The sequence below is a fragment of the Chelonoidis abingdonii genome, chromosome 2 (assembly GCF_003597395.2).
Source record: "Chelonoidis abingdonii isolate Lonesome George chromosome 2, CheloAbing_2.0, whole genome shotgun sequence".
Taxonomy (NCBI): domain Eukaryota; kingdom Metazoa; phylum Chordata; order Testudines; family Testudinidae; genus Chelonoidis; species Chelonoidis abingdonii.
The window spans coordinates 263,503,455-263,575,094 of NC_133770.1; the positions used below are offsets into that span (position 1 = coordinate 263,503,455).

Below are 71,640 nucleotides of genomic sequence, written 5' to 3' on the forward strand. Positions count from 1 at the left end.
ATGTCTACCTGCAAGCCAAATTCTGTTGCCCAGCAGCCCTGTGTGTGTGTGATCTCTCACACCAATCTGGCAGGCCCTCAATATAAGAGGCAAATTGTGACCTTGTAAAGAAAGCACACGTGCTGTGTACTGTTAACAGCTTGGTTCACCATGAAAGAGTCTACCTATTGTTCCCTAAAATGTGTCTTTTTAAATACTACTCTTTTTTTCCCTGCTGCAGCTGCAAATGTTTCAAATGCTCCCCGTATCATCTCCATCCCAGAGGCCAGCAAAGATTAGAAGGCAAAAAAAGCACACTCACGATGAAATGCTCTCTGAGCTCATGCAGTCCTTCCACACTGAAAGAGCAGTGGACAGGTGGCGGGATCAAGATGATAGGTGGCATCAGCGTGATGAAAGGAGGCAGGAAGCAACGCTCAGGCTACTGGAGGATCAAACTGATATTCTCTGGTGTATGCTGAGGTGCAGGACAGGCAGCAGGATCACAGATTGCCACTGCAGCCCCTGTGTAACCAACAGCCCTCCTCCCCAAGTTCCTCCTCCTCACCCAGACGCCCAAGAACACTGCGGGGGGGCCTCTGGGCACCCAACCACTCAACCCCAGAGGACTGCCCAAGTAACTGAAAGCTGACATTCAATAAATAAGTTTTGAAGTGCAGTGTGTCCTTGTCCTTCCCTCCTCCCCCATCCCTCCCAGGCTACCTTTGTGTGACGAATTAATAAAGAATGCATGAATTTGAAACAGCAATGACTTTATTGCCTCTGCAAGCGATGATCAAAGGAGAGAGGGGAGGGTGTCTGGCTTACAGGGAAGCAGAGTGAACCAAGGGCATGGGTTTTCATCAAGCAGAAAAACAGAACTTTCACACTGTAGCCTGGCAAGTCATGAAACTGGTTTTCAAAGCTTCTCTGCTGTGCTCTTGTAACTGCCCTGGTGTCTGACTGCATGTAATCAGCCGCCAGGCAATTTGCCTCAACCTCCCACCCCACCATAAACATCTCCCCCTTACTCTCACAGATACTATGGAGCACAGAGCAAGCAGTAATAATGATGGGAATATTGGTTTTGCTGAGGTCTAACCAAGTCAGTGAACTGCACAGCGCGCTTTTAATTGTCCAAAGGCACATTCTACCACCATTCTGCACTTGCTCAGCCTATAGTTGAACAGATCCTGACTACTGTCCAGGGTGCCTGTGTATGGCTTCGTGAGCCATGGCATCAAGGGGTAGGCTGGGTCCCCTAGGATAACTATAAGCATTTCAACATCCCCAGTGGTTATTTTCTGGTCTGGGAAGTAAGTCCCTTTCTCCAGCTGTTCAAACAGACCAGAGTTCCTGAAGATGCGAGCGTCACGCACCTTTCCCAGCCATCCCATGCTGATGTTGGTGAAATGTTCCTTGGGATCCACCAGTGCTTGCAGCATCATTGAAAAGTATCCCTTTCAGTTTCTGTACTGGCTGCCTTGGTGGTCCGGTGCCAAGATAGGGATATGCATTCTGTCTATAGCCCCACCACAGTTAGGGAATCCCACTGTAGCAAAGCCATCCACTATGACCTGCACATTTCCCAGAATCACTACCCTTGATAGCAGCAGCTCAGTGATTGCATTGGCTACTTGGATCAAAGCAGCCCCCATAGTAGATTTGCCTACTCCAAATTGATTCCCGACTGACCTGTAGCTGTCTGGCGTTGCAAGCTTCAAGAGGGCTATCGCCACTCGCTTCTCAACTGTGAGGGCTGCTCTCATCTTGGTATTCTTGAGCTTCAGGGCAAGTCACAAAGTTCCATGAAAATGCCCTTACACGTGCGAAAGTTTCACAGCCACTGTGAATCATCCCAGACCTGCAACACTATGCAGTCTCACCAGTCTGTACTTGTTTCCTGAGCCCAGAATCAGCATTCCATGGAATGAGCCTGCCCCATTGCCACCAGGATGGCCAAATTGCCAGGGCCCGTGCTTTGAGAGAAGTCTGTGTCCATGTCCTCATCAGTCTCGTCACTGCGCTGGTGCTGCATACACTACAGGATAATGTGCGTGGTGTTTACAGTGCTCATAACTGCCGTGGCTATCTGAGCGGGCTCCATGCTTTCCATAGTATAGCGTCTGCACGGAAAAAAGGCGCAAAACAATTCTCAGCCATTGCTGTCACTGAGGGGAGATTGGCGATATGGCTTACAGGGTTGGCTTACTGTACTGTTCCTGCAGTCTCCGCCACCCATTGGAATTCTAGGTTGCGCTCCCAATGCCTGATGGGGCAAAAACATTGTTGTGGGTGGTTCTGGATACATATCATCAGCACCCCCGCCATGAAAGCAATGGCAAAAAATTGTTTCTTGCCTTTTTCCTGGGTTACCCATGCAGACGACATACCACGGCAAGCATGGAGCCTGCTCAGCTGTCACCGTGTGTCTCCTGAGTGCTGCTGGCAGACGCAGTACTGCAGTGCTGCACAGCAGCATCCCCTTGCCTTGCCCTGCGGACGGCAGATTGTACAATATGATTGCTAGCCATCATCATCCCCCTGTGAGTGCTCCTGGCCGACCTCGGTTATGTTGGTCGGGGGTGCCTGGGCAGACATGGGTGCTCCTAGCTGGCCTCGGTGAGGTTGGTCAGGGGCGCATGGACAAAAATGGGAATGACTCCAGGTCGTTCTTTTCTTTCAGTTTCATCTCATGGAGATTCAGTCCTGCCTGGAATATCATGCCAGCTGGAGGCTTCTGCCTTTGGCTGCTCTCCCAGTTGGCAGCACCACACGGATGCACCTACCCCTTGCTCCCATGACTCATGAAGCATGGACAGTAGTAAGGAGCAGTTCAGCTATAGGCTGAGCAAGTGCAGAATGGTGATTCACTCTACTTCTCTGTAAGCTAACCGTCCTCCCCTTCCCTCCCCCCTTTGATCTCTGCTTGCAGAGGCAATAAAATCATTGTTTCAAATTCATGCATTCTTTATTAATTCATCACACAAATGGGATAACGGCCAAGGTAGCCTGGAAGGGGTGGGGGAGGAGGGAAGCACAGGAGTGGAGTAGTTGAAGGCCCCCCCCTCCCAGAATAGCATGCAGCTCATCATAGAAGTGGGACACCTGGGGCTCTGACCCAGAACAGTCGTTTGCCTCTCTGGTTATTTGGTAGGCTTGCCTGATATTCCAGGCAGGACCGAATCTCCATGAGACAAAACTTAAAGGGAATGACCTGGAGTCACTCCCATTTAATGTCCAGGCACCCCTGACCGACCTCACCGAGGCCAGCCAGGAGCACCCATGTCTGCCCAGGTGCCCCCGACCGACCTCACCGAGGCCAGCCAGGAGCACCCATGTCTACCCAGGCGCTCCCAACTGACGTCACCAAGGCCGGCCAGAAGGAACCAGGAGACAGCAGTAGACAGTAAAATACGGCTGCTAACCATCTTCGCTAACTTGCAAAGGCACGGAGCTGCTGCTGTGAAGCCCTGCAGTACCACGTCTGCCAGCAGCACCCAGGAGATATACCTTGACAGTAAGCTGAGCGGGCTCCATGCTTGCCATGATATGTCGTTTGCACAGGTAACCCATGAAAGAAGATGAGAAATGATTTTTTGCCATTGCTTTCATGGATGGAGTGGGGGGCTGACGTACCCAGAACCACCTGCGACAATGTTTTTGCCCCATCGGGCATTGGGAGCTCAACCCAGAATTCCAATGGGTGGCAGAGACTGCGGGAATTGTGGGGTAGCTACCCACAGCACACCGCTCTGAAAGTCGATGCTAGCCTCTGTACTGTGGATGCACTCTGCCGACTTAATGGTCTTAAGTAGGGACACACACAATTGACTGTATCAAATTGAATTCTAAAAAAATCAACTTATATTAAATCCACCTAATTTCGTAGTGTAGCTATACCCTGAGAAACAGAAAATGGCCAATAAAGGAAACAAGACGACGACAGTGCAAGGTGAGAGGATATGGGTGGGGAGAAAGGGATAGCAGAATGGGAAGGAAAGAGGCAGAGAGAAAAGCAGCAGAAGGGCAATGGGAGGAGGATATATTGTGCAGCATAACTGCAATCTGGGCCAATGATATGTCAAAGCCTTTAAGTGGAAGAAGTCTCATTTACAAAAAGGGGTTGCTGGAACTTTATGGGCAATACTACCTATGTACTTAGACAAGATTCTCCAGTTCCTTTTGGCAGTGGGAGCTGGAATTAAACATACTAGCGCTAAACTAGTTAACAGTAGTGAAGTGCCTTGCTGCTAATGCTATACCAATAAAAACTAGCAGGATCTTATTAAAGGGGACAAGACATTTGTCACATTTATTGTAAATACCATAATAAAATAAAAGATAACAGCAAACAATGTTGTTTGGTTACTTATTCCTATTTTTATATATATATATATATATATCCATTCACACAATCATTCATACAAGTTCTGGGTGGATATTATAGTTACCAGCCTAAAGTTGCTTGTGACAGAATACTGGCCAGGTACTCTGTACACAAGAGTGGAGCCGAGTCCGGGTCAGGTGCACCTGATGCTCCTGGAGGCTGGCAGCAGAACCATAGACTCAAAGTCCTCAGTCTTCAGAGTCCAGCTTTATAGGGATTTTTCCCTATGTTAGTTCATGGGAGTTGCTTCATTCTGCTGCTGTTAAATCAATCAGCAGGTGGCTGGCTCCATGTTGGCAGCAGAATGTTACCCAAAGTCTCTCATCTCACCCTTCTTTTTTACAGGCTTTTAGTTTGGATTCAAAGTCTATAGGTCTTGCTGTGTCACGCTGCCTTTGGGTTTGGATTGATCACCCGTCAATTGCAGGTGTGACTTTCAGCCTTGAACCTGGCTTTGATCTTCCTTCTGTTGTTCTTTTGTCCTTTTCTTTTTAGGGTGGATGCTTTTTACTTTGTTTAGGGCTGTTGTCTAGGTCTTCAGCCGTTGGTAGTTGAACTTTATCTCATCAGGACAGGCTGGGGCTGGAGGTTGATTCCATCATCCATACATGCCTCATTCACACATCTAAACTAACTAATAAGATTACAGCAGGGTTTGCAAAAATGAAGGTTGGAGGAAGCTTTTACAAAGTGGAGTGTTTTAAAATGGGGTTTGAATTACAATATGGCAAACAGTGAACAGAAGTTACAATGTAGGCAAGTGTAGCGAATGGTGAACAGAAGTTACATTAATAAAGTGAACAATCAAAAACAATTTCATTTATCAGTTCTACACTACCCAGTCCCAAAAGGTTAAACTTCAATGAGTCTCTTACAAAAATAGTGACAATTGAGTTTTGCTGTAAGGTTAGGCTCGGGGGTGGGGGGGAAGGAAGAGGGGGCAGTTCCTCCTTTTCTCTCAAGGGTCTCATTGTGGGTATCTGCAATACAGCCAGAAACCATGACTCCAGCTCAAAACATGTTTAAATAGTAAAACTGACATTCAGAGAACTTAATCAAGTGGAATTTGACACTAAACTATGAATAGTATTTCAATGTGATAACTATTTACATTTCATATTGCCTCTCTCTGCCCCCCCCCCCCACACCAAGGATCCCAAAGCACTTGGCAAACTTGGGACCTGATTTTGCAACTTCTTGTATGCAAACAGCTGCAGTTGCACTGAAGTCATCCAGACCTCACCAGTCTGCCTATGAGCAAGAAGTTGCAGGACTAGGGCCCTGGTGCTAGAAGGGGTGGACGAACAACTCTCAGAGGTCTGTTCCAGTGTGGAGTTCTGTGATTTTACATAGCTGGTGCCTGGATTCTACAGCATACTTCCCAACATTTAAAGTAGCTAAAGCAAGACGTGTGGGTCCTGCCTCTGTGCAGGGGTTGGGGGGGAAGTCGGGGAGAAAGTTGCAGAATGATCCTGCCCTGCACTTTCCTTGTGGAGGCAGCTCCTATGGCTCCAGTCCTACGGGGCTGGCTGAGTGTGGCTGCCTGCTCTAGGTGTTGCAACCTGAGGTCACAGCGCTGCTCAGGATTGGCCTGTCCACCTCTGGCCAGAGTGGAAAGCCAAGCCCAGCCAGCCCCACATGACAGTTTTTTGTGGATCAAAGCAGTACAGTCATGTGAAACTGTTGGGAGATCTGCTACACTGATAGACGCCTTTTAAACAAATGCTTTTAAATGTACAGGAATCACTTTGCCCATCACTGAAATGTAGCTCCTTCTGGGACAAAATGCTGCAAATTTTAGAGAGCTGTGTAGGGTTACAGGACATGAAACAGATTAGAAGGGGAAGAATGGAGCAGGGAAACAGTGGAGAAAGAGGAAAACCAAGATGAAAACAAAACGAGACAGGATGAATGAATGAAAGTCCCTCCCATCAAAAACATCATTTCCTCCCAGGAAGCATTGTGTAGATTGTTAGGCTGTTTCAGGGGGACACAAGTCCACTTAGGCAGGAAAAATGTGAAAAGAAAAGGTGATCATAGACATAAAAGGGGCAGTAAAAGGGGAGAGGCCTTCCCTGGTATTAAAACGCTTCCAATGTGACTAGTTTTCAAGCATTTTTTGGAAGGGCTGCAAGGGACTCCTCTCCTCAGACCAGGCATTCAGAATGTAGCATATTCGACTCTGCCCTTGGAATCTCTGCATCTCCCTCCCTTTTGCCTGTGAATCCCAGAGAGCAATAGGGTCTGTGCCAGACTACAGCTCTCCATCACTGTTTAACAGAGGACTTCAGTATAGGGCCTCAGTGGCTGCCAGCTCCCACTCTCTCCAGGAAAGGCTACTTTCACCCACTATGGGCCTGCAATAACTGGGTTTCCCTGACAAGCTTGGCCACCCCAGTCTAAGAAGTTTCTCAAGGAACTGAATTCCCAGTTACTATATATATATATATTTTTTAAAAGAACAGTTCTATAGAAAAGGCCTATGAAACATTTTCGTAAAAGCAGACCCATTTGTCACAGTTCTAGGGAAAGGTTTTGTAAAATGGAATTCCTTGAGGGCTGACACCACAGATAGCTGCTTTTGTGTGTTGCATCTCAACCGGAATGTCACAAAGCCTTCCTTTTCCAGCTGTTTAGACTCTTGCTGCTTCTCCCTTGGGAACGTAATCTGTGAAGTTGCCAGTTTCCTTCTAGTTTTAAATTAGCTATATAGGCACTTAATATAATTGAGTCAAACTTACTTCATGTCTCATTAATTGTCAGGACACTAGACCATGAAGCTACTGTGACCATTCTGCGCAGTGCAGACCTTCATAGTCAACCATAGTGTTGTCACCTCCAGTCTAGACTACTATAGTGCTTTCTACTTTGGGAAAACTCTGAAGACCAACAGGCTTCAACTGGTGAAAAACATAATGGTCTGTCTAATGAGTAGGGTAGATTGCTCTGTGCACATACCACTACCGGGCACAATTCAAAGTATTGATAATAATGTAAAATGTTGGTGAAAGTCTTGCTTACCTGACATAAGACCTCTTACTTTAGATCCCATCATAGCACACCAGCTGGGAAGGATGCTTCTGTTTTCAGCTGTAAGCACTGAAATTTGCAGGACTGGAGACAGGATTTCCAGCAGATTCTTCTGACTTTTGGGACTATGACCCTTTGATAGCCTGCTAGAAGGAGTGTTTGGGAACCTTCACGTACAGTGCAAGGCATACAGTATCTGGTTTAGTTTAGATTCCTGGGTTGTTTTTCATGATGTAGCAATATGCAATTTGTGCTCCTAAAATACTTCAATAGCACTTAGCTGCTATGGTGATTGACACTCAGCCCATTCACTGCATGGGTCATGACTGGTGGAGCACCTTACTTAAGTTTTACTCATCATAATCAGCAGTTGCACCTGAGACGTCTTACTGCTTTTCATCTGAGCAGAGGAATAGGGAGAAAGGGTAGGGCAGATGAAAGGTATTTCCTCCATTTCACCTAGTAGAAGGCTAATTTGAAGGTTTTGAGCACTTTCTTAAACAGTACTGCTCTACACCGTTTCTAAATATTCACTGTTCAAAATATTTTACACTTCCAGCAACTTCCATACAAGAATCTCAAAGTATTTTGCAAAATTAATCTCACATTGAGTATGGTAGGTGAAGACACCTTTTCAGATAAAACAGCTTAAGTGACCAGATTTTCAAAGGGTATAGGGCACCCCCATCTCTCACTGATATCAGTTAAAGCTGAGCGTGCTGAACACTTCTGAAAAATCAGGCCAACTAAGGTCACACAGGAAAAAAAAAAAAAAAAATCTACAAGAGAGCACAGGTCTCCTGATTTCTAACTCTTTGCCATACTAGAACACCATCTTCCCTACTATTCAGAAGCTGGTCATGTTACCTGAAGGAAATTTGTCACAAGGGACTAAGAATTATTGCAAACAGGGAGATGCACCCAACCAAGAGGTGTCAGCTCTCCAGAAGTAATTTTCTCTCACAGTAGCCACATCTTCCCACTTGGGAGGATCTGAAATCCAAGGCAAGAGGGTCTATGGGGAGATGCCACTGGATAGCATAAAGATGGGCTTCTGATAAGCAGGTACTGAGAGCTGATGCAGAAAGGAACTTAACCCGATTCTTTTCCTAGAAGAGAGAGATGCTTTAATGTGCCTATTGCCATTGTAGGAATCTTTCTCCAGCCCCAGTCAGTCCCAAACTGTTGCTGATGAATGGCCAGTCCAGCCTGTACTATCTTCATTGCAATGTTTCAACTTAATTTAAACTTGTTCCATGATTAATTTTATAATTACTTGATTTAAATAGAGCTGTCCCATCTGTAATTTAAGCGTCCTATTAGCTGTACAGCCTTCACCATAACATGTAGTTAACACATCTCTCTTTGTAGACAATCCTCCCCTTCCACTGTCTTCTCCATGCCCAAGTGTTTAGGGACTTTTCTTCACCATGTCTCTCTGCATACACAACAGAACATTCAGCTGATGGGATTCTGGATTCCTGGATGCTGTAGCTACATGGGTTCTGCTTGTAACACAAGCACCCTTGCAAATTACTGTTCTAATTAGGCAATATGCAGTGAAAATAAAAAATTAAATAGCTAAATAAGGAAAGAGCCTTAGATTGGTATTAGAATTTACTTCTACTAACAGGTAGGAGTCTCATTCCATAAAAGCAATTACATTTTTTACTGAGTGCTGTGGAGAACTCTAGCATCAAGAGTTGGGGATCAAGACTCCAGGATGAGCAATCTGTGCTAAAGGTATTTAGAAAATAGTTTCACATCTAAACATTGGATACAGTTTCCTATGGATAATGAACTCTTTTATAAAGTTCTTTGAGATCTCTGGATGAAAAGCATTATATAAAACCAGGAATATTTACACTGTATTTCCTAAATGATAAAATGGTCTCATTCTAAGTTACTTGTAACTAGAATATTAAACAAGAAATTGCAGGACTTACTAGTTTAGCAGCCTACTTACATTTAACAGGAAGTGGCAACTTTCCTTTGAAAGTCTGATGCAGAGTAAGATCAAAAAAACTTCAACAAACTATTTCAAAGTCTAAATTAATTCTATTTGTATATTGGAAAAAAACCAAAACCCATGCAACTCTGATGTTAAATTCGACTGCTTTCACACTGTCTTCATTAAAAGTGGATTCCTGCTCAGAAATAGAGCGACCACATATTGCAGATACTTATCCTTGGTTCATTGTTAAGAACGTGGTTTTGAAAGTCCTCTTAATGTGTTAGCCACCATCTGCCAGATAGCTCAGTTTACACACTTGGATTTCAGGATAGAATTGGGCCCTTTATTTAGTCACGGCGGGAAGCTTAGCCAATTACTGGCTTGTCCTTTAGACAGGTATTTGTTTTTTATACAGTTAGTCATAATGCTACAGAAAAGAATGGAATTCTTCGCTTCTCGGGTCTCTGAGCTAAGAGGTGAAAACATTATCTAAAAGTTCTCTTGGCAGTGATCTTGGGTGATTTGTCAGCTTTTCCTTTTAATAAGGGAACTTGTTCACACTTACTTTCCCCTGCTGTCTATTTGCTCTCATTTGCATTCTTCCACCTTTGTATGATTTTGTTCTGAACCCTAATTAGAAAAAGTAGATTCTTAACCTGTGAGCCTAGATACTCATAACATTTATAAATTTAACATGGAGATTATCCCTCCCCACCCTCTTCCATTAGTTGTGTTTGTTATACTGAAGGGTGTGGGTCTCAGCCATTTCTAGAGATTTCTCAGGCCATTTTGAATTTGCTATTCAGTTGACTAGGATAGAAGACAGAGTAATTTGTAAGAGGGAAAGACAGGAGGATACTTCTACATAGGCTCTGTCATTTGATAAAATCTAGTGTATTCTGGAAAGTATATGTCTAATCCAGCAACTCAGTTCACTTCATCCTTCAAGATCTCACTGTTTCTACCACAGTGAGGCATCCATTATTTGGTGTAAAAAATGCTACAAAAAGTGACTATAAATAGCAAGTTAAGCTGCGCTTAAAGATACAGTACTGTTGAGTTTTCTGTGTAGTGTCGTTTTTATCCCCATTTGATTTTAGTTTTTACCCAGCTTCACTCTAAAATATTTTAATTTATTCTATAATTCCACAGAATGTTAGAAATGAAATTAATGTGGTTTCTGCCCTCAGTGGAACAGCAAATGTGGATCAAGAGGTGCTCCTCCTGTCTCAATTATGTAAAGTTCAGACTGACATCCCTGAGGGTAATGAAGATACTTGCCAGAGGTTTCCTGTCAATACAGCTCTTACAGGGGGCCTATGCTAGGGGAAGGAAGAGAATTAGACTCCATATCCTTTCCCAGAATCAAATAGTGAAGTGCTCTGAGGGCTCTGAGTAACCGTCAAGACTCTCCAAGGCTCCATTTAAGAGCGAGAACACAAAAGCAAATGGAGGGATTCAATGTGATGGTCAGATTCTGGATCTGCTCCAAACATCAGTTTTGGTCATGCTCTGGTGTACATGGAATTTTTGGGTCTTGAAGATAGTGTCCCCAATCCCCCAGGTCTTTTCTGTTTTGGTTGCACTTTTGTAATACTCCCTTCCATGGCTTTAAATGCCTTTATGGGCATACCATCAGGACACTCACAAGCCTTCTGCAGCCCCAGCCACAACCTCTTCAAGTGTGTATTATATACTTTAGCATTTACACCTCTACCCCGATATAACGCAGCCCTCAGGAGCCACAAAATCTCACTGTGTTATAGGGGAGACCACCTTCTATCGGGCTAGGGAGAGGAACCACTCCCCGCCCCAGCTCACCTCGGCATCCCCCTGAGCACGCTGCCGCTGCTCCGCTTCTCCCTCCCTCCCAGGCTTGCTATGCCAATCAGCTGTTTGGTGCAGCAAGCCTGGGAGGGAGGAGAAGCAGCGCTGCAGCGCGCTCGTGGGAGGGGGCAGAGCGGAGGTGAGCTGGGGCAGGAGGGCCCCGGGGAAGGCTGTAGCAAATAATGAGCGAGTACAGAGGAACCGCTTACGATAACATGAATTCGGATATAACGCCAAGTAAAGCAGCCCCATCCCCCGGAGCGCTGCTTTACCACATTATATCGGACTGCATTATAACAGTGTAAAGGTGTATATAGTTTCAGCCTTCAAGATAGTTAAGATGAGCTCTTAATCTTGCTACTTCATTTCCTGTGGAAAGTGAACCAAAATCTGAATGCAGAGAATCATTTAATCAGGGGAAAACTGACATTGGAATAGTGAAGATATTTCACCATGCTTCTTGTTTTAGTGAAGTTTCTCTAGAATCCCTACTGATACTCTAAAAAAAAAATTCAGAGCAGGAAGACAGATTTACATGAAAGCTACAGAGAAGGTAGTTGAAAAGTCCATTCATAAAACTTTTATTCCACTTACATCAACTTAATACACATGTTCTTAACAGTTATGCTTGGATTGTTCATGAAAATTTCATAAGACATTAAACAAAGCTAGCCATCATCTCAAGTTATTTCCCTGTTAACTATTTTTACAGCACATGCATGTTAGGCAAGTATCAAAAAAATCACAAAAGCAAAAAACCTAAAAAAGTTAAATACATGGGTTTTTGTTTTACTGCTGTGCTCAATATACAGTGTAGTAATGGATATCAAGCATTTCATTTTTACTGCATCTTTACTTGTACATTTGTTCTTAGGTTGCCTAAACCATTTAAATACAAATAAAATGTGTAGCAAAAATAATGAAAGCAACAGCAGGTAACTTTACAAATAATGGAATGTGAACCGTTTCTGCCCTTCTCTAGAGAAAGTTGACTGGGTGATCAAAACTACCTTAAGGAACACTTTTCAGCTGCAATCAAAGATGTACACTTGATTATATATTCCATAGGATTTCACATGCTTGACATGCAATATCCATGGGACATCTGTTCCCCCACAGCCATGGTATGCTTCAGCTTTGAAGTACTCACACTAACTACACCTGTGGCTGCAACTGATTATCCCTTTTTTCCCCATCATGACAGACCAATACGCAAGCAGTTTTCTTTGTTCAACATAGGAAGTTGTTTAACCCTGGCCACCTTGTGGGAAGCCACAGTGTACCAAAAGTACTATGCCAAACATGTAAAACTTGTATAAAAATTTCACAACCCTATATTGGCCACCTCAGATGAAAACAGATAAATTCCCCAAATGTTAACTGGCTCTATTCCCCTAATATTAAACATAAAACCACATGGGAAATATAGAAATCCAAATAGAAGTAACATAAACCTGTCATAAATCGTAAACAAAAACTATTTGTGGGACAGCATGAATGACAAATGGTCTACTGTGTAAATTTTAGAATGAGGCAGACGAAAGTTGGAAGGCTGGTTAATTCTCCCCTCCTTCTCCTGCTTCAGCTTCATCTCCTTGGGTATCCGATGTCCACAACTGTTTGACAGAAAATGGAGTAAAGTGTTTGCATTTGCAAGAATGCTGAAAACCCATTCCGATTCCGGTTTCTTCTATTCACAATATTTAGTAAGAGGATATAAGTAGTATTTCTACTTTTCTTCAGGGAGTAAGCTCTTCCTACCTTGAATGGTATTACTTTTTAAAGATTTTGTCATTGGGAGTTTGCTGCTCCTCTGGGAGTTTAACTATCGGCTGGTCAGCAAGCCCTCCCCCGCAACCCACTGAAACATGTAGCATTAAGCCTGTAACAAACATCCTCTCAAATTCAGTTCACGCAGAATTATCCCTCCCTTTAAGACCTTTAATTTGAAGTCAGATATCTTTCCTACTACAGAAGGCCAAGAGGAAAATTAGACTTAAGTTATCACCAGGCCCACATTCAAGACTAAATGTGGACGTGTTTCCTTATGAGATTCAATGCCACAGACAAACATCCCCTCAAACTGGTCCTTTTTAAGGGAGAAGCAATCAGGTCCTGCTCTGAAATGAAGTGCCAGGTACAGAAAGTTCTCCTCCTAGTTACACGATAAGGAGTAAGCATCACAAATCTTCACAGAAATGTCTCTCAGAGTCCAGAATTCAAGACCGCAGCTAGACACCAATACTTTCAGACACAGAACCAGAACAGAGATCACCAAAATATTTTGAGTCACAAAGTTTAAATGCATCTATTTTCCTCCAGGGATAAGAGATATTATCTGACCCACTCTCTCTCTCTCTCATTTCCTCTACAGGCAGTCTTTCAAAGTCATTGCTAGCACAATGTGATTTTGAGCATCTCTCTGCTTCAAAAGGTGGAGCTCCAATCGGATCCCTTAGCTGCCAAGGCCCTCTCAAGTAGAAAGACCTTAAAGGGTTTAATTCTTCACTGCCTTTAACACATCTTAAATCAACATCCACTCTTGTGCAAAGACAGTGTAAAATGCTACAAATTCAGAACAGTAGAAGTTTACACTCTCTTTGCATGTGTGTAAGTGGCGCAAGGCAGTGGAGAATCCTATGCAGGATCTGCAACCTTGTTCCTGGCCTGAATGCTGTGCAGATACCACACGGTGAATGCTCCTTGCTTAAACTTTAAGCAGCAGGAAAATACCTAAAACTGACCAGAAAATATATGACAGATGTGCTGAGTCATGATATCTACCAGGAAACAATTTCAGAAAACTTGCAAGCCAATCTAGATTCATGCTGTGGATAGCAGTCAGTTTGAGTAACCATGAATTAGACGTTGCTGTTTTGTGGCTCACCTGCAAATCTTCTGGATAGCATTGACTCTAGAGAAGTTTCAAATCAAAAACCAACATGACCAAAAAAGGAAACAAGCTTATTTATACTGGTCTTAGTACTAAGTTCTAGTATATCTACCTCACAAAATATTTGTTTGCATAAATATCAAGTAAGTGGGGGAGGGAAGGTGGAACATGAGCAAGAAAGAACTATTTGGTGGATATTAAAAAAAAAAAAATCTTACTGCTGAGGCAACTGACACTAGATGATATTTAGCCATTTAGAATTACACTAGGGATCCTCTCTTTTTGGGTCCATGCCTTATGCATGTGACAAAGGTGAAGAGTAGCTCTAAAAATTTTTTCCAAAAGGATGTAAAGAGTGCACTGTTAGTCAAAGCTAACAATACCATTTTTAGGGGATATAACAAGGGATATAACTTAGTAAGTGAAAGTTAACCTACACTGCAGCTTGTTTTTAAAAATGCTAGATTCTTTACATAAGCCAGAAAGTGTAGATATTCAATGATGTAGTGGATTTGCCAGTTGTGGGAGCACAGAAAACTAAAAGTTGTGTCAATTGACCCTGAGAGGCAAAAGTGTGAACAAAATTTAAGTTCAGGAGTATTACAACTTGCTACTAACAAATATGATTTACTTACATGTTAGACATAAAATAGTAGCCACCAGTTAACTGTTCATACGCTTTAGTTAGAGTCAAGCAATGAACAAAATATTCATGGTGACATGTAATAAAATTTCTTGTTTAACAAGCAAGTTTTAATGGTACTTACTGTCAAGTTGTCTCTCAGTAACTGCATTATTAGCGTGCTGTCTTTGTATGACTCTTCGCTTAACGTATCAAGTTCAGCGATGGCTTCATCAAAAGCCTAGAGGGTTTAAAGAAAAAAAAAAAAAGTTATTTTTTAGTATAGGTTACATAAAGCATTTAAGCTTTTGATTCTTTTTAAAAAACTTACAGTCTTTGCAAGGGAACAGGCTTTCTCCGGGGAATTCAGAATCTCATAGTAAAACACAGAGAAGTTCAGAGCCAGACCTAATCTGATTGGATGTGTTGGCTGCATCTCCTTTTTACTGATTTCAAAAGCTTCTTGATAGGCCTGTTGTGACTGCTCCACTATCCCTTCAAGAAAAACAACATGTAAATACTTTAGATGAATTTACACAGCTGTGTTCAAGACTTATGTTTTTATCATGTACCCAACCTGAGTAATATGGTAGGGTTTAGTTTCCTCATTAATAAGGAGATCTTAGCTTCACAAATATTTTCACAGCATAGTACTGTTTTTAAAACAGTTTTGCAGAATTAGCCAGTTATCAAAGCAACATGGCCAAATAAGCTTTGGCCCAAAATAAGCATTAAAACTTGATGGAGATAGCTGGTCAATATGTAAAGCTGAATTTGCCACCCAAGCATTGCAGCATTTTAATAGTTCTTAGTAAAGAATGAGAGGCAAGGTACAAAAAGTTTAGCATAAGTTTAAGAATTCTGGTATCTAACCTATACATATAAGACTACAATTTTATCTGATAGTGTCTCTTTAATGCTGCATTAAATCTATCTTTTATTACAGACAGGGCTGGCAGCATTGCAGATTAATGTTGCCCCCACATTTACCATGATAAGCCCCTGTTTGCAATTGCTTATAAAACTTTGTAAAACTATTTCTCCTACACAAAGAACTAATATGCTACTATTATGTAACGTGGGTACTAATATGTAACTTGGGGAATCTTCTTTTTGTTGAGGGAAGCCAGTCAGTCTCTGGGTACTGTTTTGGTGCCTTTGCACTGGACCCACACACTATTCAGTTAGGGTTCAATGCAAAGTCGGGTCTGAATAGTTTGAAACAAAGCAGAAGAGACTTACTATGAACTGTTAGGTTGTCCTTCTAATTCTAAACTTGTACCCTTTTTTTGGCTAGACTTGCTACAATTCTACAAAAATAGCTGACAAACTAGGTGTTTGGACCCTCAAGGACTAAGAGACTAAGCTATAGGGGTACTGCTTACGCTTGCTAATATGTCTACTAGGTTGTTACATGTTTTTATCTATGTAGATACAGCAGATAGGTAAAATTAGTTTCTAAAACAATAAGCAATCCAATTTATGGGATCACAATACAATTCCTAGATCTGGACACTTCACTCTGATGCTGCTGCTTGGTTCCCAGTGGTTGAAAGAATTATTTGGAATTCTGAGACTACTAATAGTGTTTGATGGCAATTGATCATGACCATTAAGTTCCCCAGGCTTAATTCTCACAAGTGAACATAATATATGGAGAGCCTGTGACAGATGAAATGAATGTACCTAGGCTTTAAATTTAATTCACAGATGCAAAATTGTCAAACAAGTTTTAACACTGAAGATAAAACTGGTAGGTTCATGAATTGAAGGATACAGAGAGAAGAATCTGAACATTTTTGTACGACTGGTAGAAATGGCCAGCTATATGTACAATTCTACAACCTCCAAGGGTGGGACAATCTGATCTGAGCACCCTATCCAAGGAGTCTATGCTGAAATAATCAAAGCAACTCAGGTCTTGTTCTGTCAAGCCTTTAGACCTTTTAGGCAATAGCTCTGGTACCCTTCACAGGTATTTAGTTAATACATTCCAGTGTTTATACTGAAGTTCAGGTGAAGGTAGCCAACTACGTGCAGTTTGAGGGGACAAACCAGTTTCATCTGAAGACTCAAGGTTGCTGAGACATTAAAGGTGGCCAAATAAATTGGAGGTTAGGTTTGTCTTAGCTCAAGACAACAATTCTCATTCCAGTACATCATGCGTCTGGATCATTAGCCCTTTCCATTCCAAGGTGGGTTCCAGCCTCCTTGAGGGTCAATACCTAGTTTGTCTGCTATTTTTAAAAATACTGTAGAAGTGTAGTAAGTCTAGCAATAAACTTAATATTAAGCCTTGCGGAGAAACGGTAGGGTACTGACCCTCCACCCAAAGGCAGAAATATGAACAGAGATGGCTAGGGCAAAGGGAACTCATATCTCAATTCTGAAACTAGGGATACACACAAATAGAAGCATAATGGTTGACTGCTTCAGGAGTGTTTCATAACTAACCACACGTATGCTACAGTGCGGATCTGCAAAGCACACGTTAAGGGAGAATCCCTGGTAACACTTGTTTGAGACCTATTGACCTACCACATTTAGGCAATAAACTGGGAATTTCTATAACCACAGAGCTAAACCACTTTTTAATGCTATTTAACATTAATCATCTCCCAGAATCAGAGAAGGGCACTATCCCATTTAAAGCAAGCCCATTTTTTGGGAAATTTAACAAGAAGCTGACATACTATACCTTTCTTGTCATCCCCAGCAGCAACCTCAGCCAAGTAACGGTAGTAGTCTCCTTTCATTTTCAAATAGAAAACTTTACTTTCTGCTTGAGAAGCGTTAGGGATCAAGAACTTTTCCAACAGAGACTAAAATCAAAACAAAGAGTACTCAGTTTTACACAACCATACCTTTCAATAGTATTGTAGAGCCATCAAATTAGTTATATTGCAGGTGTTTCAAAAAGTCAAGAAAACTCGGTTCTGATAAGCTTTAGTCAGCCTAGCTTTTATCCACTTCTTTGCTGAATATGCCATGTTGCCATCTACAGAAGGAATTGTTTTAGGTACAGAATGTTCAACAGTACAGCACACCTAAATAACTGAAATGTAGGGTAACTGTAATGCTTATTCTTCCAGAAAGTGGAGTGTCATGGGCAAACTGGGAAATTTTTCTTCAGCTAAGGCAGTATTAGCGCTTACATAGCGCAATGTGGCATCTATCTCCCAGGCTACGTAACAATTTTACATGTGTTTGAAGTCACTTATTAGAGTACCTAAAACTTATCTGTGTAACATGCCATACTTAATTCTTGACTGTTGTTCTAGCATATTCTTCCTTAACTCTTTGATTTAAAATGGGTTATCTGGGAAGGAATGAGTAACAGTGACTTGAAGAGGTGCAATATATTTATACTTCACATAAGACAGTGATTACGAAAAAATTCTAGTTAATCCTTGGTTTTATAACCTCTCTATTTCAATCTGAATATAAATCCATTTAGCTAGTTGTAAATTATTCTCATAATGGAGTCTTAAACTGAGGACAGTATGTCTGCATACACAGCCTAAAATTTTAACAGAAAGATGGAAACAATGTTACAAACATTGGTTCTCAATTGTTGTTCCAGACATCACTAAAACCCCCAAGTTTACAGTAAATTAGATTTTGATCAGTAGTGGAATAGAAGCACTATTTAAGTACTTGGCTCAATGCAACTATTCAGTTTGACACTTTTGTACTTACTAGTATTAACTGTATGTTACACTGGGACATTATCACCCTAGCAATATCTTACATCATTTAATGGGGCATGTTTATAATTATGTTAGATAAAACACTGCAGCATGTTTTTGGCTGAAGTGTAGCCACTTAGCCAGTTTTATTATGGTGGAAAAGCAAAGACAAATTAGTCATCTCTAGTACTTGTCTTTCTTGACTTTTCAGGACATTTCAGATTTAGCATGGTAGTCAAGTTTTCTCCCCCAAATTGGGTGCTTAAAGTTAGGCAGCTACATAAACGACTCAGTTTTCTTTGAAAAAAGTGGAGCCTACTTCTTTAGGTGTATAACACCCAAGTTGAAAAAGTTGGACAAAGGATGTGTCTAAAGTTGAGTGAGATTTTAGAGGCAGTTATACATGTTATAATTTAAGGATATCTGTGGTACATAATGTTAAAGTTTGGCAAGAGACTATTCATTAACAGTAACTCCTCTGCTACCTAACTTCTACAAAAAACTAACATTTCAACTTTATCTAACACTGTTCTTAGATTATCCTTTCAAACTCATGATAGAATTGGATGAGTGTGTGTGTTCAAGACTCCAGAACTATGAACAGTTTTGCAGCACTTACTACTACATGGCTGAGTTAGGAGATTAGTTGGAGCAGAAGCAACATGCATGTTTCCCTCTTGGGAGGGGCATTATCCCCATATTCAGAACACACTTGTAACAATTCTTATACTGGCTCCTGTGGTACCAGATTTGGCAAACAGCACGTGATGTAGCAGGAAAAACCATGTGTGTCATTGAGTAAAGTGATATGGGAGGAGTGAACCAATAAAAGGATGTAGTAATACTCTTAAAAAGGGTCACTGTTAATTTTCACGAATCATGACATTTAATACGACTTGAAGACCAACTCCACCCAAATTCAAGATGAAAAACTACTTTAAGCCAAATGTCTCTCCATCCCCCAGTAGATAGGGATAGCCAGGATGTTGGGTGGGTGGGTGGAAGCAAGACTCAGACCAGAAAAAATGTCAATTGCCTATACTCTAACAAGGTTAAAGAAAGCCCAGTAGTATAGTTTTAGTACTGCATACTGCTAGCATCTTTCATAATATTAGTGATTCGCACAGCATCTTAACTCCTGTGAAGTAGGTATCAACTCCTACAGACACGTAACAAAACACGAGATAACTGATCAGTGGGTTTTTGCCTCTGGCATGAATGGTCGCAGCAGGGCCAATCCTTGGACAGAGATCTGACCCAAAAGCAAGTTAATGTCACAGCGAGGGAAAACACCCTAATCTTTGTTCTAACCAGACACCTTTCCCCAGCACCACCCCACCAAAACAGCTGTGGGCCAAAATGAAAGGTTGGGGGTGGGGAGGTGATACTTGATTTTAAATCAGCCAGGGGCTCCCATCTGAAGAGGTGGCTGGGAGCCCTCAGGGGCAAATTAAAGGGCCTAGGGATCCTGTGGCTGGGGGAACCCCTGGAGCTTTGCGAGGCTAGGGCAGGGATTTAAAGGGCCCAGAGCTCCTGCTGCTGAGGGGAGCCCAAGCTCTTTAAATCCCAGCCCCAGCCCATCTGCTGGAGCTGCGGCCCAGATTCAAAGGGCTCTGGGCAGCCCGCAGAGCGCCGTGTGCGCGGGATTTAGAATCCCCCCGCGGGCTGCACAGTAAACCTCCACGGGCCGCATGTTGTGCAGGCCTGTCTTAATAGTTTTGTTTGCCAGCTGCCAAGTGAAGGGACATATTTGCACTGGTGGTAGAAAGTATTACTAATTAAGAAAGCCTCTTCTACAGCTGAGATGTTAGCAGCGCAGCCAGCTGCTCAGAAAATGAAAATCCTATATCATGAAAAAATTACCCAAGTAAGAGGATATTGTTCAAACTATTTTTTTAGAAGAATCTTATGCTAATGAGAGAAGTTATTTAACTACCAGCGCTCTGGAACAGCACATGGTTAAAAAGTCTGTCCATGTCTCTAATGGTGAGGTTGAGTGCCTCTCTTAACATCAAGTAGGATGGGCAAAGTACTGCCCGATATACTTCAAGGAAGGCTTCACTCATGACAAGTATATTAACATACTGATCATTTTCTAAAAAAATGTTCATAAGTAGCATTTATGGTTAGAAAAACTATTCTCCATTTTAGTAATCTTTTGGTGTTATCAAATGTCTAGGAAACGTCACTATTTATACACCTCTACCCTGATATAACGCGACCCGATATAACACAAATTCGGCTATAACACGGTAAAGCAGCGCTCCTAGGGGGTGGGGCTGCACGCTCCGGCGGATCAAAGCAAGTTCAATATAACGCGGTAAGATTTTTTGGCTCCCGAGGACAGCATTCTATCGGGGTAGAGGTGCAGTCTGAATAGTAAGTGTATCCTGTTTCTGTGGGTCTTTCACAGAAACAAAGGGAGAGAATTTTAAGTTACGTGTCAGTAAAACAGAAGTTAGCAAGAGGACTCAGAACAGATATGATATCCAAAGCTTTTTAAAAAATGATTCAGCTTTGAGTTTCTTGCCAGTTGATCTATGCCACCATTTTATGACCATGAAGTAGACCTTGTCCAATCTACTAACGAGGCTCTGATAATGACAGGCCTGGAGATGTTCTACCAGGATTATTGAAAATGCCAATGACAAAATTTGCAATTCAAGCATTTGACAGAAGAGCCAGCTCACTGATAACATATACAACAGTCTGCTCGATGAAGAAAGGCTGTTACAGCAGTTTAATAAATATTTAAGTTGCAAAACCAATGCCTTTTGCCTAGGTTTTTCTCTGTTTAGTGCTCAACGTTAGTTGCTCAACACTGAACTACTGTCCCTTTAGAATCTCATCTTGTGGCCACAAAATACTTCTGTAATTAAAAGTGCTATTCTTAGGACACAGCAAAGAGTTTGTCCAGCAGCCACGAGTTTTATGAAAGGCAGGCAGAGAACAGAAGACATTGCACCATTCTTTAGTTTAGCTCTGCAAGACCCATGAAAGTTTACCATCCTAGGCTCAAGATCTACTCATATACTCTTACTATGATACAAAATATTGTTTGTCCATAGTGAGTATCTTTAGATAAATGGAACTCCTTTTTCAAGGCTGAGCTAGGTAGAAGTACAAGATTACACCTCACCAGCCCACTGAACACACAGTTTATCTAAAAGGGATACAATACTCTGGAATGAAAATTCTTTAGCTCTGGTTCAGGACAGTGGCCATTATAAAATGCCTCAGAAGGTGTAATAATTCCCTCAACACACCCTAAACATGGGAGTTATGCATTGCTCCCCAACCCCTCGCAGTTAATGGCCAAGTACATACTGAAGCAAGGTCATTTATCTCTTATAAGTTATCCTAGCTAAATAATTTAACCATGGAGCTTATTCTGGGTAAGCAGCTAATCCTTTAAATCCTTTGGCTTCAACATCTTGGGGCAGTGAGTTCCATATTTAAGCACAGATAGAACAAGGGGACATAAATCAAATTGAAGTGCAACACATTTAAAACAGATGGAAGGAAGTACTATTATTATGAGAAGAGAATCAGATGCTCCACTGCTGTTGATTCTGTAGACCTCTAACATAGTCCTTATCAGTCTCCAGGGAAACAACCTAATCTTTCCAATTTCTCATATGACTGGGGTTTGTTCCTGCCTGATGGTTCTGAGATGGTTCCTGGATAACAAAGTATTATCTTCTCGTTTAGTAATGTCCTTCAGGAGGGCTGCAGCAAAGAGTGGAGACTGCAGATAGGGGGAGTAAGATATCCTCCAGTACCACATAGATCTCTCTGCACTCCGGTGTGTGGGGGTCTTGGTGGTCAGCACTGACGGTACAGGAGCATCTTTAGACGTCGTCTCTTCTTTGGGCAGATGAGTTGGTACTGGAGATTCTGGAGCCACACTCATTGACAGGACCAGTGGATCACAGTCCTTACGCTTTGGTACCTGCTTCTTCTTCCAGTCTCAGGGTTGTTTTTTTTTTGCAGAATCAGTTCCTTGGGGTCTGCGAGTAAGGGGTCATCTGACCTTAGTGGGCTCAGGGAAGGAGCACTTCTCTTATGGGTGGTTTTCAACCGAGTTTGTCCTTGTGCCCATGAAAGTGTCCCTTGCTTTCATGGGAATTCCTGCAGAAAGAAGTCTTTATGCTTAGAAACTGAGGGCTCCACTCTTAAGCATGTGCTCAGAGGGGCACTGCTCAGTTGGTGAGGCTGATATATTTGGGGGGTGTGTGTATACACGTACTGCCTGGCCCAAATCGGAGACACGTCTCATGACCTTCTCTACTAAGTTTTTTCTAAGGCTTAGCCAATAGACTTTCAGAGTTCTCAGTGGAAACAAGCAACAAATGCTGCACTTTGTCGAAATATGCATCAGGCAGCAGAGTTAACATTGGTGTTCATCCCTGATGAAGTACACAGGGCAGGAGAGACAGTTTTTGAAGCCCAGAACTCTGGACATTGTCAGGGACTATACCCAGTCTGGGGAAATTACACAAGCTATACTAAAAACTAACTATACTACGGTAAAAGAATAACTATTTAAAATCTTATTTACAGGATTTTCTGAAGGGCTGGAGCAGAAGAGGATGCTGGATTCCCAGTCAGGCTATGGGATGGTAAGAAGGAACTGAGCGGGCATCGAGCTGCACTGCCTCTTATGCCCGTACTTAGAAGCGCAAGGAGATCTACTATGCATATGGGGCCAATGGACACTGCTTGCCAAAATCTTCAGACTTGGGCACACGGTATGTGTGAGTACCTCACATGTGGAATACACATAAGGACCAGCACTAAAGAAGTAACTTGGCACATTTCTATCCCAACCCCAGGGAGTTTCATTATCTTCCCCCGCCCCCAAAGACACACACACACACACACACAAATTTAAGACAGAGATTAAAAAAAAGATACAGTATAGACAACTTCAGCACAAGCTTCACTAATTTGCTAGTGAATCTCAGTCCTGATCTGCTTCTAGGCTTATGATGAAACAGCCAAGAACACTTGTTATAGTTAGGAGTAATGTCCAGTAGTCTGCAGTGGCACACTGTCACTGTATCTTTTTTGCCTATTAGCTTAGGCTAGATTGGAACTAGTGATCTTAAAGATATTTATTGTTCCACTCTGAGAAGTGACCAAAGCAAGAGACTTATTTTTCCACTATTCCAGCCGTTGAGAAACCACCAGCTAGTTAGAAGATCAAGGCAAATATGCACATTCAATTTGCACTACTAAAACATCTACATATTGTAAGTTTACATGGTGGTTTACAAACGTAGCAGATATGTTCTTTCCCCTGAGGGACTAGAGTCATTTAACGCACTTGCTTCTGTGGTCCAGCAACATGAAGTTTATTCCAGAGATGCTTACTGTTCTTCTTAAATAACTAAATAAAAAACTTACGTTTTGCAACGTAAGTGCTTTTCCTTCATGAAGGCAGTGTACATACTGGAGTTATGAAGTTGTGGTCTGGACTTCAACTGAAGACTGGAATGCAATCCATGGAGATTAAAATAGTTCTTTGCTGGCATCTGGAGCCTGAACTACCTTTCTAGAAAAAGTGTGTTCATTCACATCTTTTGGTGAAACTAATCTGGTAGGAACAGGTTACTTAATTCAACAGAAGATGTTAAACCAATGTCCTACTTAGGCCAGCTGCTTCTAGTTCCAAGTGTGTACACTGATGAAATTGTTGATGAAGCTTTCAGTAAAAGTGAATGTTGCTACCTGGGGATTCTGAATAATTAATATTGTACCTGAGAAAGGTTACTGCAATACAGTGTTCTATTTAAAAGTATTTCCCTTCTGACAAACAAGGGCAGGTCATTAGGAGTGGGTTCACTTGTCCCAAAGATATCAGCTGCTCATTAACAGCAATATATCAAATTTAAGAGAAAGAATACATAAGAACTCAGGAAAAATAAAAATCAATGATTTCTTTTTAATTTAAATAGGTTTTTTCCTCAAAGCATTTTATCAAAAAAATCCAATCGAAAGATAGTTTTAATTAAGATACATTATAGCTCAAAGATATCTCATCATGGAATAGGGATTATAAATTCTAATTTTATAGCATAAGAATATATTCATGTAATGTTTAAGAAAAGTTTTGTGAATGAGTTCCAATAGTTCATAGATTGGGGACCCAATCTCTGGCGTTCCAGGGGCTTTTCCATAGATTATTTAGGTTAATCTTTCTATCTACTGTGACAAAGTTCCTCCTCTACCTTGGTGGGTCCTGCGCTTATTGGCAGATTTGCTCACCTCAGTGATCTTCCCCACAGTCTGGATCAACTCCTCCTGTGTCTGATCAGGAGTTGAGGTTTTGGGCGGACCCGGGCCCACCCTCTACTCCAGGTTCCAGCCCAGGGCCCTGTGGATTGCACTGTCTATAGTGCCTCTTGTAACAGCCTGCATGACCAGCTACAACTCCCTAGGCTATTCCCCATGGCCTCCTCCAAACACCTTCTTTATCCTCACCACAAGACCTTCCTCCTGGTGTCTGATAATGCTTGTACTCCTTAGTACACCCTCTCACTCAGCTCCTTGTGCCTCCTGCTCCCAGCTCCTCACACGCACTTCCTCACCTGACTGGAGTGAGCTGCTTTTAAAACCCAGGTGCCCTGATTAGCCTGCCTTGATTGGCTGCAGGTGATCTAATCAGCCTGTCTGCCTTAATTGGTTCTAGCAGGTTCCTGATTACTCTAGTGCAGCCCCATCCTGCTCTGGTCACTCAGGGAACAGAAAACTACTCATCCAGTGACCAGTCTATTTGCCCTCTACCAGACTCCTGTACCCCACTGGTCTGGGTCTGTCACACTACCAAATGGGACTCAGTGCTCAGTCTAGAAGATACCATCAGAGATGCTTAGTTTTGCAGTTCTCAAACTGTGGATTTGTGTCTCCAGAGATAACATGTCTGTTAACTGAAAAAAATGTTCTAAAATAAATTAATAATATATAGAGGTGAGAAATAACAGACCTCAACCCTATTGTCCCCCTGAAAATTTGTGTTTTCAGAGTCAATCTCTTACTTCTGTCTAAAAGTGCAACATTTCAAAAAGTTCAATGAATAGAAGATTGTTGGGGGTGGAATAGATCTGGACAAAGAAGAAGTCTGGAGATAAATATGGGAAGGGAGGGACAGGAAGTGGAAACAAAGTGAAACTGTTTGAGCAGCATATTCAAGTCTTGAGGTCTTTCTGAGTGTAGCCTTCATTTATTTGAGATCTACCATACCATTCTCTCACTAGAAGGGAAAACTTATAGTGGCAGCAGGCCATAAGAGTGACCCAGTTTAGGAATATTTGAATGAAGTTCCACTACCTGTGGATAATACAGACGTGTGCAAAATGCAAACAGCGCAACAAAGAAATGCAAGGTCCAGTTGCCCGAATGAAACGATATCATGAGAAATGTTCCTTCTCAGGAGGAAGCTGCGTTGATAATGATGAAAGTAACATGTCTGAACGTGCACCATCTTCAAGTTGGTAAACTTTTTTATTTCATTCTTGTGTCTTAAGGACTGCCTGTCTTCCTTATAGACTATTCTTGAATTCTCATGTTTGAGCAAAAAATATAGTTGTTACTCTATGGTACTATCATTTTAGATGCAGTTGTGATAAAAAATAAATAGCTGAAAAAGGACCGATGTTCCTTTTACAATTTCACCTTTAAAGTAATACTGAGTGTCAGTGAATGCAATGAGTAATACTAAATGAGCAGTATGATAATAATAATTAAATAGCTGCATTGACTTATTTTGTTTAGGAGAATCCATCCTCAACATACAGGATTCTGAAGACTATCCACCTCCCAAACCATCATTTTCTATAGTTTCAGAGTTATCTGCCAATGATACATGATGTGACTGAGAAACTATGTCAGATAGCCACAATATATCACCCGCAGTAAAAAGAAAAAAAATCTCCATCATCTAGAAACCACCATAGATAAGAACCAGCAGATTACAAAAAGAGGTAATTGATGAAAAAAATGCCTGGTTTGTTTATGCAACAAACTCGCCTTTTCGTATGACTGAAAACCCACACTTCATTAACATGGTTCAGTCATTAAGACCAGGATACAGTCCACCCAACAGAGCAGATATCGCAGGCAAATTGCTTGATAAAGCGTATGAAAGAGAAATTGAGCAGTGTGCAAAAGATCTAGAGGGTGAAACTGTTAACCTGAGTCTTGATGGGTGGAGCAATGTCCACAATGATCCTGTTGTACGTGCTTGTGTGAAAATGGAAGAAGGGAACAATTGATACATCAGGAAATGCACACACAGCAGAATATTTACAAGTAGCAGCAGTAAAAGCTATTAACAAACTGTGAAAAAAAAATGCACATGTCTAGTACACAGCTTGGTCACAGACAATGCTGCAAATGTATCCAAGATGAGAAGAAATTTAGAAGAGAGTGAAGTGAGTCCCAAGCTAACAACATACAGTTGCAGTGCTCATTTGATGCACCTCCTAGCCAAAGGCTTCAGTGTTCCACAGATAAAGGCTAATGTTGAAATTGCAAAATACTTCCGTGACAACCATTTTGCAGCAGCTGCTCTGAAAAAAGTGGGAGGAACCAAGCTAACTCTCCCACAAGACATGCGATGGAACTCAGTAGTGGACTGTTTTGAGCACTATATCAAGCACTGGCCAAATCTGATGACAGTTTGTGAACAAAATCATGAAAAAAATAGATGGCACAGTCACAGCCAAAGTTCTCAACACTGGGCCTAAGAGAAATGTTGAACACATGCTGAGTACCCTGAAGCCTATTTCTGTAGCCTTGAACAAAATGCAGGGAAATAGCTGTTTTATTGCTGACGCTGTTGAAATTTGGAAGGAACTGAGTGAGATCTTAAAAAGAGAAATATGCAATGACAGAGTTAAATTACAGGCATTAATAAACAAATGGAACAAGCACTATCTTCAGCTCATTTTCTTGCAAATACTCTCAATACTCGGTCAAAACTTAACTGCTGAAGAAGAAGCGTTGACTATGACATGGACATCTAGCAATCATCCCTCCATAATGCCAACTATAATAAACTTCAGAGCTAAGAGTGAAGTATTCAAGAAATATGTTTGCTGATGATGTTTTAAAGAAAGCTTAAGCACTTGGATTCAGAGACTGTTGAAGTGATCATCTCACTTTTAACAAAGTATCAGAGGGGTAGCCATGTTAGTCTGGACCTGTAAAAGCAGCAAAGAGTCCAGTGGTACCTTATAGACTAACAGACGTATTGGAGCATGAGCTTTCATGGGTGAATACCCACTTCATCATGCATCCGAAGAAGTGGGTATTCACTCACGAAAGCTCATGCTCCAATACGTCTGTTAGTCTACAAGGTGCCACAGGACTCTGTCACTTTTAACAGTAGCTTCTTCCGCCGGTATAAGAATGAATATTTTCTTCCTTTGGACTAATTCATTCAAAATTGAGAAATCGCTTGGGACCTGAAAAAGCAGGAAAGCTTTTTTTTCCTTCTTCCAGATTATGAACAAACAGGAAAATGAAGGTGAAGACGACTGAGTTACCTGCAGAAGCCAGTATTTTAAGTTTCTCATGTTGACCTGGCTGACACAGTAGATTTTTTTTTAAATATTTCGTTTAACAAAACAATATTTCGTTTAACAAAATTCGTTTGTTAAAACAATTTTAACAAAAACAAACCTGATTTTAAAAATCTTGAATGTTTAACTAAATTCAAATGCTTGTTTTGTTAAAACAGTATATGTTTGCTATTGAAGAAAAAAATCCAGAATATGTTGTTGTTTTAGTTAAATAAAACAACGTAAATGTCTGTCTGGTGAGGTTCTCCTCCTAATACAGCATGGCAAGAAAATCCTTCAAATATTAATGATTAACCTATTGAATTGGAGATTGTTTACCTCCCAATGACTTCATAAATATCTGCTTCAATTACCTTTGGTAAATTAAATAACCAAACAATCATTCATTTTCTGATATAGCTATAAAACTAATCTGAAAAGTTTTCAAAATAAATCACTTAAATGCATAGGGTGTACCTTCTAAAAATGACACCTACATCTATCTCCAAGTTGTGAAGAATATTTATTAAGGTTATAACAACCAACAAGAATGCATTTTTATGCAGAAATCCATGATTAAATTGAGTCTTCCTGACTAGTGATTTAAATCAAATCCACCCTGAAAGAACTTATCCTTACTTATGAAAGGTTTCCTAGAAGTACTAAAATAAAACTCAGACCTTATGTTGGAAAGACATCAAACTTTAGGACCAAAAATTTGAAGGCCTGCATCTGTAAATGTGTTGGACTGAAAATAAAAAAGCTAGTTTAAGAACTCACATCAGTGTCATGTTAGTTTATAGCAAGATCAATGCAATTTTTTTTTTTAACCTTAATACCAAACTTACTTATTTTACAATGTTATATTCAAAATTAATTTTGCTAGGGAATGAAAGGGATTAAAAGTATCGGAGGATAATTTACAGCATTTTACTGATTAAGTCTTACCAGACTTGTCTTTTATGCAACCTATTTCTGAAATGGACCTCCCCATCCCAGGGCACTGTGGTCTCATCTTCAATTAAAGCCCTCTTGAAAACCCATTTCAATGAGGCCTACAGACATTACCACACTTTTCCTTTATATAAACAAGTGCTCTATTACCACCTTCTGAGTCTTATTTGATTCTGTATTATAAACTCCTGCAGGCAGGCAATCAGATCCGTGTCTTGTACAGCATCAAACACTGGTACTTAAATCTGGCTATATTTTGTAGAAACTGCCAATATTATTTCACTATTATCTAAGTTGCAGTAGCATTTAAGCCCCAATCAGGATCAGGGCCCTGTTAGAAGCGGTACTGTAACAGGAAGAGTGCCTGCCCAAAAATGCTGTTAGTCTAAAAAGGGATACAAGGAAAACTACCACACTTGATGGTAGACCCTTGTCATCATATTAATTCCATATGCAAGATATCGTCTACTACAAAGAAGTATAGTGTTTCTTTAAGTCAGAATAGTAGGGACTGGAGTAAAAAAGAAACAAAGAGAGACATGAAAAAGAGCAAGAGAAACAACAGATAGAAAAAATAAGGGTGGCCAGCTGATGGGTGATTAGTGGCTCTCCATTTGCCCTTCTATACTGCAAATCAGTGACAGTCCATCAAATTTTTTATAAGATGTAGCACATTTTGGTCTTATTTAAAATTTACTTATGCAGTTTTGAGAGATTACAGTTCAGACCTGTAAGACGCTTCCTCAATTTCCAGTGTTATTTATGTCGCAAAATGTACTTTTTTAGTAAGTGCTTTCCCTTACGTAGGCAGTGTACATGAATAACTGGCCATGCATAAGATCAAGTGCAACATTATCCAATCTGCCTGAAATCTGGACTCCTTTGAAAGCAATAGCAACTAGGCATTCTACAATAGGCAAGGGTGCCACTAACTGCCCTGCAGCTTAGTGCAAGTTATATTTTACAGCATTATGGATGTGATGTTTCAAATGCACTGCTTAAGAGGTTTTTCTCCCCACTAATGAAGTAGGGAAAGAATATATGTTAGACAATCTAAGTTGAGCTATTTTTCTGTGCACAAACAGCACAAGGAGAAAAGATCTTGATCTAGTCTGTGTTCCAAATGGAATTTTATATTAAATCTAAACTTATGAGCATGCCAACAATGCAGCACTACAGCTGTCCAAGTGATCTCCCATTTTAGGACTGTACATCTACTTTTTTAGGGTCTCACCTTGATCAGATTTTATGATAAACTTAGATATTTTCTTCTGCAATATACACTGGATTTGTAGTTTTATGACTGTTTTTCATCTCACAACTATTAAATGTCAGTTATGTCTGTGGAGTACAAAAGCCATCACTTACAAAATACAAGTTTTCTGGCTTCTTCCCATACATTTGTCTTTCTCCTTCTGCATCATGAGAAAGAGAAAACAATTTACACAATTGGTATAATCTGATAAATGCAAATCAGTAGCAGCTTGATTAATAAAATCATTTAATGCTATTTCAAAAGTTGAAACTATTGCCAATAAAAAGGAATCTTTAAGATGTCAGTTTTCTCCCAGTTTGAGGATCACATGGATACTATGTACTTAGCATTACCTTGCTACAGGAAGCTTCTAGGGAGAAGCCTCTTCAGATGCTCTTGATTACAAGAGTTCTGTCAAGAGTTTTAGCCTACCCTGTCCTTTGCTAGTAGAGTAAAACACTTCCACCCTTTTCAGACTAGCAATTATAACAAGTTAGCCAAACACCAGTTTTATCAGGACTTGCTCATAGAGGGGAGTTTCACCAATGGTAAAAACCATGAATTAATATGGTTCAGTCCAGCCTAAGCCAGATACATAAACATGTGTGGCAAGTAAAGGGATCTAATTCTGAGGCACACCTAAGATATGCTGTTCAAATAGAAATTTATCTGAGATTAATCAAAACTGGTTACTAGAGGTAGCGTGGCCTGAAGAAACGAATAAAGGATTATTAGTAAGGCAACTTTATTACAATAATTTAATCAACAATCCACTGAAAGCTACAAGCAACAGCAGAAGCATGCTTCCCAGCCTCTCTGGGCAGGAGGTCAGAGGGAAAAAGACAGTCATAGTATTAGGCAACTGACCAAATATTTGTCATTTTTATTTTGCTGCTGTCAGTTTCCCACTTGTTACTGGCAAGTTCATTTTTAAGTTCTTGGAAAAGTTAAAGAAAAGATTTGTTTGGATGCCTTCATATAGTCCCAAGCACAGTGTAGTTCTTGCTATTCAAGCTAAACATTAAAGTCAGGTTGGAATTAAAGAGGGAAAAACGAATGACTATCAGAAAGATGTGTTCTCACTTCCAAATACTGACTGTTCCATGAAACTCGTACTGGCTTTTTTAATGTTCCTGCTAGCACTTAGCCACTATGGTGATTGGTGCAACAAATACATCTAGCTAGATCAAGGCCAGAACACACAATATTGACAGTTGTCCTTTCCTTTGTCCATACAGTTTTATTGTTAAGAATGAGCCACGCATCTTAACTGTGCGGGTATCCAGACACTTGGCTATCCTGTTAGTGAACCAAAGTTTCATACATTTGCAGAAGAATTAATAGACAGAATCAAATGTAGTTATTCTGATTTATATTACACCAAATTGATCTGGGTAGCTAGCAGTCCATCTCAAACTCAAAGCTACGCATGACTGACATGGAGTTTCAGCTCCACTTTGTGATATTGGAGCTGTTAGCAGCATATTAATAGTTCGACTAGAAACCTTTTGTTAGAGAATTAAAGGAAAACTCTTTTGTTATTTTAGAGTATGCCTACACTGGAAACTTCAAAGTGCAGCACTTTGAAGTGCGAGTGTGGTCGTGTACAAGCGCAAGGAGAGTGTGCTCTCAGTGCTCCTGGTAATCCACCTCCACGAGGGCATTAGCTCCCAGCGCTTGGAGCCTGTCTACACTAGTGCTTTAAAGTGCTCAGACTTGCTGTGCTCATGGGAGTGATTTTTCACATCCCTGAGCCAGCAAGTTAGAGCGCTATAAAATTTAAGTACAGACAAGCCCATAGCAAGTTCCTACACCTTTGTGACAAGGAAAAGAGTTCAGATAGGTACAGCTACAACCAGGAAGCAATTCTCAAAGAACAACAGTGTGAAGTCAGAAGACTCAGTGAGTTTGCACCTGCCTCTTATTCAATACTTTGACAACTGCACACTGAAGCCTAATGGAAAGACTGGTTGTAGACAGTTAAATCAAGAAGAGACTTCATTTAGAGTCTTAATGGAAAACTAAAAATTGAACAACTATAGCTAGTAATCTCTCTGGAATATACTGGTTACCTCCAATGCATCACTTGTAAATCAAAAAGATTAACAATTTAATTCATGAATTTAGAATTTTTAAAATTCTTTAGCATATTATAGTCTAAACTAATGGTTCTAAACCAGGAAAATAGATATAACTTAGATAATATTTTCACGTCAAGGTCCCAGAGACACAGACTAGGTTTTCATCTTGAGACCAAAAGACCAGAAACATCAAGACACTTGATCACGGCCTTGGATAGGCCAAGAGACTACTTACACTTGATCTTAGCCATGTAACCAAGAAGCGACTGCTAATGACTAAGATTTTTCAAGAGAGCCTAAGGGGACTAGGCATTCAACTCCCATTGAATTTTAATAATTGGAGCACATAACACTCTTTAGATGCCTTTGAAAATTCAAATCAAGTTCCCGATACAAGTTTTGGCTAAACTTCTGCTGTGTACTCCAAAAAGTTTTGAATACAAGACAAAAAATCTGAACTGACAGGGAGACTAAATATCAAGTCTACATTTAGAAAAGATGCTAAATGGCCATAGAATTACATGCAGCGATAGTACTTCCATGGAAGTACTGAATATCTTTTCCAACAAGTCTGTTAAAGTCTTTCACAGTATAGTGAATTATACTGTATCACAAGAGTTAAGCAATGCAGCTGCTGAAAAATCCACTGAACTCAACCAACTGCTTCACTGTTATTACACCATTACAGCCCACCAGTCAACATGCCAGAAAAATTATGGCACTGTTCCCTAAAAATTAGTAGGCATAATGGGCTGGAAGTAGGACACTAAAAGTGGGATAGAACATACAAAATGAAAATATAGTCATGTATGTCCCTCTGCAAAAGCATTCAGTGGCAACTCACTCCCTAGAAAAGCCAAGTGGGGGGTGTGTTACTTCTGCTAATGTTAATCATACTTCTGCATCATCTGTTAATAAGTACAGATGGAATGTGGTAAATATGAATAGGTGATAGCATATTAACCACTTACACATATCTTTATCAATGGAATATGAAATAGTGTTTCAGAATGGACAGTCCTCAGAACTAAGGCAACAAACATCTCTGCTGCAGCACTTTTTGTGAACAAGCAGTCACTGTTCTGAAGCTACTGTTGGGTCTGTTCTGAAGCTACTTATGCTCCTTCACAAATACATAACATTTTGTTTTTTTATATATGCACTTCAGAGAACTGTATGCCAAAAAAATACAGGTGGATAATTCAATTCTGCCCTCTTCCTTCAGTTCTGTTACTAATCAGCTTTAGGTTGCAGTGAGTACTTATAGCAAGTGTTAAGTAGATGCACTTCCATGAAAAAGTACCACTGTAAACCTTTAACTCCGAAATTAGTATGAAGCACTGTATTAGACACAGTGAGGAAGAAGGCCTCATTACCTCATTCAAAGACAGACCACTTGTCCCTGGATTTTTTGGCTGAGCACAACAAGGCCCTAAACTCAACTGCATTTTTCTGTCCAACAATAACTTTGGAAGATTGCACTGATCAATTCCAAAATTTCAGGGAGTGTTCTAGGCATCAAAAGACAACTCTATTGATTTTGATGTAAACCGAAATACCACAGACATCCGGTTCAGAGAATAATCAGGCTTCCTGGTACTGCCTACACATATCAGTGGCAGCAATTTAACTTGCTGTGTGGCAAAGATATTTCTGTGAGAGGCCAGACAAAGTCTTACAGGGAGGTTTTGTGGGAGAAAACTCTAGTGAGTGGACGAAAGGAGGGATATACAAGGGAAGAGATGTGGGAGTGGTGATGAGGGAAATCAAGGACTCAGAAGAGGAAAAGAAGTAGGGGGCATGGAAACAGTGACCTGCAGTCAGCGAAGGACTGGGAAAGGGAAAACAGAGCCCAGAGAGGGAGGTGCAGGGGGGAATGGAGAGCACAGACCCAAGCATGGAAGAGTTGCAGGGACTCCCTGAAGCAGAAAAGCAGGGAAGGTGGCACAAAAGGATCTTAAGAGGGCAATGGAGGAATTCAAGGAGCCCCTAGTGTGTGCAATGTGCTAGGCCTATAGAATCTACAAAACATGCATCCCCCAGTACTACTTTCCATTGTAAATTGTCAGCTATTGCTCATGTTTTAAGTGAGCACTAGCAATTGGCATAGGCCAGTGCTTATCTGAAGCCCTGCATTGTCTTACACCTGTTAAGTGTTTTGACAATGCCTGTACACATACTATGAAGCACCAAATCCTTTAGACAGTATTCCATGACCATTTTACCACACTTCCATTTCAGAATAATTCCAGTTTAAATGGAACTCTGGTAGTGCCAGGGTCACAGCAGGTCAGCAGAAGAGCTGGGAACAGAACCCAGGTGTCTCAAATCCCAACGCAGTGCCCCAACAAATAGACTGTGTTCATGCTGTTTATTTTCATCTACCACTTTTATATGTTCCCAGCAAATTACAAACATAGCATCATAAAGCTCCAGCAGAACCAATAACTGCCACATTTTGGTAATGTCACAAATACATTAGCTTTCCTAATCTGTCAATTTAGCAATTAGGACATCAATTAAAACATATAATCATAGAATGTCAGTGTTGGAAGGGACCTCTGGAGGTCATCTAGTCCAACCCCCTGCTCAAAGCAAGAGCAATCCCCTGACTGATTATTACTTCCACAGTGAATTGTGGTGCAATATTTCATACCTTGCAGTGTTACCTGAATGACCCTGCAAATACTGAGGGAAAGCAGCAGATTAAAAAATTCATTTATGTAATGACCAAGTAGAGCGCGAAAAAGCAAATACATGAATTTAAATGGAGCTTGTCAGGGAAACATAGGGAGCCTGAGTAGTTTTTGCATAGAACTTTGTAAGGGCCATGAACTGTATAAATGGAACTTTGTTATCCACATTTAAGATCCAGTTGTCTATATAAAAGCAGAATCAATGACAATGCTCTCTGGTCAGTCTCATTTCTCTCTGAAGTTATTTAGTTTGCTATGTGAATAGTTGTAGGCTAGTATAGAGTCCAACTACAAAAATTTGTAATTACAGTAAGTCTCTTCATTTTCACTCAGATAGTAATATCATGCAAATCCCTATGTAGAGTATGCTGCTAAAATACGCTGTTGCAGGTGAGTCTCTCACCTAGTAACATAGGCTAAAACGAATATGGGCTGGATTTTACTGTTTGCCCATCTCACGTCATTGAATCTGGTACAGAAACTTCTTGGTATATACTAGTTTAATTAATGAGTCTATCTGGGACATCTTATCAGTCAAGAAAGAAGAGTGAGTTTAGCTATAAATGTTAGTTCTTTACCTAAAATTTTAACCTTGATAATTAGGTTGCACCATTGAAAGCATTTTTAAAACCAGTCACTTGGATACATAATATAGTAATATTCAAACTTTTTTTTTTTTTTTAAACCAAGCATTTAGAAGAGCGATTTTCTTAAAAAAAGGTCACTGCCCAGGGCAGTGTTTCTTCTGGGTGGTAGCTTAGTCCAAACAGGTTTAGTTTTGATTAATAACTGGACTGGTCACACCCAGGTGAGTAAGATTTTAGCTGGCTGAAGTCAGTTAAGTATGCTGAGCAGTAATGATCTAAACAGATAATTTATATTTCTGATCACCAAATACAGCAAACAATTTAAAGTCTCTTCTAAAATCTGAAGCATAAGGACAGGCTTTTTTGTGCGTGCGCTTATTTTTCCACATACAGATACCTTAGATTAAAACATGTTGAAATAGTTTAAAATTTTAGTTTCCTGCTTTATTTTTTAGCAGGAACAATGAAAACCTTGTTTCAGAATTTGTTTTTCATACTTGAGAAAAAAAATATTTCAGCATTTGATTGCAAACCCTGCTGTCTGCAATAAATCTTTCAGCAGAATTAAGAAATATTTTATGAAGCTGTTAGCCTTAAAGTTTTATGAATCTAGTTTACAAGGCTGAGTTGTGTGTTAAGTCTGCACAAGCAGTATCCCTTTCAAAAATCCTGTTCTCCCCCACCAATATGAGACCTACTGAAATAAAATTAGGAATTAGCAGCTCTGGGTATTAGTCCTTAAATCAGATTGAAGCACACTTCACATTGAGAAAGTTGTTTTAATAGTGTAACATTTATCTAAGCTAGGTTGTTCCATAGGCACTTTAAAGTTATCCTTATATTAATGTTAAGACATATTACAGCTGTGTCTGCATGGGTACTTCTAGTGTGCCAATCACCAAGGAAGTTAGACCCTAAATAGAACTAGACAGTCAGGATGATGCTAAAATTGCCATATTCTCTTCTACACCTTTGGAGAAGTTGTATTCCATACATTTCAATTCATTCTAAGGGATGATCACATCACATTTTATCTAGTGACTATCCACCAGACAAGATTTAAGGTATCAGTGACCTTAATAAAAGTTTAAAATAAGGGTTCAGCTAAAGTGTGCGCACCATTTTAATCAACACCTGCAGGTATCTTGCTGATTTTACAGCATCAGGGGAGAGGGATAGCTCAGTGGTTTGCGCATTGGCCTGCTAAACCCAGGTTTGAGAGTTCAGTCCTTGAGGGGGCCACTTAGGGATCTGGGACAAAAATCAGTACTTGGTCCTGCCAGCGAAGGCAGGGGGCTGGACTCAGTGACCTTTCAGGATCCCTTCCAGTTCTAGGAGACAAGTACATCTCCATATATGTATTTATTTAACTTGAATTCTTATATCACAAAATTTCAGTGAAGTCCTTGATTTACTGTAGCTGTTACCACCAGCAATAGGATTTCTACCTCGGCACACATGCAAAAGGACTCACTAGCAATGAGTTCATTGTATACCAGTATGTGTGTATTATTGTAGAGTTTGAAAAATTTAGGTAACTATATATTTCAAAAAGCGTTTCTGGCACCTGAATTATCATAATTAGAAACTTTAACATTCAGTCGTCATGTAAACAAGTCTTATTTTAAACTGCAAGCCTTAAAAGTAGCCTAATTCTAGAAACCATCTTCTTTGTTCTAGCTTTTTATCACTAAAAGCTGTAACTTGAAGAGGGCATCAGTAGCTTTGCTACTGCCTCCTTGTGCAGAGTTTTCTGCATGGCTGAGTCATAACTAACATTACATCATCTTATCCAGGGAGGGGCACAATTTCCATAGTGAGAATTACAACCTCATACAAACAGTACCGTATACTGAATATTCCAGATACAAAAGTAATCTGGATTATGTGAAAAAAATATTTCTTTGAAAGAAACCAGGTTCAAAGCCTCTTAATTAGTTCATTCATAGATAAGTATTGTGCCAATATTTTTGCTTATATACCAACGTGTATAATCAAGAGATCAATGGAATATAAAGTCTACGCACAATAAAGAATTTCAACAAGTTTGCACAAAATGTTGGAGTTGATGCCAACAAGGACTTTAATTCAAGTTTTGGAATTATGTATTTAAGGAAGAGAAGTCACTCAGTTATCTAATTTTGTTTTTCAGAAGTGGTGGTACAGGGAGATTTTGGATGCTTTGCACATAATGCCTCAGTTTTTAGCAAGTGAGTGAAAAACAGTAGTTTAACAAGGCCAAAACTATTTACCCTGCAATATTAAGCAAACATGGATTAAATACAGTTTTATTATCTCTCACCAGCACATCATTGCAGATGTCTCTTAGCTCTGTCTCAATTTTCTCTCTGTATTCTCGGGCCATCTGCTGTTTTTTCTCAGCACCTTCTGTCTTTTGTTCAATACTCGAGACGACTCTCCAAGATGACCTACGGGCTCCTACGACATTTTTGTAAGCAACAGAGAGAAGATTCCTCTCCTCGTTGGACAACTCAGCTCCTTGCTCAGTCACAGACTTCATGCAGCCTGCCATGTCATCATATCTCTCAGCCTGCTCAGCCAGTTTGGCCTTTTGCACCAGCTCATTTTTATCCATGCTGATTTTTCTGAAGAGGGAAAATAGGAAAGCATTATTCAAACAATATTCATCAAGGGCAAATTAGCCTCATATGTAGAACATGAGTCTTTTAAAAAAATATATAAATATTCTAGCTTGTCAGTTATGCAACTAAGGCTCTCAATGCTTGGACATTTATAAAACCAGTGACGTAAAAATCTTCAAGCCATGACATTTCTACAAATTCAAACCTTTATTTAATTAGCATTTCTAATCTTATTTCAGAGATCACATAACACTTCGAAGGTGCACCATTTCTGTGCTGTCCCAAGTATGTACACAGTTCAAGTGCCTCTTGCCACTGCTCAGAGTTTTCTTCAGATTATTTCCAAGTAGCATCAGCATCATTAAGTTAATCAGAATAACGAAACTGATAATTAGAGAACAAACTGGAAGTAGCATCAGTGGTTGACCATTAAAAAGTACAGAGGAGGACTGGCCCAAAAAATAAATGAAAAAGAAATTAAAAACAAAAAAACCCCAAACTTCTAGTAGCACAAAACTCCCAACGTCCTCAAGAAGTTTAGGCTCTAGAATGAAGAAAAATAACTCTGCAGCAGCCAGAAGTAGTTTTTAATGTTCAGATACTTACTACCCAAAGGTTGGTATCACAGCTTAGGCTAGGGGTTGGCAACCTATGGCACGCGAGCCAATTTTGCCTGGCATGCGGCTGCTGGCTGAGGTCCTGGCCATCAGCTCCGCTCAGCATCCTGCTGACCTGGGGTTCCGTTCACTCAGCCGGCAGGCAGGAGGCTGAGCGGGGCCAGCGGCCAGGACCCCACAGCAGCGGCAAGTGTGCCCCCTGGCTTATCCCTCACTGTACTCAGGGTCCGCGGCTTCCAGGAGTGTGAGCTGCTGGGCTGCAGGGCCCTGAGCCTGCTGCAGGAGGGGCGGCGGCAGCAGCAGCTCACACTCCCAGGAGCTGCAGAGCCTGAGCGTGGTGAGTGGGGGAGTCGGGGGGCGCACAGGGACCACTGCCTGCATGCATCTGCTGCAGGAAGCTTCCTCCTCCTCCCCATTGGGCCACAGCTCGGGCAGGTGCACCCCCTGGCTCCCCCTCATCACGCTCAGGTTCTGCAGCTCCCAGAAGTTTAAGCCGCTGCCGTCCCTCCTGCAACTTCCTCCCCCACCCGCCCCGCTGCCTCAGCACTCCACATGGAGCCAGCGTCTGATGGGCATGATAAGGGGAGTCCCAGGGGGGCAGTCAGGGAGAGGATTGGATGGGTCAGGAGTTCTGGAGGTCCTGTCAGGTGGAAGGGAGTGGTTGGATGGGGCGTGGGAGTCCCAGGGGTCTATCTGGTGGTGGGGGTGGGGATAAGGGTTGGAGCAGTCAGAGGACAGATAGGGGGTGGCATCCCAGGGGAGCAGTTGGGGGGGGGTCTCAGGAGGGGGCAGTCAGGGGACAAGGAGCAGAGAGGCTTAGGTAGGGGGTGAGGTTCTGGGAGGCATTTAGGAGCAGGGGTCCCACGAGGGGGCAGTCAGGGGACAAAGAGCAGGGGAGGGGTTCTGACAAGGGCAGGCGGGGTGGGAAATGGGAGGGAATGGATGGGGGCAGGGTGAGACAGGAGCTAGGGGAAGGGCATGGGGGCTGACACCCACATACATCCACTGCAGCCTGCAGGAGCCCCTTGGGGGGCATCGGGCCGCAGCCTCGGCAGGAGGGGCAGGGGGCACGGCTGCTCCCTGCTAGTGGCACCGCCGCCTTTGCAGGGCTGCTGCCCCCCTGCACTGTGCTGGCTCCTCCATGGCTAGGGCTTGCTGCTGCTGCAAGTATGACACTCTGGCTATGCGGTGTCTCCCTGATGAGCTCCTGCAGCGGCCCAAGCCCGGCAAAGCCAATGAGTTTTGGGGTGGGGGCCACTGGGGTCGGGTCGGCTTGTGGGGGGGGCTGTGCACCTTCCAGGGGAATTCAGGGGGTGGGGGCGGAACCTGGTCTGGGGAGCAGCCCCTGGGCAGGCTGGCCTCTGGCGTCTATAAAGGCTCATTGGGATTTGCCCCTCTATGAACCGATGTGCGGGGGGGAGGTGCAAGGTGGAAGTTTTGCCTAGGACGTAAAATATCCTTGCACTGGCCCTGCCCCAGGGGGTACATGCATCCCAGGTTAAGAACCACTACACTAAACTGATAAGATCTGCATTTTAATTTAATTTTAAATGAAGCTTCTTAAACATTTTAAAAAGCTTGTTTACTTTACATATAACAATAGCTTATAGAGAGAGACCTTCTAAAAATGTTAAAATGCGAAACCTTAAATTAAGAGTGAATAAATGAAGACTCTGCACAGCACTTCTGAAAGGTTGCACATCCCTGGCTTAGGCCCTAATCATACACCCACATACACTTGCAGCCCTCCTAGAAGGGGAGGGGCTGAGCTTCTCATCTGCGCATTGCTCTTCCACCTCACTGGTTATGGCTTGATGGGCAGGCACATTGCCCAATTTGAGTGAAAACCCTCATTGAGATGCAAGTGTTAGCTGGGTGCGTTGTAGCCCTTTCGGTCTGCATCTTAACAAGCCCTTTCAATATACTGATCTAACTTGATTAAAATATACCCTTTTGCATGTCAGGATGGTCAGAGCCCACCACCCCCACACTCATTATGAACCAAAGACTCGTGAAATATCTGGTAATTATTTCAAACCCTGCAATATGCACTAGCTATGATTCCTTGGTATCTTAACTGATGAAGCTAAAAAAAGTGAAAACTCATTTTAGCCAAGCATATTGTGTTTTTATATTACTTATTCCAATTGCCATTCATTGCTTGCCAACAGTTTTGGTTTGGCTTATATAAGTATATTTCACATAAGACTACTGGGAATTGAATTTGTATTTAAACTCCATGAAAAAAAAGTTAGATATTCAGAGCTCAGATCATCTCAAGGGTGAAGGACGTTTCAGTAGTTATTTGAACCAACACTGCCAGAACACAGTTGCTCCATTTCTCTGTAATATTTGCTAGGGTGGATTAAGGCCTTGATCACACTGCAAACACTGTTAAGAAGCCATTTTACAGAATGATTGCAGCTACATCGATGTTACCACCCAGCATAGATTAGACAGGGCAGTAGTGGGTAAAACATTATCTGAAAGCCAGTTGATCAAACTGCAGTTACTGACTAGCCAACGCCAGCAGACTGGCACGGCAGGATCCTCGACAGCACTGCTGCGCTTTAACAGAAGAGAAGCTACTTTCGAAGCACAGCGATAGTCGGAAAATGCCAGTCAATTCCTCTGTACACTAGATCGCGTCTTGACAGCATAAAATGGTGCTGCTAGAGCTCTCCGCAGCGCAGGGCCGCGGTGCGCGCTTGCAGCCAGCAAGGCTACACCGAGCGCGGGGCGCTGAGGAGCCGGGCGGCTACAACATGAAATCGACGAGGCGTGGGCGAGGAGGGACAACTGGGCCAGACTCCTCCCGCCGCCCCTCCCGCGCTGCGGCCGCCGCATCCGCCCGGCTCCGAGACAGGCAGCGTCTCCGCTGGGCTCTTTGTCATGGCGGATCCGTGCCAGAGCCCAACCCACTGTGCGCGCTAACCCCGCTCACCTCAGTCCAGCGCCTGGGGGAAGAGGCGGCCGCGCCCCCGCCCCGACACAGCGCGACAGAGGGGAAAGCCGCAGCCCGGCGCCACCGCCACACGGGCTAGAGAGGGGGCGCAGACCCCGCCCCGCGGCGCCAGCGCAGTCACCGCCCTATAGGAGCTGCCGTGGCCACTCGGGAGCCCGGGCAAAGCGCCCATTACACGCCCCGCGGCCGGGGTCCCCAGCGACACCCCGGCTCCCTCCGCGCCGGGATCCGGGGCGAGGCCACCGCAGCAAGGCGCTCCAGGAACCCGGCTCGGCCAGGCGGACGCAGCGCTGCCGGCGGGAGACCACACCCAACCAGCGAGTCGCCTGCGTCCCACGCTACGCGCCCTGCCCCAGGCAGGCAGCCCCCGTGCCGGCAGGGCCCCGCGCGCCCAGGTGGGAAGGGTCGCACCGGCACCCGGACACCGGCCAGGCGCCTGCTCACCCGCCCCGACACGGCGGGGATGAGCCACCGCCCAGCAGCCTCACCTGCAGAGGAACAGCCCCCGCTGACACCCTCCCGGGTCACACGCTGCTGCCCCCGCCTCCCCAGCGACTCCATCTTCCCCCTCTCCAAGGCACGAAACCTAGAGCGGGCGAGAGGGGGGGCAGGGAGGGGCGGACCCGCCTCACCTGTGCAGCAGCGGCCACGTCCGACAGCAGCAGAAAGTTACCTTGGACCAGCTCCCCGCGCCTCCCGCGGGAGCCCGGCGCGGGGAGCCGCCCTGCTGCCTGCAGAAGAACTGGGGCGGGGGGGCCGCCACCTCCACAGCTCCTTCCCCCTGGCGGGCACCCGCAGGGCTGACTTATGCCATGCGGCCCCGTTACCTTGCGTAAGGAGGAAGCGGCGGCGCGAGTGTTCTTGTGTCTGGGCGGTAGCCGGCGCGGACTGGTATCTCTCTAGCCCTGCTGCTCTCTCCGCTCAGCCTCTCTCCCAGCGCCGCACACGGGGTCTCCGCCAATCACAGCGCCGCAACGCACGGGCACCACACTGCCCGTGACGTCAAACGGGGCATGGCAACCGCGAGGGCGAGCGCCTGCGCCTTCTCCTCCATCCCAACAGGGCGGGGGCCGCACCAACCGCCGCTGGTGTCCGGCGCGCGCAGCACCGCGGGGAGACAAGCCTAGCCCAGCCACAGCCCTTGGCGGGCGCGCGCGTTTGCCTCCGACTGCGGCGTGTGAGTGAGCAAGCGCCTGCGGGGTCCGTGCCGCTCCCCTGGCGGCACGGCTGGGAGAGGCCGCGCACCGACTCTCCCTTCCCCCAACACAGACCTGCCACAATGGCGCCTCCCGTCGAGAGGGGCTCCCTCCTGCTGACCTGTTGGAAGTGCTCTCCTTGGGTGTGGGGAAACTGCCCCAGTCCTCTACCCTGGCTCGGCTAGGTGTGGCGCGTCTCAGTTCAAAGCCCGCAAATGGGGCCTGCCTGGGTGCAGCCCCGGCTCCCATGTGGCACACCACGTTTCAAAGCAGTCTGAGTAACCCTGCAGCAGCAGATCTTTAGAGCAGCGGGTTTCAAACTTTTTCACTGGGGACCCAGTTGAAGAAAATTGTTGATGTCCGTGACCCAACGGAGCTGGGATGAGGGTTTGGGGTGTGGGAGGGCTCAGGGCTGGGGCAGAGTTTTGGGGTGTAGGGTTTGAGGGTTTCAGGTGGAGCGTGTGAATGAGAGGTTCAGGGTGTGGGAAGGGGGATGGGAAGTTGTGCGATAGGAAGGATTCTGGGTTTGGGGGTCTCAGGGCAGGGATGGGGTTGGGAATGTGGGAGGGGGTCAGGGCTCTGGCTGGGTGTAGGCTCGGTGGGGCCAGAGATGAGAGGTTTAGGGTGCAGCAAGGTGTTCTAGGTTAGGGCAGCTCAAGGCTGGGGCAGGGGTTGGGGCACAGGCTTACCTCCGGCAGCTCCTGGTCAGCGGCCACCAGATGCAGAGGGAGGCACTGTGGACGTTTGTCGCTCCTCTGCCTAGAAGCCAGACCTGCGCTTGGCACTTCTGGGGTGCAACACTGTATTGGAACAGGTAGGCGCTAGCCTGCCTTAGCTGGGAAGCATCGCAGTGGACTGGTGGTGCTGACCAGGAGCGACCCAGTGCCTGACGTGGCCGCAACCAGTATTGGGTTGCGACCTGACTTTGAAAACACTGCTTGAGCACTTAGGATCCTGAGTTCAGCTTGAAGCACAAAGCTGGTTTACCCTTCACTGTAGCAAGCTCGTGCTCTGCTGTCATCCATCGATCTGAGTTTTATGTTGTTTGCCCATCACTGAAGATTTGAGTGCCTTAAACAGAAATCAATAGCAGTAGTAGAGTCCCTAGGGCTTCCTAGAGTCTCTGGCACTTCTCTTTTATGGGGTTCAGACTCTTGCTGGGATAGGGCTGCGGGTTTCAGGGGGGTGGGGAAGGGTTGAAAAGGGTTTTGAGAATAAAAGGTGTGTTTGAATGTGAGCATTACTCATGATGGAAAGGCTTCCTCTAAACAGAAATTGCAACGTGTCTAAAAATGGTCAACGGATCCACCCAATCAATTGGTCTACAGCCAGAATCACCTTGCCAGAGAATGCTCCACTTCCCACATTTTCATCCGGTTTGAGGAAAGGTTAAAAGATTGGGCATATTTAACTTGAAGAGAATATTGGGACAACATGAAACAGTCTTCAATATGTCAAAGATTATAGTACCTCCTAAGGGAATTCTGCACCAAAAGAATTTCTGTGCATAAATATAAAATTCTGCACATTCTATTTTTTGTCAGTAAATAAATGTGGAGGCTCCAGACTGGCAACTGGGAGCACAGGCCCCTGGCTGGCATGGAGGTGGGAGAATCACCTGCAGCCCTCTCCACCACACTCATCCTCCAACCCTGCCCACCCCTTCCCCCCGCAGGACACAAACTGAGAGGTGAGATGCACTGAGCCCTGATATACAACAAGGGACAGGGCCTGCCACAGAATTGCCTGGGCCCTGCCCTCCACAGCAGGTGCACCAGGTGTGACCAGGCAGGCTCAGCCCAGCAGGATCATATGTGTTGTGTGTGGGGGGGGGATCAGATGTAGGGTATACAGGTATAGGGTTCTGTGTGGGGCAATCTGAGTGCAGGTGGCTCAGTGTGGATCTGGGGGCGGGGTCTGGATGCACAGGGCTTATTTGGGGTTTCCGGGTAGGACCATGGGACTATGCGGGGTGGGTCCAAGTGAACATGGTTGGGGCTCAGAGGGAGAATCTGGGTGAGGGGGGGGGATGGGGCTTAGCAGGGGGTCTGGGTGCTGGGGGAATGGGGCTTGGTGGGGTGGGGGTCTGGGTGCACAGGGCTCATCAGGGCGGGGGTTGGAGTACAAGGGGATCACTGGGAGAGTGGTCTTGATAAAGGGGATGGGATTCAGTGGGGAGGGTCTGATTGTAGGAGGTGAGGCTTGGCAGGGTGGGGATTTGGATGTGGGGGGCTCAATGTGTCCCTTTCTCTGTCCCGTTGATCCATTCACTCCCTAGACAACTTCTAGACATGTCCTCTTGCCTTCTCTTTCTTGTCTGGACCGTGGAAATGGCTGTAGACTTGTAAATACAATAAAATCACAGAAGTGAGGATGTTGTCTCTAGATTGTTTAGCTCTTCAAAAGTGTACTCATATCAAGGAACAATATTTGTTCATTTTTAGGTGGTGACATCTCTACAGTAGTTTTGACTTTTTCTGATCTGCCACAGCCCCTTCTTTATCACATGCCCTAAGAACTGTAGTCAGGTTTGTCAGAGGCTAGCTTACATTTTGTTCTATTCTGACCACCCCATTTGCCTTCAGACCTTGTTTTAACTTTACATGATACTCTTTCTTGGATTTCCCATAAATTAAAATGTCACCATTTAAAATTTCACTCCCCCCTAGGATTCACAAAACCTCATTCTTTTTCCTTTGGAAGATTTCTGGAGCACTTGTGAGACCAAATGGGAGGTAACAAAAGTAAGGTGTTCAGAATGGTGGGACAGAACTCACCAGATTTCACTACTTACATCTGGTGAGGAAAAATTATTGCTCAAAATAAATTTGAGGAATATACCTTTTCCTCTTTACTGCTTCATTGCACCTCTGTAGGACTGTGAAGATACAGAGGTCTCAATTTTTTTTGTAGCATACATCATAAAGGAACATCACTTTGTTTGTTCTGTTACATCATTCTTCTCTATCATATCTAGTTCTTGTTTCAAATTTAGAAGCAATGGGATTAGTACCCTTGCAGCTGTGATGATCCAAGGAAATATACATCACTCACCTTTGTTTGTGCTGCCTCCCTGATTCATTTGCTTACTTTATTATTACATTTCCTGCATGCTTCCACTGGCTCAGCAAACCTCATATATCCTGTGTTCTACTTTATCATGCGTGTTATATTTCTGTCCAGGGAACTTGGTATTCTTAAAAGACTTATGTTAGGGGGTGTGATGGGGTATACTTGGCCTTCATGGCCCTCTGCTGGAGGCCCCACGGTCCTATTACACTCCACCCAAGAAAAGGAGCAGTGAAGGTGGGTCTTCCAGGCTTTCCTAGAGAGGCTGCATGGAGCAGCCAATCAGAGCCTACAGAGCTCAGATAAAAGTTGCTACAAGTTCCTGGCTAGGAGTGGAGGCCCTTCTCTTGCCAAAGAAGCCTGAACTGGTAGCCAGAATCTACTTCTGGCTGCACTTTGCTTAGCTGGTTTTGTAGAGAGATATAGCTATATCTTAAGACCATTAACCCCGAGGGACAGATGGGGCAGGTAGGAAGAGGTCCAGGGAAGAAGGATCAGTGAATTGAAGTGAGTGGTACATGGCTGCTGATAATAGAGATCCTGGGTTGGAACCTAGGGTAGTGGGTGGGCCTGGCTTCCCCTGCTGTTCACAGAAAGTGGTGTAAACCGCATGAAGGGGGCAGGACTGAGTTGTGAGCCTAAACAAAGGGCTGTATTTAAAGGGGCCCAGAGCTAGAACTGAAGACTCTACTAAAGGTGAATAAATTATTTATCAGAGTTTATAATACCTTGGAAGGGGTTCATTTGGGCTTTGTGACTTGGCTGGAGGGCTGAGCCAGTAAAGTGAGTTTCACAACCTACAAGGGGTGCCAGGAGCAGGAAAAGGACTGCAGTATTGCATGCAGCAGCAGGAGGTGCTCAAGAAGTATGTATCCCCTGTTACAGGGGGCTTCCTTTTTCCTCAAGAGAATTTTTTTTCTTTGCTGCTTTTTTGCACCGTGCTTCTGCAGTTTTCTTGCTGGATGACTTGTGTTTTCACTATCTCAGACTGTCAGGCATACTTATCAACATCTAGGAAGCAAAAACCAGTAGATCGTGAATTTGTAAAATTATAGAAACTTGCATACACTTATGCATTTGCATAAATGTACATACAGAGGGAGTAGGTGGGAGGAAAGGGGGGTGGATAGAAAATGACCCCAGAATATCCTTCTCTTTCCCTCATAGAATCATAGAAGGTTAGGGCTGGAAGAGACCTCAGGAAGTTCTAGTCCAACCCTCTGCTCAAGGCAGGACCAACCCCAACTAAATCATCCCAGCCAGGGCTTTGTCAAGCTGGGCCTTAAAATCCTGTAAGGATGGAGATTCCACCATCCTCCCTCCACAATACTTAATTATTTCTCCCCTAACATAATTATTACCCCTCCCTCCAACTATAACCTTTTAGAACGTGGATAGGGGAAGCAGGGCAAGACTATTCACCTCATAGGCCTCCTGAGGGGGCTGCAGGGCAGAGTTTTTTCCAACCTCTGGGGAAGGCGCGATGCATCAGAGAGAAGGCCTTGTACTGGTATTGACAGCACAAGAAGCCAATGGGAGCAGCTGCTTGCTAGCTGGCTCTTGAAACACAGGGTCCCACCACATGAACTGGGAGATAGAAGCATTACTTTCTCCCTGTGCTAAGGGAGTAAGGAATGCATCAGTTTATGGAGCAGTTTTGATTGACTGCATTTCTCCAGGGGGCAGGAATATGAAGGATAGCTTATAGCACCAATTGGAGGGAATTTCCCCAGAGGTAGGTGTTTTCTCAGCAGTCCCCCAGACAGGTCTGCAAATCTCTAGTTTAATCTAGTCTAGTCTACAATCCTGTAGTTTCAGCAGGTCTGTCATGCTTTTGTAAAGCTTTTAATACTGTTTCACATGACCTCGTAAACAACCTAGGGAAATACAACCTAGATGGAGGTATAAGGTGGATGCCAAACTGTTTGGCAAATCATTCCCAGAGAGTAGTTATCAGTGGATCACAATCATGCTGGAAGGGAATAACAAGTGAGGTCCCGCAGGGATCAGTTCTGGGTCCGGTTCTGTTCAATATCTTCATCAGTGATTTAGATAATGTCATACAGAGCATACTTACAAAGTTTGCGGATGATATCAAGCTGGGAGGGGTTGCAAGTACTTTGAAGAATGGGATTATAATTCAAAATGATCTGGACAAACTAGAGAAATGGTCTGAAGTAAATAGAATGAAATTCAATAAGGACAAGTGCGAAGTACTCCACTTAGAAAGGAACAATCAGTTGCACGCATACAGAATGGAAAATGACTGCCTAGGAAGGAGCACTGTGGAAAGGGATCTGGGGTTGAAGCAGATAATGCAATAGCTTTAAGGGGTAATTCCCTTCACTTATCCTAATCCATCACTGGACAAGGAATGTTTTTTTCCTGTGAGTTTTTTAAAGAGTATTGTAAGCAAGGACACGAGAAGTAATTCTTCACTCTACTACGTGCTGATTAGGCCTCAGCGATATTGTGTTCCAGTTCTGAGTGCCACATTTCAGGAAAGAGGTGGACAAACCTGAGAGAGCAGAGAAGCAGCAACAAAACATGATTAAAGTCTATTAAACATGACCTTTATGGCAATGATTGAATTGGTTTTGTTTCTCTGGAAAAGAGAATGTATGTGAGGGACATGTGTACAGTTTTTAGTAGGTTAAAAGGTTGCTTACAAGGAGGAGAAGAATAAACGTGTTTTCTTAATTTTCTTCTCTGGGCTTTAGGTTGTTACAGAAGCAATTGGAATTTTAAAAATTGGACAGCAAGGAGGTTCAGCTTTGGCCTTTAGTGAATAAAATTTCTTTGTCCATCGTGTGGTTTTAAGCACTGGAATAAACTTGGTTAGGGAGGTTGTGGATCTCCATCTGATTGGAGATTTTTAAGAGCAGGTTAGACCATATCATCCTGTTCAGGGTTATGTGTCTAGATCAGTGTTTTTCCCAACTTGGGAGCTGCTTGTGTTAGGGATTGCCCTGGTGGGTTACGGGCCAGTGGTTGTTTACCTTTTTGGGTCTTGAGGTTTTCACGCCAATCGCGGCTCCCACTTGCTGCGGTTGCTGCTCCTCAGTGACTCTTAATGTTTGGTCGTTCTGTTCTTTTGGTATATGTAAGCGCGGCCAGTGTTTTCGTGTTCTTTTTATTCCCTTTTATCGAACTCTGCCTGGCCTTAGGTGATCCTCCTCAAACAGCCTTCACCATTTTTGGTTCCTATGGAGCAGTGAACTTGTGGTAGCCAGAGGGGGCTTGCGTGGCTGACACTTGCTAGATTTTGCAGTTAGGTTTAACAAAGGCCTCGTGTATCCCATCTGTAGGGCTTCTTCTTACTACAAGTGTGTGTCTCTAAGTGTACTATTGAAACACTGATCTAGATTTTAAATATTATAGGTAGATACTTAGTCCTCCACAACCACAGTTTCTCAAGATGAAGCTATTGGAACGGTGGCAGGGGACTGGATTAGATGATCTCTCGGCGTCCCTTCCAGTTTCTATGATCTGTTCTTATGGCACTGCCTTGTAGAGTTAAGTCAGACACTTATGACTGTTAAATTTTCTGACAAGTTCTTGCTTTAAAATCTTTAATTATGATGGTCATAAAGACGTATAAAGCATTAAGTCACAAGGCTGTACTTGTACCATTTATAGTACCCTTACAATGTCTTCCATGGATCCTTCAGTAACAGCATGTCTGTTTGTTTATTACGTTCTTTTTGGAATTGGAACTTCATACTTTTTAAGAAGGTGTCATAGTTATTCTAATTCTCTTCCTCAGCACAGGGATTTATAAAATAGTGACAGACCCAGGCCAGTGTTAACAGGAGTCTGGTAGAGGCGCAAATATACTAGTTCAGTGGCATGAGTAGTTTTTCTGTTTCCCTGAGTGAACTAGAGCCGGGCTGCACTGGAGTAATCAGGGCACCTGCTAGAACCAATTAAGGCAGACAGGCTGATTAGGAACACCTGCAAGTCCAGATCAAGGCAGGCTAATCAGAGCACCTGAGGTTTAAAAAGGAGCTCACTCCAGTCAGGGGGAGGAGCTAGAGGGAAGGAAGTGTGTGAGGAGCTGGGGCAAGAGGCACAAGGGAGCTGAGGAGTGAGAGAGTGTACTGCTGGAGGATTGAGGAGTTACAAGCATGATCAGACACCAGGAGGAAGGGTTTCTGCTCGGTGAGGAATAAAGAAGGTGTTTGGAGAGAGGCCATGGGGAAGTTTTAGCCCAGGAGTTGGTAACTGTCATGCGAGCTGTTACAGGAAGGACACTATAGACAGCTTCAGATCCACAGGGCCCTGGGCTGGAACTCTGGAAGTAGACTGGCGCGGCCTGGGTTTTCCCCTCAAACCTCGCAAACTCCTGATCAGCACACAGGAGGAGTTGATCGGTAGACTGTGGGGAAGATCATGAGGTGAAGCCAAATTGCCAATAAGCGCAGGGACCACCAAGGGTATAGAGGAGTAACTTTGTCACAAATCATTTCAGCTTCATTCTTCATGATGTGATGATCATGAGCAGATCATACATCTATGATTAATTGAGCAGACCTGTATTTCATCACTCTCTGTGGCAAGCTTGCAGTCACTGCTGCTGTGCTTTTATGGGAATTCTTACTGACATTTTTATTTCCTTCCTCTCTCTTCAGGTATTATTTGGTCAGAGATCAAAAGACAAAAAAAAACTTTCTGGGGCATTCAGTTTGAATTTTTTTCCTTCTGTTTTTGTATTGGTCAAAACTAGTCAACTGAAAAAAACACCATGTCGTTGTGAAATGGTTTTAAAAAATCACGAAACATTTCCTGTTCGAGTGAATGGATTGATAAAGGTGAGGCGTATTACCCTAAAGTATGTATCTTGCTTCTCTGCTTCATTCAAAAGCTTCTGCCTGGACCCTTAGGGGGTACGCAGACTCGCAGACTAAAATTTCCAAAGGGATCTGCACCTTCATTTGAAATTTTGTAGGGGTCTGCAAACAAAAAAAAGTTGAAAACCACTGGCTTAGAACCTTCTCCAAACCCCTCTTTCCTGCTTGGCTTCCTCCTGAAGTCTTAAAGAAACAATACATATATCCTCCTTGGAAGACGCAAAGAACCAGTACAACCTGAAGTCCTGTTTAGATAATCCTTGTAGTCATATCTTCAGATGACTTTGGATATGGAGTGATATATTAATGCAGATCTTGGTTGCAGATGTCCACATTGGGGATACTTCAGACATTATGTGATAGAAGAGATCAATTTATTTGAATACAAGAACAGCCATAGTGGGTCAGACCAAAGGTCCGTCTAGCCCAGTATCCTGTTTTCTGACAATGGCCAATGCCAGGTGCTCCAAAGGGCATAAACAGAACTGGTAATCATCAAGTGATCCATACCCTGTCACCCATTTCCAGCTTCTGGCAAATATAGGCTAGAGACAACATCCCTGCCCACCCTGGCTAATCGCCATTGATGGACCTATCCTCCATGAATTTATGTAGTTCTTTTTTTAATCCAGTTATAGTCTTGGCCTTCACAGCATCCTCTGGCAAAGAAGTCCACAGACTAAGTGTGCATTGTGTGAAAAAATACTTCTTTTTGTTTTAAGCCTGCAGCCTATTAATTTCATTTGGTGGCCTCTAGTTCTTGTGTTATGAAAAGGAGTAAATAACACTTCCTTATTTACTTTCTCCACACCAGTCATAATTTTATAGACATCTATCAGATCCCCCCTTAGTCTTTTTTCCAAGCTGAGAAGTCCCATTCTTATTAATCTCTCCTCATATGGCAGACAGTCCATACCCCTAATCATATTTGTTGCCCTTTTCTTAACCTTTTCCAATTCCAATATATTTTTTTTGCGATGGGGTGATCACATCTGTGCACAGTATTCAAGATGTGGGCGTACCATGGATTTATATAGAGGCAATATGATATTTTCTGTCTTACTATCTATCCCTTTCTTAATGATTCCCAAGATTATGTTTGCTTTTTTGACTGTCGCTGCACACTGAGTGGATGTTTTCAGAGAACTATCCACAATGACTCCAAGATCTCTTTCTTGAGTGGGATCAGCTAATTTAGACCCTATCATTTTATATGTGTATTTGGGATTGTGTTTTCCAATGTGTATTACAGGTCTGTCGCAACTTACGCACATTTAACATGCGTGATTTCAACTTTACGCTGTACGGCCGGAGTCGGAGGGCGTGGCCTCAAGTAGAAGAGGCATGGGCTCGAGATTTAAAAATCCTGGGGCAGCAGCTGTAGCTGGGAGTCCCAGGGCCTTTAAATCATCCAGGGGGCTCCCAGCTGCAGAGGTGGCTGGTAGCCCATGGGGCGAACTAAAGGGCCTGAGGCTCCTGTCACTGTGGAGCTCCAAGCCCTTTAAATGCCAGCCCCAGCCCGGCTGCCAAAGCTGTGGGCAGGATTTAAAGGTCTCCTCCGGGCTCCCCACCACGGCAGGAAGCCTGGCGGAGCCCTTTAAACCCCACCCGCAGCTTCGGCGGCCGGGTGGGGCAGCATTTAAAGGGCTTCACCGGGCTCCCACCATGGCAGGAAGCCCAGCGGAGCCCTTTAAATCCCGCCCGCAGCTCCGGCGGCTGGGAAGGGGGCATTTAAAGGACTCCACCCGGCTCCCCGCTGCAGCGGGAAGCCTGGTGGAGCCTTTAAACCTCGCCCGCAGCTCCGGTGGCTGGGTGGGGCAGCATTTAAAGGGGAGCTCGGAGGAGCCCTTTAAATGCCGCCCCGGCCTGGCCACCGGAGCTGCGGGCGGGATTTAAAGGGCTTGGGGATATAATTTTGAGTATACGCAGTTTTTGCTTTATGCAATAACCGCGGAACGGAACCCCTGCGTAAGATAAGACTTGCCTGTACTTTGCATTTATCAACATTAAATTTCATCTGCCATTTTGTTGCCCAGTCACCCAGTTTGGAGAGATCCTTTTGTAGCTCTTCACAGTCTGTCTGGGACTTAACTATCTTGAGTAGTTTTGAATCATCTGCAAATTTTGCCACCTCACTGTTTTACCCCTTTTCTCTGATTGTTTATGAATATGTTGAATAAGACTGGACCCAGTACAGACCCCTATGGGACACCACTGTTTACCTCTCTCCATTCTAAAAACACCATTTATTCATGCCCTTTATTTCCTACCTTTTAACCAATTACCAGTCCATGAGAGGAAATATCTTACAAATGTTTGTTTGCAAATGATAGAAAGTGATAAAGAAAAATGATAGAATTTTAACATACCATTTGCAAACAAAAACGAGGAGTCCAGTGGCACCTTAAAGACTAACAGGTTTATTTGGGCATAAACTTTCCTGGGTAAAAAAACCCATTTCTTCAGTTACAAAACAAATATTTGCAAACAAATATCATAGAACCCACAAATTGTAACCTTAACATGCAGTTATTTTCTGAAAAGAAATGATATAAAACAACTTTTTACTCAGCTTATCTAGTTGCCTGAGTGACAAAATTAGGTTTATATTGCTTTTTACTCTTGTTAGAACTGCGGAGCTAACAAAGCTGAGAGAGAAAGCTGGATTCTGTTCTTTCTTGTCTTGTGTGTGAAAAGTTCCAGTTGGTTACACCTTCGCAAACCTACTGAAGGCAGTGCGTTTGCAAAGGTGTCACTAAGGGCTTAATTTGATCTGCAGAACCTTTGTTAGTGGTGATAAATATGTGAGATGAACAGAACCTCATTTGAATGTCTAGGCTGAGTCTGAAGGGCTGCAGGCAAATTTGCAGACTCTGATGAGAAGGAAGAGGAGTCTATAAGTCTCTAATGGGTGTTACATGGAGTCTATAAGTCTCTAATGGGTGTCACATGTACACTTCGTAAATTCATGGATTGCTCTATTATGGCCTCCATTATTGCGGTGTCTGAGCACCTGTTATATTAAGTTGGGAATTATGCAGCCTGGTGGCAGGGGTGAAAGTAAGGGTTTGGCTACACTTGCAGGTGTGCAGCGCTGGAAGTTAAAGCTGTCTTCGTACAACTGTGTAGGGAAAGCGCTGGAGTGTGGCCACACTGACAACTACCAGCGTTGCAGTGTGGCCACATTTGCAGCATTTGCAACAGTGTTGGGAGTGGTGCATTATGGGCAGCTATCTCACACAGCACCTCGTCCCATTTTGGCGCCATTTTGGCACCGTGGGTTGTGGGAAGGGGGCGGAGGGCGCGGGTCATTCTGCTTCCTGTCCCAGCAGTGCCCATATACATGCTTCAACATCCACAGTCCCTGTTTTTCCTCCACATTTGGCGCCATCTTGACTCGCTCAACTCTCTGTGCAGCACGAATTTTCTGAGGAAATGGAGCCCGAACCTGCTAGGAGTATGCTACGAGTCTCGCCAGCACATCACGTTGTTAGTTGAGGCTATTCCTTAAGATCCAAAGTGATGAGGAGTCCTGATTGATGATAGAGAGTTGCCTGAACACGTATGGCACTAAATAGCTTTGCATTCATGGAAATGCTCAGCACCGTGGAACGCTGCTTTTGGGCTTGGGGAAAAAACAAGCCAACTGAGTGGTGGGGAATCACATCCGTCCCCATGGCAAGTCTTGGGTGCGAGCAGTGGGCCTGCAGAACTTTTTTTGGTGAAAAAAAAAGCCACTTTCATGGGACCTGTGCGGCTTCTGACTCCAAACCTCACCCTGCGGCCAGGAATACAGAATTAGAGTTGCCCTGACGGTGGAGAAGGGGTAGCCGTATGTTGCAAAATCCTGGAAGCTGGCAAAACTCCCAAAACACTCCCAATCGGTCGGGAAAACAATTTTTGTTGGAGTGGGAAAAAAATCCCCGACCGCGTAATGAATCGTGGTTAATGGCAAAGTTGGCCAGGCCATTGAAATCCGCATCCCTGCTTAAGAAGAACCGTGACTGAGGGGAAACGTTGCAGAACACTTGTTGGGGATGCCTTTTTGGCCAGCCAATGTTTCCCTAGCCTGTGAAAGGGTGAAACTGGGACAATATCCCCCCCTATCTGCGCACCACCTCAAAAACCTAAGCATTCCAAGTCGTTAATAGAAGTTGGTTTATTTCCTCTATGGGTTTCCCCCAAGGTCCTATGTTGGGCATCACAGTGGCGTTTCATTTGACATAAACACAGTCCCTGGGCCCTTTGGGAAAGGTTGCGATGAATGCGCGCTGTCCGTTCGGGACATGCCTTTTCCCAAGGAAAGCCTGCGGCCAGGGACCCTTTTTCCCCGTCCGGAAAGATTCACAGTAGGGGAATGTTGTGAAATGCCCATCTGGCTGATCCGTGGAATGACCCTGCTTACCATTAATGCCTTGCTTCATGAAAAAAACCGGTATTACAGGGAAGCTGACAGGAAGCAAGACCGTTCACTACGGGCTTGAATGTGCCGAATTGGACTGTTGGAAGTGGGCTTTTCGTATTTAAAGGGATGGCGGGCGATCGTCTTATTTGGCAAAGCCTACCTGGGGGGAAAGCAAAAACATCCTGTCGGGGTTTTATGATCCTGTGCTTGTACTCCCCAGATAATATTATTGTTTGAAGGAAGGTGGGAAAGATCAGTCCGGCATGGAACTCCAAGGTTCCAAACCCTTGGAGGCTGATTTGCAAGCCAAGAGAAACAAGGCCTACCTAGAGACCCCACAAAGGGCTTTCAGGATTTAAGATGCCCTTGAGGGAAAGAATTTTGAAGCTGAAACCACAGTATGGTTGGTTGCCCTTGCACGGGAAGGTGGAGTTGGTAAAGTGGGTTTACAATGCTAGTAGGAAATCTGTTTTTTTTCTAAAGCTGAATTTTTGCAGTGCTGTTTTCTTTCCTGGCTAAGGTATCTTTGACTTTCTTGCAAATAAAAAAGACTTTTTTCAAAGGCCAGATTCATTTACTGAAAAAGAAAATAACTTTATTGACGCCACACACATTTTTGGGACCTAAACAGGGCAGGAGGGGTGGGGTGGGAACTGTACAGGGGACAGGTTGAATATGTCCTTGTTGGAGTTCTGTTGCAGATGACTGCTGCACTTCATTGATGGCCTATACTGCATTGGTGATGGGGGTTGAGTTTGCCAGAGGGTTAAGGGTCGTCGTTCTTAGGGCTGCGTTGGTGAACGTCCAGGTGTTGTAGGAGCTGGTCGGTGGTAACAACCTGGATTGCTGGAGGAAGGGGTTTGGAGCTGACATTGTGGGGCACTACGGGAAAGAGCTTTGGCGATGGGTGGTTGTGGGGCCGGGCGCAGGTAGTTGCTCTGCCTGCATGGCTAACGAGCGCCTGGTAGAGTCCGCTTGGTCGTGCCAGGATGCTCATCAGCTGCTTTGCGCTTTTCTTCCTAGCCACTGCGTTTTCCTGCGGTTCCTGCTTTCCTCTTCCCTCCAGTCATGCCACTTTTTGATTCTCTGTTGGCAGAGTGATCCAGAACTACTGCAGCATGTTTCTTTGCTTTTTCACGCTTCTTCCGGAAGTTTTTGGAGTCTTGATGGATGTTGATAAATCATGGGCAGCGAGAACTCAGGTTGCTTGTGGAAAGGCAGAAAACTGCAACACTTAAACAGAGGCAGGGCAGTTGTTTTATATTCTCAGGGACAGTTATTCCCCACACAGTGAAGTAGTTAACTTCTTCACAATGGCATAATTTTCCCATTTACCAAAGAGAGCGCACAAACACACAGGAGGTCCTGAATGGTGAGTAAGGGGGACTGATTGCTTCAGGGCTGTAACTGGGGTTTCTGTGCATTGGGGAATCAAAACAGCTGCAGGGGGGCACCTACACTGAAACACTTCTCCCAACATTTTCCACAGGAGTTTGAGTCCTGGACAGATATTCCGTGCTTGGGTCACCTGGAGAGCAAGGAAAGGATATTGTACAGCAATGCGGATTCCTTCCCTGGCCCCTATGCAGCTTGCCTGTGTGCAGCAATAGTCCCCCACCCTCACAGCACAGTGGTGCGGACACGTTAGCCTGACTGGACAAGGACCATGTGGCTCTCAGGAAAACTTGCGCAAGCGCATTGCCCATGCTCTGGCTGAAATTTTGAGAGATTACTGAGGCTGATTACCGGACGTGATAGACACTCAAGTGCTGCTATTTTCCACATTCTAGGCTGTATGCAGAACCCTCCCTTCTTCTCCGAAAAATTCCATCCTGAAATAAAAGCTGCTTACCGGGAACCCCGCACTCTGTTGTTTCTCCTCCACCAAGTACCGGCTGCTGCGACTGGCTACCTTCCTCTGGCTTGAGAAGAGCTCCTGGCTGCATGCTTTCAGGGACTTCCGGGGTGTCTCCCCCCACCCCAGTTACCCTCACTCTCGGTTTCTTCTTCCCCCCCTCTCCCTGTTCCCCCCCTCCGCTTTGAAGTGTCCATCGTGGTCCTTGGATTGGCGGTGGGGTCACCTCCAAGTATCGCGTCCAGCTCTTTGTAAAAACGTAAGGTTGTGGGGGCAGCACCGGAGCGGCGGTTTCCCTCGCGGGCTTTGCAATAGGCACTTCTCAGCTCCTTCACTTTAACCCTGCACTGCAGGGTGTCCTGGTCATGGCCTCTTTCCAGCATGGCCTTTGATACCTGCCCAAAGATATTGTAATTCCTACTGCTGGAGCGCAGCTGGGACTGCACAGCTTCTCCCCCCGAAACACTGCTGAGGTCCAGCAACTCACCATTGCTCCATGCTGGGGCTCATTTGTCGCGTGGAGGCATGGTCACCTGGAAAGATTCACTGATTGCACTCCACACCTGGCTGAGCAAACAGGAAGGGGATTTTTAAAATTCCCGGGGCATTTAAAAGGTGGGTCACCTGAGGCCAGGGCAGTAGAGTTCAAACTGATGAGCAGAGTGGCTGAACAGGCATTCTGAGATACCTCTGGAGGCCAATAACAGTGCTTTTGGTGGCCACACTGGCGGAGCAGCACTGCATCACCAGCGCTGCAGTTGTTATTCCCCAGGCCGAAGTGGAGTACATGCAGCACTGTAGCCAGGGAGATACAGCGCTGTATGTGCCTTGCAAGTGTGGACGGTGAGTGAGTTGCAGCGCTGTAAAGCCACCGCCAGCGCTGCAACTCTCCAGTGTAGCCAAGGCCTGAGTTAAAGGACTTACAGTGCAACAGAGTCCTGAACAGGGGCGTGGCCCCAACCGGAAGAGGCAGGGCCTTTCAATTAAGATTTAAAGCCCCAGGGTTCCTGCTGCTGCAGGGAGCCCTGGGCCCTTTAAATCGTGTGAAAGTAGAATGAATTATATTGTAAGAACAGAAAGGATTAAAGAAATGTTGTCTGTACCTTTAAGCAAATCTGTTAGAATGCTGCAATCCAGGTGTCAGGAGTACAGACATTAACATAGAACAATTGCACTGTTTAAGGGCAATTGGTGAAGTATTAGCCTTAGATCGATAACCCTTAGTGAGAAAGTGGGATATGCATGCTGTGCCCCAGGTGATTTTTACTGTATTTGCTTTCTTTGTCCCTTTGTCTAATTCCTGCTCTTTTATCTGTATAAATACGACTGTTTAGACTGTGAGATAATGGGGGCTCACATTATCTGGGTGTATTAGCAGAGCGCTGTGCTAATAAAACAGAGTGGTCTGACAATCTGTGAGTCCTGAGTCTAACTTTGACAATCGCAAGCCTGGGGAAGCTGGTCCAGTCCAGCACAGCATACTGGCTCTTACCGGTACAGCTTACTTTCACCTCTGCCTGGTAGGTTCTTAGATCCAGTGGAGCTTAGTTTGAAAATCAGGCAGCTTGATGTTGTTTGGGGGTTGTTAACATTCTTGAGGGGAATCAGTTTATTCTTGTGTTTGAACTTGGTGTGACAACATTAAATGCAAGCTGAGATGCAAAATGGAAGAACAAAGTTTTGTCTCTAGAATTAGATTGACTAAACTAATTAGGCCACTTTGGGGTGTAAACGAAGAACTGGATTTGGGGTGGGTACTGTTACCATTGGAACCATCAAGAAGTCATATAATAGACCTGCCAGTCATAAAATAGGCTTCCAGTAATTTACTGATGATCTAAGCTGTAATGTTTGAAAACATGGGTCTAGAATAGATCATATCCCTGTGTAGGAACCAGCATGAGGCCTATGTATCACTTAAATCATACTCTTTTATTCTCTTCTGGTTCTTACACCAGGCCTATCACTGTGTATATCTATGTCCTCCAAAGATACATAAAACAAATACTAATATGTATCACATGAAATTCCTTCTCCATTTCTCCCCACAGGAGGAAACGTGTGGTTTTTCACTGCTTTTGAAGATGACATACAATGTCCTATCATATATGAAGGTGTGATGGCCATCCTGGTAGCTAACACCAAGGTTTGAACCAGGGACCTCCAGAACTGAAAACATGAGTCCCTACAGCGTAAGTGAGTAGTATACAGATCTGAGAACCTAATGGTGCATCCATTCCATCCTCAGTTATACTCCAGTGAAATATCTCTGGATTTAGTAACTGAAGATGAACTCTTGCCTATTGTTTCTAAGAAGAAAAAGCATTAGGAATTTGGAACTTGGACTTGTTCAGTGTTCATTGTTAATAAATACAAAGTAATGCACTTTGGAAGGAAAAAAGTAAACTACTTGTACACATTAGAGTTTTAAATGAACATATCAGCTCAGGAAAGGATCCTAGGCATCACTGTCTACAGCTCAGGGTACATCTACACTACGGGATTATTCCGATTTTACATAAACCGGTTTTATAAAACAGATTGTATAAAGTCGAGTGCACGCCGCCACACTAAGCACATTAATTCGGCGGTATGCGTCCATGGTACGAGGCTAGCGTCGATTTCCGGAGCGTTGCACTGTGGGTAGCTATTTCATAGCTATACCATAGTTTCGCAGTCTCCCCTGGCCCTTAGAATTCGGGTTGAGAGCCAGTGGCTGTTGGGGAAAAATCATTGTCGTGGGTGGTTCTGGGGTAAAATAGCGTCATTCCTTCCTTCCTCCGGGAAAGCAACGGCAAACATCATTCCACCCTTTTTAACACCCACTAGTGTTGCAGTTGTCACAACCCACTGAAAATCTCAGGTCGCAGATTCTGCAAGGAAAGCCAAAATATAGATTTAGGGCCATGATTTTTAGCATTGCTGGTAGCTATACAACCCATGGTACACAGAGCTCCATCCTCGCAGATGTCTCTAATGTCTGTGTTGGTCCTAGTTTATCCTTGTTACAGTCATTCATTGCCTTAACGTGGAACATCAGCATGATAGATAATAGACACTCATCTTCCGTTTAGATATGGAAGATACCTGTGACAACAATATCTGTTTCCGCAGAACAGGGATATGGTGAGGTATGAAGGAGCCAGGAAATACTTGTGTGTCACATGAGTAACATTGTTACGCACCCACAATTAATGCCACTGACATCAACCAGGAGGCTTTTGTGAGGAAGATACTATTCCAAGTATGAACAAAGATACTCAGAATTTGGCCGCATAATAAATAATTATAAATATTATTAATAGGGAAGCAAAATGGAGTTAACTTCGTGACAATCTATTACTCACATGACCTATGAGCCATTACTCTTACAAGGAGTACTAACCAGCAAAATGGTACTTGAAACAACAGTGTGAAGTAAGGCATGTCTGTATAATAATCTTCCAACAGCAGCATTCATTTGCCTTTGCATGAATAGCAGGAGACGGCAACAGGACGTTCTGTACCATTTAGGGCGGGTAAATTGCAATGTGACGTTTATCAGTCCCTCTGGGTGATAGCTATATCGGTGAGACTGGGGGTCGCCGAGGGCGGCAAGCAAACTGGGCCCTAGCAGTATGGTTTTCTAAAAATAGAGTCAGTCTCCTAAAATATGGGGCAAGTGTACTAGAGGAACCAGTGTAATAGAGAGCACAGTGCTCTGTGTCAGATCCCGAGCAGAAATGATGAGCTACATGCCCATTTCACAGGGGGGTGCCCTGCCACAACCCACATGGGGTTTCCCCCCAACTTACTGCTATCGGGGCCCTACATTTGTGTCATGAAGAATAAAGAATGCAGAATAGCTGGGTTTTAGTGACATAATGGAGGGGGAGGCAGCCGGTGGCTTGTGATAGGCAAGGCAGGAACATAGCGGGTGGGGAAGAGGAGGCCTCCCACTGACATATGGTCAGCAGTAAGAATCTTTCGTTGAGGGAGGGGCTGATTGGACCAAGATGAGAAGAACGGTTACCACCATCTTACCATTGAGGACCAGGATCATACCTATTTCACCGCACGCGCCTCCCCCCCGAACCCGGCCCGGCCTCACCTCAGGCCAGGCAGGTATTCGCAGTTATCAAGCCATAGGAGCACTCACAGCGTGATAAGACGGTTACCAGTCCACTGCAACCATCCTGCCACCAGGGAGGGGAGAGGAGCCAATACTGCGTTTCATCACTCTTGCACATTGCGTCTACCAGCAGCTTCAGGTAGACAATATGTGACACTGAAAGAAAGTCAAGAAACGATTCTTTCCCTTTTCTTTCACCTGGTGGAGGGGAGTAAATTGAGGACCTATTCCTGAACCACGCTGGACAATTGTTTGACCTACGGCATTGGGAGCTCAGCCAAGAATGCAAATACTTTTTTGGGAGATCTGCTGTGGACTGTGGATAGCCTGGAGCCTCAAGACCCTCCCCAGAGCGTCCGTTTGGGTCTCTGGCTTTCCCATTACGCTTGTCACGGCAGCACTGTGTAGCTGGAGATTTTTTTTAAATGCTCTTGGGCATTTCGTCTTCGTAACGGACTTTGATAAGAACAGATTTGCTCCCCATACAGCGATCAGATCCAGTATCACCCGTACGTCCCTGCCTGGAGCTCTTTGGATTTTGGACTGCATTGCCATCCGTGCTGATCAGGCTGCATGCTGGGCAAACAGGAAATGAAAAATCTAAATTTCGGGGGTTTTTTCCTGTTTACCTGGCCACAGCATCCGAGTTCAGATTGCTGTCCAGAGCAGTCACAGTGGTGCGCTGTGGGATACCGCCCACAGGCCAATACCATCAATTTGCGGCCACACTAAACCTAATCCGATATGGTAATACCGATTTTAGCGCTACTCTTCTCATTGGGGAGGAGTACAGAAACCGACTTAAAGAGCCCTTTATAGCGATATAAAGAGCGTTGTACTGTGGACAGGTACAGCGTTAAATCAGTTTAACGCTGCTAAAATCGGTTTAAACGCGTAGTGTAGACCAGGCCTCAATGAAGACTCTGCTTAATATGCAAGTATGCTAAAAAAAAGAAAAAAAGCAAACAAGATGTTAGGATGCAAACAGAAGGGGATGAGAATAAGATGGAGAATAGTATAATAGCATCATATAAAATCAAAGGCGTTGCCTCTTTTGGAGTACTGTGTGCAGTCACCGCATCTCCAAAAGGATATTCTACAATTATATCGGGTATAATGCTGCCTTCAGTGACTCAGTAGCCTGGTACCAACCTCTGGGCAGACTGTTAAGAACCAGGGCACAAATCCCAAACAGGTTGTGAGTTCTGTATTTAAATTTTACTAACCAACTATCAGTTGTAAACTCCTCAAGTACTAAACTGTCTAAACATAGTCACAGATTATGTACACTTGGGTACTCTGATCTATCTTAGCACCCAGGTGAGTGTACCTTGGTGATAGCTGTTCCCTTACACCAAGAATCACAGCGATATTCCGGTTACTCTCAGTCCCAAAGAACCAGTCACCCCAGATCAATTGCACCTTAGATCTCACACCAAAGACAATGCTTGTAGCCAATCCTATAATAAACTATATAAAGATTTATTAAATAGGAAAAGGAAACAAGTTATTTGCAAGGTTAAAGCAGGTAAAAATATACGCATGAGTTACAATCTTAAATTTCAAAAGGTAATAGAAGTTTCTATAATAAGTAATCTGTACATGTCCATTAGGGCTAACCCAGGTTAGGCAGCTGGGGAATCTCTTTCTTATGCCTAGGAAACCTTGCCCTCCTACCCCGAGTCAAAGCAGCACAGAGATCCAGTTCCTTCTTGTTACGAGTTTCCATCCCCCTCTTTCCTTATGCTCTGAGCTGTAAACTCAGCTGGTGGTAGGAATCCACTTGCATGACTCATCTTCACATGGAGGTCCTCTTTAATGACCGACCATAGACCATTTGGTGTCAATGGACTTTTCTCATTGGGCAGGACATAACACCTTCGTTTGGAGATCTGCACTTCAGACCAGTCTATGACTCTGTCCTGTCTGTGACTTATACCATCACAGATGCTCACAGTACAACCAATTAAATATTACCTTGCAGTTTGGGATACAGATGTTATAAGTGAGATTAATGCATGCAGCAATTCACAAGCATTCAGTAAAGTCTAAACATGTTTGTATAATTCTAATATCTATTTTAACAATACTTAACTGTCACAGAGTCTGGGGGTTTCAGCCCTGCTCCCCTCTGCTTGGACCCCACAGTGACTTTTATTCAGCCAGTAAAACAGAAGGTTTATTGGACAACAGGAACACAGGTTACAGCAGAGCTTGCAGGCACAGTCAGGACTCCTCCGTCCAGTCCTTCTGGGGGTTCAGGGTGCTTGGATCCCAGCTAGGATACCCTGAATTCCGCCCCACAGCCCCTAACCCAAACTGTCCTGCCTTTTCTCCTGCCGGCCGAATCCTTTGTTCCCTTCTCCTCCGCCCAGGTGCTCCCCCCTCCCCCCTGCCGGGCTCGGGTTACAGGCTGAGCACCTGTCCCTCACCTACAGACATTCCCTGCTTTCCCGTTCCCCACACAGACAGTCCCTACTCCTTCCCGTTCCCCACACAGACAGTCCCTACTCCATCACATTAACACACCAGCCAGATTGCTTCCAGCTATATATTTGTCCGTGTTCAGTGGACACATGGGAACTTTGGCAAGAGTTGGCACCTGGTCTGCTAATATCACAGAGGGTTCAGAGAAGGGTGCTGAGAATGATTAGGGGCCTGGGAAATTCTCATATGAAGAGAAATGGAAAAGATTGGGATTGTTTACCTCAGAAAAGAAATGAATCAGAGGGAACATGTTAAAAGTATATAAATTGAGTGGTCTAAAGAAGATATATTGGGTTCTCTCTGTCTCATAATACAAGAACATAATTTCAATTAAATGAAAAAGGAGGAATTTCAAACCCGATAAACACTTTTTCATACAACACCTAATTAAATGGTGGAATTCATTGCCAGGAAAGGCCTTGAGGCCTAGGATTTAGTAAAATTCAAATAGGAATCAGACATTTACATGGGTAACAAGAATATCTCCAGTTATAATAGCTAATGATAACAAAAAATTTGGAGTGACTGTTAAAGCTCTTGCTTCAATGTTTAATCTTTAGCTGTTAAAGATTAGGATGAAACCTAAAGTGGAGGGCAGATTAGACCCCAACTGCCTAGTGCACGGCTCTTACACCTTTCTGTGAAGCATCTGCTCCAAGCCACGGGCAGAGAAAAGATACTAGATTAGATGGACCTGAGGTCTGATCCAATCTGGCAGTTCCTATGCACTGACATAATATCTAAAGAATTTATTCAGAAATATTATTGTGGAAAATTACATTGATCCCAATTGTGCATCACTAAGGCTGGTGCATGGGTGTGACATAATCAGAAAAGACCAGCTGGCCTCAGAGTATGACTTCAAGCAACCAGTGTCCATAACCACACTAATCCACTCCATTTCCCTAACAATAAAGAATTATTCTCTACAGTACTTTTTCTAGGGTTTTGTTCAGTCACATTTAAAATGTTCTTAGTGATGGAGCTTTCTCCACTTCTTTTGAGAGTCTGTTCCACAGCCAAATTGATCTGTCATGAAATGTATCCTAAATAGGTGCCCTAATCTTTCCCTCTCTTAATTTCATTCCCCCTACTGCTGCAAAAATCCACAAGTTCTGCACTAGTGAGTGATTGGTGAACACCTTTGGCATAGCTTATTGCTATTTTCCTTTTTTAAAAAAAAGCCCTCTTAAGCATTTTTTGGAATGTATGTTGCTGTAGTGGGCCAGCGTGGCTCCCCTCCTGCCCGGAGAGGGTCGAGCCCCAGCAGAGGCCAGAGTGGGTGGAACTACGGAGCCCTGAGTCCGCCCCTCAAAGGATCAGACGGCTACCCAGAACTATAAAAGCCGGCCCTCAGAGCTCAGTGAGACCCCAGCAGCCGGAGAGAACAGACGTCCCTCCAGGAGTTCAAAACTGGGAGACTCTGGCGACCCAGGGGAGCCACCTGGACTGGCCAGAGCTTCCCCGTGCTCGCTACCAGGAGGAGCCGCCTGAGCTTCCCTGTGCTCGCTACCAGGAGGAGCCACCCAAGCTTCCCCGCACCTGCTGCTACCCAGAGGAGCCACCGGCGCTACCGTGGCCCGAGTATCCCGAGGAACTCCTGGACCTACCACCCAGCCCTGGTCGTGATGAGCCTATGCTCCTGGACCCCACTGAGGCCGACTTTAGGACGCAGGTAGGTCCTGAGGGGGAGTACGGAAGCAGCCCGGGGGCAGCCGACCCCACTCAGGCTGCGGAGGTGCCAGAGCCTATGTCAGTGTGTTGCAGCCAGGATCCCCACTGACGGACCAGTGGAGTGACAGCCATTGTTAGGGCCCCGGGCTGGGACGCAGTGGAGTGGGAGGGCCTGCGTCCTCTCTGCCACCCCACTCCGGGGTGGCAGACTCTCCCTCCCCCTGACCAAAGGCCTGGGCCTACTGAGCAAGCGTTTGCTGCCCCGCCCTACCCAAGGGCTGGGCCTTAAAACTGCTACTGTTGCTCAGCCCTGACCAAGGCCTGAGCCTATTGACTCAGTGTTTTTCTGCCCAACCCTGACCAAGGGTTGGGCCTTAAGCTATTACCGTTGCTCAGCCCTGACTCAGGCCTGAGCTTACTGACTCTGTGTTGCTATCCGCCCTGACGTAGGAACCAGCGCCTCATGGCTGTTACGGCTCAGCTCTGCAGGAGGGCCTGAGCCCCTTGCCCGCCGGGCGGGCAAGTACTGCGAGGACTGCCGGGCTAACTTCCCGGGCCATCCCGAGCAGAGTGGGCCGGCGTGGCTCCCCTCCTCCCCAGAGAGGGTCGAGCCCCGGCACCCACACGCGTACAGTCGCATTCTTTATTAGAACCTTTTTTCATAGTGTCAGTATAAGAGAAACTGGTGGGGGGGGGGGGGACACTAAGTACCCATCACTACTTTTTTGAGGATTTCTTGTTTAATATTTTTTTTCAATCCTTTTCTGTCAATCTCTGTCTCTTGGTTTGTTTGTGGGTGTCTTTTATTTGTTTGTTTGCTCTGCTACCACACACCCTTACCTATTGAAGCTCAGCTGCTGTTTGATATCAGTTTGTAGGCCAGCAGCCAATTTTGACTCCTATATACAGATGAAATTTGGTATATTCAGCCATTCCCAGTTTAGCTTATATTGCTGATAGTGAGTGGAACAACACTTTCAGGGCCACAAATTGGTGCTGAAATGTTAAAACAGCTACAGGCTTGAAGAGCAACAGAAATTTAGAACTATCAGTTTCCCCCCCTTCTGCGCCTCATTCTTTCCTCTCACCCCAAACAACCTCTCTTCATTCCTTCCTCCCCACAGAGCATCTTATCCTTTGTTCTCCCCTGCTAACATCTTCCAGCCCTGTACCAGTCCATTGAACATATTGGGAGTAGAGATTTTAGTAAGGCGATCCTAGCAGTGCACTGTTGGGAGCCAGTGTTACAGCCATTCATTATCAGAAAGGTTCAACTGACCAATCAGAATGTGGCTTCGGATTGTCAGTGTTCATTTGTAGTTGTTATAGCCCTGTGTCCCACCCTAAATCTCCTTCTTCACTAGTTACACTCATCAAATATTTGTGGACTCTTATCATGTCCCCCTTAGTCCTCTGGTATTTTAGTGATCTGGTTGGGAGTATCGGTGGCTCTAATTTGGCGGATTGTAGGTATCAATGAGAATAATGGATTTGTTAATCTATGTACAAATTTTAAAACTGTTAGTTTCACCACAAGATAAGGAAATCTTCAGAATCTTATATGGAATGGAGATTTAGAATTGTCTGGAAGTGTCATCTTTATTGCTTTTAAATGATAATATCTGAGTTGTTGGTTTTGTTTTTTGTTTTTTGTTTTTTTGCAAGTGAGTTTACTAGTGGAAGACACAAAGAAATTACTTACTTTTGGCTGTGGGATCCTCGATAAGGTTGAACAGTTTATCCTACAGTGGTGGTTCTTATGGGTGCCGTCTCCAGGCCTTGAATTCAGGGGTAGATCAGCTGGGAAGGGATGAAGTCAAAATAAGGAATACGTGAATACCATCATGCCAAGAACGTCAAAATCTGGTCTCCCACCTCCTCCCAGCCGGCTGAATATGTCTCTGTATGATAAAGCCATGGAAAGTACGAAATTAGTGGGAATGTCTGCAGTGTCACCATGTTACAATTTTACTGGTTTTTAGAATTTGAAGTTCAGCAGCAGACTGACAGCTACACCTATACTCCTGTTCTTGGGGGGACAAGGAGGAGAATCAAGCCTCATAGTAAACAAGATCTAAGTGACTTGCCCATGTCACACAGAAAATCTGTGACAGAGCCAGGAATTGCCCATGATTCTGTAGGTTCCAGTCCAGCGCCTTAAATGCAAAAGCATCTTTACCATGTGAATCCCTAGAGAATTCTTCTGGGGCAGATTTTCAAGACCCAGAGATTAGTAGCAGATTTTAGGAGTAAGAACTGTAGGCTGCAACTCACTGGGCTAGTGCTCTTTCTTTTCTAACTTCTGGCTTCTACTGGCAGTGCTTCATGTTTCAACCTGAAACAGTTTTAAAGGGGATGAAAATTAAGCTATTGGAGGAGACTAACATGCTTATGGACACTATTACCTCTCAAATTGTTAATGACTCACTTCTCAGTTAAACATTTATTTTTCAAATAAGTTAAAGTTGGCACGATTCTGGTTAGGCTAGTTAGAGCACAAATAGGTGGTAATCATAGGATCATTACAACTGATAAGCAATATGCAAGAGAAAATAAGAGCAGTAAATTATTTTCTAAATAAAAAGTGTCTCTGTACTTCACAGGTAGAACTGTCAGTCAGATGATCCAGAGTATTTATACAACAGTCTTTAGTGTAGCTCATTCATACAAAAGGATCACAACACGATGCATAGCCAAGTACAGTCCCTATATGCAAATACGAACAATGTGTGAAGATATCAATGTAACATGCAGGAAGACATGATGGGGGTATGATTTTAAAAAGAGTACAAAGGCCAAGGTTTTGGGATGACGCCTGAGCTCAGGAAAACTGGGAGCTTAAAGACCAGGGATTAGTTGTTTTGCTAGAGACGGTTGGGAGTTACAGGCCAAAGAGAAGTGAAGCATTGGGACAGGATCTGAAGAGAAAAGCCATAGATGTAGAGAGTACTCTACCATTCACCATGAAGAGACAGGAAAAGGTCAAAAAGGAGTCTGATGTTTGAGCAGCTGGGAATTGGGTTAGAGAAAAAGAAGCAATTGGATGTGTGATGCAAGTCCGTGGAGAGTCGTGAAGAAAGAGAGAGATTTTTGTACTGTATTCTGAAATGATTAGAAAGCCAGTGGACATTTCTGAGGATGGGATTAATATTTTTATGTACAATTCAGATGACAAGGTGGAGATTTTTCAGATCTTCAACTAAACCCATGGTTGATACTCAAGCAAAGAGTACTTGTTAGTATGCACTGAACTCCATGGAGGATATGTGCTAGAATTGAATGGTAATGTAAAGTCATGCTCTCTTCTCAGTGCTATCCAGAATCATTGTTTTTTGATCTCCTTCATCCAGGCAGAGTTATGAAAAGGCAAGGCTAATTATTAGCTTCTTCTGGTGGGGATCTGTCCCCCACAAAGCCTGAAGGGGTAAATTAGGTCAATTAACTTTAGGCTGCACCTGGAGGAAACCTAGGGCATGCTATGGCCTAATTACAGATGAAATCCAGCTTGGGGGAGGAGCTGGTCAGGATCTATCAAGAGAGAAAGCTGCACTCCCTGATACAAGGGGGAAGAGCAGGAAGTGGTCCAGGGAAGGAACAGTAAGGGTTGGGAGAGTAAAAGCCTATAGTTGCTGGGTTGAGGGTCCCTGGAGTGGAATCAGGTGTAGAGGGTGCACCTGGGTTTCTCTACTAGCCACTGGGGGAATGGCACCGACCAGGCAATGGGAAGCAGACTGCCTGGGACAGTTTGCCTCAAAGGGCTTGTGATACCCCGGAAGTGGGGAGAACTTTAACGTGGTTTGGCCGAAGGGCTAAGCTATGGAGAGGATGTTGCTGTTGCTAACAGCACATTAGAGGCTACGGAGTTAGTGAATGAAATGATGGACTGAATAACCGCAGGAAGGAATGTTTGACCAGGTGGCAGAGCTAATTCCCCAGATGAGTCACAAGGAAGTTCTGCAGAGAAGTGAGTGGACCACCCCATCAAATTTCTCTGAAGCCTCTGAGTTTTAAACTTTAAATACACATGCACTTGTTTCAAAACACAAAAGTTACTCCTTACAACAGGTAGGAACAAAACTAGATTAGTTCGTCTCTCCTTTCAGATTTCCCAGAAACAAACTACACTTCTACCCTGATATAACGCTGTCCTCAGGAGCCAAAAAATCTTACGGGGTTGTAGGTGAAACTGCATTATATCGAACTTGCTTTGATCCGCCGGAATGCGCAGCCCCTCCCCGCCCCACCGGAGCACTGCTTTACCGTGTTATATCCGCATTTGTGTTATATCGGGTCGCGTTATGTCAGGGCAGAGGTGTACATTAAACATTATCAGACACAGAGGCTCAGATCATAGGTACCAACTTTCTCCAGCACTAGTGGGTGCTCGTGCCCCCCCCCTTTCACCACCCCTGGCCCTGCCCTGACTCCACCCTTCCCCCACCCTTGGCCCCACCCCATTCCAACCACATCCCCAAAGTCCCCATCCTAACCCCGCCCCTCCCTGCCCCTATTGGATCCCTTCCCCAAATCCCCAACCCGGCCCCGCCTCCTTCCCCCAGCATACTGCGTTCCCCCTCCTCCCCCCTCCTTTCTTGCCTCATGAATCAGCTGTTTCATGGCACAAGGCAAGTGCTGGGAGGGAAGGGGGAGAAGCAGGACATTGCGGCATGCTCGTGGAGAAGGTGGAGGTGAAGGTAAGCTGGAGCGGCGGGGGGGTGGGGCGTGGTGCTGCTGGTGGGTGCTGAGCACCCACCAATTTTTTTCCGTGGGTGCTCCAGCCCCAGAGCCTATGGCTCAGATGTAACTAGGAAAAGCCTTTATTGACGCTTGTACAGTGTGGTGCTCCTAGGAACAGTTGGGTGGTAGCTGGGCACACTCTACCTTCCTGCTCATGCAATTCATGACCTCTTTCCCAATTCCCACAGAACCTTTTAGTTCCAAAATGCCAACTCTCTAAGGTTTGTCTACTCATTAGTGTAGTTGTCTACACTATAAATTAGTGCATGTAAGCCAGGGTATAAATCTACAGTGCGCCAGCTTGCCGTGTGCTACTGTAACCCACACACCTTCTGAGTGTGGTGTTCCGTTCTATCTAGTGGCACTCAGATTAGGTCTACGCTGGGGAGTTTCGACCTAAAATACACAACTTCAGCTACGCAAATAGCGTAGCTGAAGTCAGCGTGTCTTAGGTCGATTTACCTGGCCGTGAGGACAGTGGCAAGTCAACCGCTGCCGCTCCCCCATCAACTCCGCTTCTGCCTCTCGCTACAGTGGCGTTCCAGAGTCGACAGCAGAGTGATCGGGGATCGATTTTATCACATCTACACTAGACATGATAAATCGATCCCCAATAGATTGATCACTACGCGCTGATCCAGCAGGTACTGTAGATGTACCCTCACCACTTAGAAAGATTAATGAGTCTACTCTACAGCAGATGTGCCAAACCTGTGAAAAAATGCAGAAATCAGGCTTGTTTTTGGCTTAAATGGCTTGTGAGTTGCTCGTTGGCTAGTTTTTGCCTTTCAGCTTGTTGCTTGTTGTAGCTTATTGCTTTTTTTTTTCTTTTTTTTTTTGGATCGGCTCCTGGCAAGCAGGAGAGAGGGTCAGGGGTGAACAGCAGGCCCACCACAGTCCCAGACTGCATGCCAGGGGGATCTAGTCACATAGAGTGTTGGGGTTCTCAGGGACTGGCTTGTTTTGGCCTTGTTTTGAAATGGGATTAGCTTGATTTTTGGCTTATCGTGAAAGGCGGGGCACTTATTTACCATGTGAAAGTTGGCAACTATGCTCTACAGCCTTAGCTAACAGCCGTATGGCTTTTAGCTCATGCAGTTAGGGTGACCAGATAGCAAATGTGAAAAATCGGGACAGGGGGTGGGGGGTAATAGGAGCCTATACGAGGAAAAGACCCAAAAATCGGGACTGTCCCTATAAAATCGGGACATCTGGTCACCCTACATGCAGTAGCGGCTCATGTATTAAGCTCCGGAGGCCCCAGGTTCGATCCTGCCTGCTGATGACGAGGGTCTGTCAGTGTTATGCTGTCTCACCATGTGGACCATGTTACAGCACAGTGAAAGTTCCAGAGTGTGGCTTAGCAAACTGCGCTTTAAGCTGGTTCACACCTTGGCTTGCTGTGTAAATAAGCTCTAAATCAATGAGACAAAGTAGCTCCAGGGATATAGCAATATTCAGAAAGTTTCCAGAGAGAAAGCCGGTGTGTGCACAGTATTGAAGTGCACCATTCCCATGTCCTGCTTCTTTTGTCACCCAACCAAACTA

At 44.1% G+C, this 71,640-nt stretch overlaps 1 protein-coding gene and 3 long non-coding RNA genes across 5 annotated transcripts in view; 3 read left to right on the plus strand and 1 right to left on the minus strand.

Annotated features, from left to right (window-relative positions):
• LOC142046400 (uncharacterized) overlaps window positions 1-784 on the plus strand; it is a 109,126-nt gene extending 108,342 nt beyond the window's left edge. Inside the window, exon 4 of the long non-coding RNA XR_012655379.1 lies at window positions 221-784. This is a non-coding gene — a long non-coding RNA (uncharacterized LOC142046400). The remainder of the gene's footprint in view (window positions 1-220) is intronic.
• A 10,961-nt stretch (window positions 785-11,745) lies between these two features.
• Window positions 11,746-42,664, minus strand: YWHAZ (tyrosine 3-monooxygenase/tryptophan 5-monooxygenase activation protein zeta). Of its 2 annotated transcripts, none has more exons than XM_075063139.1 (6): window positions 42,536-42,664; window positions 37,826-38,129; window positions 17,394-17,517; window positions 15,027-15,190; window positions 14,841-14,936; window positions 11,746-12,796 (listed from the first exon to the last, which is right to left on the minus strand). In XM_075063139.1, exons 2-6 carry the CDS (start codon window positions 38,117-38,119, stop codon window positions 12,737-12,739), a joined length of 738 nt encoding a protein of 245 aa, XP_074919240.1. In that variant the 5' UTR covers window positions 38,120-38,129; window positions 42,536-42,664; the 3' UTR covers window positions 11,746-12,736. The 2 variants fall into 2 exon arrangements, with proteins under 2 accessions (XP_074919240.1, XP_032635610.1); XM_032779719.2 differs by lacking the exon at window positions 42,536-42,664 and adding an exon at window positions 41,688-41,805.
• LOC142046401 (uncharacterized) lies at window positions 22,617-27,268 on the plus strand. The gene is made up of 2 exons (XR_012655380.1): window positions 22,617-23,135; window positions 26,161-27,268. It is a non-coding gene; the product is annotated as an uncharacterized LOC142046401 (long non-coding RNA).
• Window positions 42,665-65,069: 22,405 nt separating the features above from the next.
• LOC116824434 (uncharacterized) overlaps window positions 65,070-71,640 on the plus strand; it is a 10,920-nt gene continuing 4,349 nt past the window's right edge. Inside the window, exon 1 of the long non-coding RNA XR_004373624.2 lies at window positions 65,070-65,356. This is a non-coding gene — a long non-coding RNA (uncharacterized LOC116824434). The remainder of the gene's footprint in view (window positions 65,357-71,640) is intronic.

What these genes read in the sequence shown, in the direction of transcription:
- YWHAZ (XM_075063139.1), bottom strand. Translation starts at nt 38,119, where the DNA reads ATGGATAAAAATGAGCTGGTGCAAAAGGCCAAACTGGCTGAGCAGGCT. An exon ending in ACATCTGCAATGATGTGCTG is followed by an intron (nt 17,518 to 37,825) that starts GTGAGAGATAAT and finishes TTTTGATTTTAG; the next exon opens with TCTCTGTTGGAAAAGTTCTT. An exon ending in TGCTGGGGATGACAAGAAAG is followed by an intron (nt 15,191 to 17,393) that starts GTATAGTATGTC and finishes TTTTTCTTGAAG; the next exon opens with GGATAGTGGAGCAGTCACAA.